We start from the raw sequence: 71,400 nt of genomic DNA, 5'->3' as shown, positions 1-71,400 counted from the left end.
GCTCCAGCACACAAAGACCCATACATTTAAATGAACTTGATTTCTTTTGATAAGAGAGAGCAACAGAACCGAACTGGCCCAGTCATGCATTTCCTGTACACCAAAAAGTCTTAACCTCTGTCCGTATCGGCAGGGCAGGGACCCCTAAGACAGGTCCTATGGTGTCTATTAGCTGCCATATCAACATGTGACAGAGCCAAGTCACATTATTTAATACTCCTTTCAAAGATGCTGAGCTGCTGCAGTGTGGATGACTCTATAGCAAGGGGACTAGAATAGCAGCTGAACTGGCTGAAAATAAAAAGGATTCAGCAAATGCTAATTCTGCAGCCAGCATTATACAAAGAAGAAGAAATGAGACCTCAGATCTTGGTGTGAGGCAGTTAGAGGCTGCAATCTGGCATGCCATCCAAGGACCTACAGAAAAATCTTACTATTCAAAGTTGTTAAGCCTACCTGTGATGTCTTCACAGAGCAAGTTTAGGATGTGATAGAACATGCAATCGTACAAGCAGGCTGCAGGGAGCAGTAACCTCTTCATCCAGCTGAAAAGCATCTAAAGCAACACTTCCGACCACAACCAAAGGGCACTCAGTATTGTTCTCATCACTTGAAAAGCCTAAAGAGAAAGGACAGTCCATAGTTAGGAAGTCAGAGAGACCTGTTCTAGGGGATTTTTTCTTTGTCATATGTTTGCCAGGAAGTTTTGAGCATAGCATCTGCAAGCCAGATGCAGGGAGAAGCTCAGGTGTTCAACTTCTACATAAATCTCCCATGAAAGTTAGGGATATTCACACCTTGGTGGATCTGGGCCTTATTTTCTCTGCTCTTCCTGAAATAGAACAAACAGCATTTCTTTACTTCTCATGGTTGCTGTCAGCTTAAGAACATTTAAAGACTATGAAATGCTCAGATACAACAATAAGGGGGAATGCAGAAGATAGACAGCATAATAGATGTGAACATAGAGAGCTTTGCTCCTCCTGTTTGCCAGTTTTATTTGTTTAGAAGGAGAAGAAACCAAAAACTAATCACGCCAATCATGAAGGTTCACTGAGTTTGTCTGTCAGCACAAAATCTTATGAACTTGTAATAGGAAAAAGGACATTTACATAGAAAAAGAATAAATGTTTGCCAAGGAATAGGAATGTACCTTAGGTGCCCTCTGTTGGCACCTGCAAAGCAGTTCTTTTGAGCAGCTGTCCCTATTCTCCTCTGGAAAAAAAAAAAGACAACATTTCACCATCCTGGCTTATCAGTCTTTTCATTTGCTTCAATAAATTATTTCAAGAAAGTGGAAATTATTGGTGTATTTTATTCTCAGCAAAATAAAGTGCCAAGGTGAAGGCTATCATACCACCAAAATCTACCTAATGCCTAGACTTCTTTTCACAGGGACTTGCAGGCAAACATACTGCTGCTTCAGAAAAAAAGAATCATTTTTCTTAAATGGCAACTGACCAGGAATAAAATTCTCTTGGGGCTGTTATATGATTAAGTAACCTTTCTGAAAAAATGCTGAATGATTCCTACATGTTTTATATACAAGTTGCAGCACGATATAGTGGAGGCAGAAAGTGAACAGATGAATTTCTCTCACTGCAAGGAGCAGAAATGATAAATGGAATTGCATCTAAGTCAGTTGTTTGGTTTCATACAGATTTGTAGCTGCACTATCACGTTGTGTAGCTTGTAGCTTCAGACTATGGCATTTCAAAGGGAAACAGAAATGAAATTAGTCTAGATATGCAAAATTAGCATCTTATATGGCTTTACCTGACACTAAAACTTATCCAGGAAATCAAGGCCAAGGGTTCATTGAAAACTCAGTGCTGTGCTTGCTTAGTTTTGATCTTAGGTCCACTTCAAATCAAAATATGATTCCTAGATTCCTTATAACTTTCTTTCATGTTATTCAAATAACTCACCTAGGAACTGTTGTGGAAACTAGTATATTAAGGGAGACATTGCCTTTACACATCTATATAGCAGAAGAGTTAATCTGAATATCAGCTAGAGTCACAAAATTACATGTAGTGTTGTTCTCAAGTTAGTTCAGTAACCACTGCAAATAGCTCTCTTGGTTTAACAAATCTTTACGAACTTCAGAAAACCTCAGAAGAGTTTTTCGTTGTTTTGGGGGGGTAGGAGTTTGTTTTAATTACTATTATTATTGAAATGAAATGTCAGGTTTTGCATAATTCATCCAGTCCTTATGAAAAGTCTGTCCTGCCTGCACACTATATTATGGGATTTTGGGGGGCTTTCTTAGTACTCCTACCTCTCAAGGTATTCACCAAGTCTGTAAAAAGGCACTGCTGTGACTCTGAGGAGATCAAGCCTGGTTTACAAGTTTCTGACTGGCACTTGTCTTTCCTAGGTATGGCTTCTGGAGATGAATGCAAATCCAGCGTTGCATACCAACTGCAAAGTCTTGAGAGACATCATTCCTCCTATAGTCTATGAGAGTCTTGGTAAGCGAACAAGTCGCAGGGTGGCCAGCACCAGATAACCATGTCACTCCATCACCTGTCAGAGGAAAGACTCTTGTCGATATCATGTTGTTGCTCCAAAATAGTCTTGAAATAAAGGTAAACTCAGCAGTGAGATGCAAATGATTTAGAAGGTACTGAAAATCCTATTCTCATACAGACCTGGAAAAGTTATGGTCTTTCTAGCCATGTTCCCATTAGAGAGAAAGAAGTGGTCACATCTTTTTTATTATAATTAAGATTTTTTTTCTCATATATTTAGGTGAAAAGGACTAAGTCTTCATATATGACCCTATAGAATGTACCTGCACATTTTTCTCATGCCTGTTGTTTTGAATTTGCAGAAATTTAAGTAGGTTTGTACAGTGTGTCTTTATACAGCTGTGGCAGTGCTTAGATACCAGCGTACCAGGGAATACTCACAAATAGAGCTAGCAGCTGGTACCTGAACTGCTGACTGAAAAAATTCTTATGTAGTCTGATGTTTGTTAACTAGACCTGGTCCTGCCTGGAAGTATGCATTAGATGGCCCATCAAAGTCTCTTCCACCCCTGATTTTCTATGATTTCACTCTATGTATAAGAAGAAGTAAAGGGAGTGCCTATGTCTGCATGAAAGGTATTAGCAATTGCCTACCCATGCTCATACAGATACAGTTACTTTGGTGTGCATCTATATGTTTATTGTGGGGGTGTTGTTCATGTCGTGTACTGCATTGCCAACAGTTTTACAATATTTTTCCTACTTGAGATTCCTTAAAATGTTCCCAGTGGAGTTGAAGTAGGTGAAGCGAATGCAGGCAAAGTGGTAATAAAGTTGCCCTTTAAAAAAAAAAGTCTCAATAGTAGTAGTCCACAGATCAGAAACCACTTCCCCTCACCCCTCCCTATCCTCACGCACACAGCTGCCTTGTGCGTACACGTGAGAGCTTGGGTATATTTTAGTGTCAGTGAGTTTAGACTGTCTCCTAACTGCATCTTCTTTTCCAGATTTGGTTCTTGAGATTTTCAACAAGTGCCTCAAGGGCCACAGTGTTTTACCTTTAGAGACACTCTGCCATTTTGTGCTTCTCTATAAGGAAGATGCGGCAGCCCCTGGCCAGAAACCCTCGAAGCTCAGAACTCGCCCATGCACGGGCAGATACCTGAGGCCATACACAGACAGCCCCAGCCACTTTGGTCAGAGCCCTGCCAAAGCATTGGAGAACTCTTCCAAGAAGCTCAGTTGCTCTGGAGAAAAGGTTGGCTTCTTGCCTAACAAGCTTTGTCAGCGAACTGTCCTAAGTATCCCACATGTACAACTCTTCAATCATGAGGGAAAACCCTCTGAACCGTTATAGAGGGGGAGGGCTTTCACAAGTGCAGAAGACATAAAAAGAAAATAAAAGCTAAGGTTGTATGTGCTGTGTGTGTCCTGATAATTTTCACCTGATGCAAACAAACAAGTATCAAACTCAGCTGGAAAATTAGTTACTATCTCTGTTAGTACTTAGTTCTTCTGAGGAAAACAATATTTTAACAAGCCAGACAGAAATTACAGGGAAGTTACAGAACATTAGATATCTGTTACTATGTTAAAACCTATGCCTTTTAAGAACAACCTTGATCTGACAGGTGCAACCCAGAAATTGGCCAAACTTTTTACAGGGAAAGTCCTTACACTCAAAGACAGGAAGAGAAGCTGCAAAGACCAAACCCAAGGCTTAACAGGGGAAATCACCTAGTTCACCCCATCATTCCTTGTTGTACATCCAAGTCCCTCACTCATTAGATGCTCTATGCCTTGCACGTTTCACCTTACTATATTAAGGCTCTCTTTCATTTTTCATTTGGTTGAGGTGACAGCCAAGCAGTAGCACATACTTATTGCATCAGGCCACCATCTTAGCAGGAAACAATGACGTTTGTGGGACCTGGGGGGGGGGGGTGTTTAAAACCAACAGGAAATGCTTTCACATCTCAAATGCTGCTGCTTCTAACCCATGAAGAATTTAAATGAGCAGAAAGTGGAAGGGTACATGCGTGTTTCCTTCCTCTCCAGTACTTTCTCTAACTGTTGTTCAAGCACATTCATGTGATCCTGTGACTGGAGCACCAGTTCTGTGGATTGAAGCAAGTACCTGCGGACAAGGGAGCCAGTGATCAAGCATGGGATGCTGCAGTCTGAGTGCCAGGCAGGCGGGGTCTGCAGGAACAGGCCAGGATGAGGTGGAGCTACTGCAGACAGGCAGGAGCAGGTAGGCAGCAGTTCTGGGGGCACATGAAAATGGCCAGCTACCTCTACTTAAACAGAATGGTGCTTTTGGTGCTTGTGACTGAAATTCAATGGCTATATTTGTTTTCCAAATATGACTCCTTTAAAGGAAAAGCTTATTTTTCTTCCCTTTTTCTAGCCAAAATTTACAATAATGCCAAGTGTCAGATACTGCCAATCCATCTGCAGCCTCGATTCATTCACAATGATTAGGGTCTGCATGCCTCGTATTTTCACTTGGTGTTGTAGTTGTTAACTAAGATAGCAACACTGCTGTTGGCAGGCAGCAGTAAATCTACCCATTCAGTGCTCAGTAGTACGAACCTTGTTGCCTTCAAACGATATGGCTGCTGGCTACCTAAAATCTCTCAGGCAAGACAGTAGAACAAGTCATTCCTCTTTCCCTTGCTTCAGAGCCTGCACTAAGGCCTGCTGTCTCCTCCTCAATGTGCCTCTCTAGGTGGCACAGTCTTTTAAGACAGAGGAACAGCTTTTAAGAAACTGAGGGTGGAAACTTCCACAGATATTACTATCTTTCTCTTTTTTTTGGATGGGCAATCACAACAAACTCCTGGGGCTCTGGCAAGCGCTGCTCATGTTTTATCAGAAACAGATGTTTTGTATCAGATTGTCACATGCCAGAGGCAGATCAGAGGCCTAGAAGGAAGCTCAGGAGGTCTTTTATCTTGCTTTCATGTCTAGAGCAGCCTCAGCTCTTCCTAAATCTTGCTTGACAGATGCTTGTCTAACCTGTCCTTGAAAGCCTCCAATGGTGAAGGTTCTGCAATGTCCCCAGACAAACCATTGTCCCTTTCTAATAGGTAACCTATAATGTAAATAAGACCATTCTCTTTATCTTATCCACCATAGACACAAAGAACACTGTTCCTCTCCTCTTACATACATGAAGACTGTTACCATATCACCTCAGCAGTCTTTTCTTTAGACCAAACGTTGAGCAACATTATATACTTCCTTCCATAATTTCACTATATTTTAAGAAATTATTTTATTCTCTCCTCGTCTATTAAGGCAGGCAGTGAGAATGGCCTACATCACTCCTACACACTTTCTTGTATGACATCAGTAGAAAATTAGGAGTCTAAATGCTTTGTTGAATTTAGGCCTTAGTCTCTGCTTAATATGAGGGGTACTTTGGTGATATGTTCCCCAAAAGTTCAGGTGTGTTATTCCTTGACAATACCTGTTTTCTGATTCTGCATCTGCTGCATTTTTTTTTCTAGAGTCCACTCAGCTGTTCCAGTATTCCAGTCTTAGAATACAATGTTCTAAAATACCCAAACTTTATTCCAGAATTCCAGAAACTAGTCTCTTGCCTGAGTATGAATTTGTTTTTGTAACAACACGTGTAAGTGCTTTTCTGTGCCTTCCCATATTCTCTTCTGTTTCAGAAAATGGTCCATCTCAGAAGGCCAGAGTGAGGGATCCCTCCTTCCTAAGGATCCTGTGGCCCTATCAGAGACAGAAGATGTGAGTATGAGCAGGGTCATGCAAGCTAAGATTCATAAGTAGAGTCAAGGCGAAAATCGCAGACCTATTTATCTCACCCACCATGGCATTATTCTGATGCACTATCCCATTACAGTAAAGTGCCAGATGCTATAACATGCACTTTCTTTTAAAGCAAATAACAAATGATTCTCTCCGTTTTAAGGCCTAGATATGTTTTTTCAGCTTTCTTCCTACAAGTATACATGCTGCTTTTCTCATAGAACCTGTCATTAAGTGAAAAGGAAGGTCTTCATGGAAGGGTCAGAGGGTTCAACCCACAAGCATATTGTCATTGCAAGTCAGTTTTGGAATTTATCCTGGGACCATATTTTATCCCCATTGTCAAAAGAAGATGTTCAGAGAAAAGAGATGTGATTTATGCAAATTTAGACAGATAGTTAATGGCCAAATCTCCCACTGTCTAGACTATAAAGTCACCCCCTCTCTCTTTTACCCACAGTGTTATAAACCATCATCATTTAGCTCTAGTTTCCATTTTCCCGCCTCTAACTCTGCTATTTTACAGGATATTCCTGATAAGTCTATAAGAATAAATACATGCTATGGTCTGGGTTATGTTTTTTCCCTTCCAGACAGAAGCACTGTGGGGAAGAACACGGGAGGAACTAGTGAACTTGTTGATCACGCAGCCTATCAGTGGCTGGGAAGGAATAAACATCCACTGTCTTGGGGAAATTGTTTGGTCTTCCCTAGTTTTTCTGAGAAGTTATCGGATGGAGGTAATCATTCTCATATTACAACCATTGGGTTATATGCAAGAGATTTTTCCACCTCTGGAAAAAAGTTTTAACTTTTATGACTAGTGGGATAAAAAAAGCTGGGGAAAATTTGGACTTCATATACTGTCAGAAGCATGGTCAGATCCCAGTGCTTGACTAAGGCCATAATTTGTCCTGATCTTCGTTTTCAAGAATTAATGCCAATACATTCAGCTTTTTTCACCACTGTCAGCACAAGCTGAATGGACTTTTTAATCACTTCTCTGAGCAACAAGCACTTTTTCATTCATTCCCTTTGGGGGGGGGGTAAATCATCCTTTTGTCAGAAGTATCTTTTATTCTTTTCTGCAAAGAGATAAGGACTGGTCATTATGGTTGTGAATCTTTTTTTGTAACATTCAAGCCTTCTCCATGAGTATTGGGGGTGACTGATAAAAGCAATGCATTGTAATTACCATTATCACTGGTCTTGAAAGAATATCTAGAGTTCAGAAGAAGGGACTGAGATCTATTCCAACTTTGCCATGGATTCATATCTGTTTACCTGCACATCTCTGTTTATCTGCCTGTATATGCATATGAGTAAAATCTCCTTATCTCACAAGAATGCTGTGGTTTGGTTTACCAATGTTCAAAAAGCACTTCGAGACCATTTTAGGAAAGATGGTATAGAATTCCAAGGTACTGACACAAAGCTTCAGTCAAACTGTGACCTACTGTGAGAGAGTCCAGCAGGTAAACACTGCATAGTTCCTATTTACCAACCAACCATTAAAACCAGCAGCCTATCAGCACTGTGTGTACATAAAGAGGTACTAAATACTGCATCAGAAAAGAGGTGGGGACGGTGAGGAGCTCTAGAGAAATTTAATTTCCTTCTATTTTTAATATTTTAAATGTTTTGGAAGAAAGATATAATTGACCTTATTTCAACAGGAGATGTGTGAATGCTACATTGTGCTGTTCTCCTTCCACTTGCTGATTCTTTCAGTGGATCACACAAAGAAGACATTTGTTTATGAGGTAAAGCACAAGAATCTTTCTGTATCTATTGTATTCACGCTCATAATCAAGACTTCCTAAACATCTCTTTGCTCATAGCTCTAGCATGTGGAGGGTAAAAAGAGTAGTTACCCTCAGCACCCTACCAAGAGAAGGGTTCAAGAGGGAGCAAACATCTGCAGACCTCATCAGCCAAAGGAGGAAGACTTCATTGATTTCAGTGGGGCTTTGGACAATTCTCCATTTTTCAGCCTATTTCAAAAAGAGAAGAAGCTCTGTCCCAGGGATTGCAGAGGAAGTGCCAGATCCCATTTATCTGCTTCTAGGATCTATAATTTTAGCTGGCCTCTTATTATCGAATTGATTCACCCAGGGAGAAGGACTGCAAGTCTGTCCCAGTGAGCTGAGTAAGTAAACACGGCATCAACTGGGAGGTGCCAAAAGGAGGTCGTAAGAACAAGTATTTGCAGAAGGAGAGGGTTAGGAAAGGTGTGTGAGGGGGGCAGACATGGTGTACCAAGGAGAGAGATATCTAGAAGAGCTGCCTTCAGCACAGTAATGTCAGGAAGAGTGTCCTTGAGCTGTACAACATTGGACCAGATAAAATCTAAGGACCTCCATCATCTAAGAGCGGTGGAGTGGGAAGAGGACACAGGAAAGCTATCAATTTATATGAGATATAGGATCCAAAATACAGACTAGGGCCTCATTGTCCTAAACATGAATGTGCTCCTCTGGCCTGTTTTGGGACATGGGGCAGGAATTCAAGAGGGAGAGGCTGCAAGGCAGATGCAACTCCATCTAGTTCATACAAAGCACTTTTCAACACCAGTCTCTGTTTATTGGTTGAGCTCACCCTTATACCTCAGAGCACCTTATGAAGGAGGATAGTCATTTTATAGGTGGAGAAACAGGAATAAAACCTGGATTTCCAATGTCTCCAGCCAGTGAGCTGAATGCCAGCCTACTAGCCTTCCTTAAAGGTTGGAAGGATGAGAAACTGCTAAGCCTGGCTTGAAGGAAAGCATTCTGCTGTGTGTCAGAGGGTCTGCAGTGGGGCACAGAGAAGTTATTCATACCAACTGCTTTCTAACACGATTCCCCACCGTACCAGGGTCTCCTTCCTCTTGCTGGGATGCGTATGAGAGAGGTTGTGAGTGCAATCAGCAACACATTTGAAATTGCTGGTAAGCCTGTTCTGCAGTATCTGGAGGGGGCTTTGATAGTCATAAAGCACTGATTCTCATACTCCAGTCCTCAAGGGCCAGTCTGTGTGGATGGAAGATAAGGAGGGTTATGCAGCCATGTGGATACCCAGGGAAGAAGGGACTTGCCTTCTCTCCCACATTTAGCCATGCTGGAGAACTTGTCATGCCTTTCTGGACTGGACTGTAGTGTGCAGCATGTGCTATAGCTGAGTAGAGGGATAAGACATAGCCAGACAGAAGGAATTTGGAATCCCAGACTTTAGAGGTAGATGCAACTGCTGCACAGCCTTAAAACCAAGAATGCTTTAGGGCTATCCAGAATTCCTCACACAAGGTAATATAAGTTATAGGGTCCCCTTTACTCTAATTTTCTACTTAAACTAAACAGGAGGCAAATGCTGATGTCTTTGCATTTAGAACAAGGGAGTGACCGAGTTGTCCCACTGTCAACCCAGAATCTTCTATTAACAACAACAACAACAAAAAAAAGACAGAGATGAGCTTGTCCAGTCACAAGATACCAAAGTGCAGGTGGAATCTGGCTGTAGAGATACTGAATGACTGGGGGGAATGCACCCACGAGGCTCAAAGGCGTTTGACATCACAGATGTCCTTCCTCAGACTCAGGGGTTTTATGTTTCCTTGCACAGGGTCCATGACAGAATCCAGGCTTGTCTGCTGCCAGAATTCAGCTGACTTTGACATGTGGGTTCAACACCTCCAGAACCAAATTGAGAAAGCAAATGCTAACTGCCCTGTCAGTCACAACAGCATCATCTCTTTTCTGGTGAGTCAATGTAGAACAGATGTAAAGAAAATGGGATGAGAGCAGGAAACACTGGCAGCTTTGAAACTGGATAGGGTTTTTCAAGGATTGCTACAATCAGGCTAGAACTGAACACTAACATTACTTGAGGATGCTGTAGCTTCATTCTAGGTTATGGCAGGTAAGCCTGCTACACACAATGTTTTATCATTGAAAGTTTGCAACTGCTGCTCTATGCACATGAGAGATTTTAGAAAACTTACTGATCATTTTTGCTCATGGGCTGTAACTTAAGGAGCCTAGGGAAATTACACTGTCAAAAATTTCAAGTTTCCTCTTAGTTACAAAAAAAGACTTGCTCCTCAATACATGCTGGACTGTCACACCAATTCTTGTAAAACATACTGCAACACCCCTAAGTGTCACAAGATGGCAGGATTACACTGAAAACACCCATATATTTGTGCTTTAGGGAATTCAGGAATACAGCCATGCAATGCATGCTCCCGAAGTTTTTGCCCACACTCTGCCCATGTTGTTGTATGCGCACATTCCTAAAGGGTAAGAGTAAGCTAGAAAGCCAGCTTGCCTTTCTTCCTCTCCCTAGTCCTATCCACTAACAGTTCTGTTAAGGTTCCCCATCTTTCAAACATCCACACAGCTGTCCTTGATGTCTTGCATGGCCTGGACTCTAGGGGAGCACTGCACCTTAGTTTTGTCTAACAGCATGCTTGAATTCATTACGGGAAAAAGCCCAAAACCCAGACCACCCATCCTAAAGAGCTGCTGATTCCCAACTTCCTATGCAGTTCACATATATGATTGTAGCTAGTGGATCAAAGTTAATTTTAAAGTAGTTACCTCAGGTGATCCTGCTTTAAGGGTTCAATATAGGGTGCAGAAATCCTTTGAGGATTCAGCACAGCCATGCATACCATTAGCCCACATTGAATCCCAATCTCCCGTTAGGTGTACAGGGCTACCCTGGAGGAAAAAGAAATCACATCTTCGTATCGTTCCACAAATATCCCCATTCAAGTACAAGAAGCGGACCTGAATGCCAAGCTCAAAGGGCTTTGAAATAAGATGAAAGTATAATTCAAATCAAACCCATGTCCCAAGCAACCTCATGAGAGAGGGAGAGGGAAAAATGAGACCTTACTTTTTTAATAGCTAAAGCTGTTTGATTGTCTCAGCTGCTGATCATGAAACAACAGCACATGTGACTTGGCCCAGGTAGGCAGAAAATGTGTAGCAAACTAGGAACTTCATCAGGGGTTTCCAAATTTCCAGGCATATAGCATAAGTACCTTTCTTTTACCACCCCATAACCCCTCAAAAACATCACACCTCCGATTTTATCTCCTTTTGGTCTGTCTCAAAAAAAAAAAGGTGCCATGTGATGAGCAGTGGAAGAAAAGGGAGCTGATGAGACATCTGTTCTGTAACACCATTCTGAAGTGGGAAGGAAAACCTATTCAGCACCTGGGAAGGATACAGTACTTGACTATGGTGCAAGTGGCCAGTGGCTGTTTGGGGGTAATGTACAATATATACCACTCTCAGACACATGGATGGCTTTGAGAAGAATGCAGTCAGTGGGAGCTTAGGCTCACACGGAACTGTTGTTTCAAAACAGCTGGCTGTAATGTGTAGCTCCAAACAATTTTGCAGCTACAATGACTGTTGCTTATGTGTATCATTATGCCTTTGGTTGGCTATAGAAAAGGCAGCATCAGGCTAATTCTGCCAAAGTCCCAAAGTATTAAAGAGACAAAAGGAATCACTTCTGACTGTGTTCAAACAACTGCACTCAAACTCAGAGGACGTAGGGCTGGAAGGGACCCACGTGGTCATCTAGCCCAACCCTTTCTTATCTCACAGCAAGATCAACATTTCTTAAACATTTCCTTGCAGATGTGTGTCTGACCTATTCTAAAAAATACTTGGTGACAGATATCCCATTAGCTTTCTAAGCAATGAATATCCAGCCTGAATAAGAAATTAAAAGGATAGTATCTGTGTCTGACACAGGAGCAACTGAGTGCTGCAGACAGTTCTGAGATTTGGTGTATTGCCACAGTCATTTGACTTCATATTCTGCCTTTGGCTGAGGCAGATCCACTGAGTGGAAGTTACTGAACATGTTTGGTGTCCCTAAGATGTACTATCTGCCTCTGTTCCACAGGATTCTGAGGAAAGACTGCTGATCCTGTTTCCAGAAGATCTGCTTTTCCTCTCTGTAGATAAGGAGAGAACTGCCATCACGTATGAGGTAAGTAACAGAGGGGATAGAGAAAACGGTCAAAGCAGCAAAGAGCTGAGAGGAGCTGGATCTAGTGAGCAACTGTGGGAGATGAAAAAGTCTGAATATTAAGGACAGAAAGGAAAAGTCTGAGAAAAATATAAAAGCATTGTTTTTCTTTTCTTTTTTGAAGGGAAAACTCCCCCTAACTGGAATCCAGGCAAAGGAGAAATCAGCTATGCTGGGGAGGTTGCAGTTTGAAATTACAGGTAAGACCAAAAAAAAAGATGAGAGCAATGAGGAACTGAGCATCTCCTGGTGCTCAGGCTTGCATTAGAATGGGTTATCTTATGAAGCTGTCTTCCTGCGAATGGAGTCAGTTGCACAGAGTAGCTCAGGTTTACAGGAGCTCTTTGCAGTAGTATTTTCTAGCAGAACTGACTGTGCTTTAATAAGAAACATAGAATCTTCCAAAGCCCAGCAGTTTTTTCACATACGTAACATTTAAATCTGGCTCTTTGCTATCACGAGAGATAGTATCTAGTTAAAAATCAGATACCATTTCTAGCTACATCTGGAACAACCAGGGAGATGCTCTTTAGGGTCTTCTTATGTTGCTGGCTGCTAGGTTTTAATACTCTTCTGTGCTTCCCTGCTTGGTTCAACAGCCAGCCCAGTCCCTGTTACCTATCTTTTCCACCATGGGAAATCTGAGCATCCTTCAGGTTAAAAGGGAAGGCAAGCTGAAATCCAGAGGCTGGCACTGGGGAGAGGGTATTAACCTTGCATGAGGACAGACCCTGTGGCTTTCCTTGCTATAGGCTGATAACCTATGTGTCATGGCAAACTTAGCATACTTTCCTACCACCAAGCTGTTCCCCGCTGATGTTTTGCAGGAAGCCTGACAGAACCTATCCTTATCACCTGTTCCACAGCAGAGGATTATGAAAAATGCCTCTTCCACTTACAGAAGGTATTGGTCAGAAAACTTTACTGCAGCAATATCTCTTCTCAAGCCTGGGACTTTCCCAGCCATACACAGATTCATCTAAAATGTATGTTCCTCCCAACTTGTCTTCTCCTTTTCCACAAAAGACTTACTTGGGTAGGGAGTTCTCTTCAAGCTCATCTTTCTCCTGACAGGACTCAGCACTGAGTCCCACAAAACATTTGGAGAGTAAAACATCAGCAGGCATAAAAAAAAGAAAGAAAGAAAGAAAGAAAGAAAGAAAAAATTCCCTCAGCAGACTAAATTTGGGCCCTATTAGGTAGAAAACATACCTTCTCTAGAAGTGAAAGACAGAGATACCTAAGCACCTAGTTTTCATTGATTTCAATGGAAATTACATATTGAAATAAGCAGGACTACTGAGGGGAGGAGGCAAGCTGTTAGGGCAGTTTGCCCTACTTCATGAGGCTGGAGAGACACATTATATCACACTACACCTTAAAATACCAATGATCACACTACCAGCTTATGACCTGATTCCCTGGATACTCTCATACCCATGCAAAGTGGAGTTAGCCTCCTTCAAAGTAGGACCTTATCTAGGTCCTAGCCTGCAGAGTCAATCATTTTCCCTTGGCCAGGATATACAACACACCCTGCACAGAGGCTTATGTATAACCCTATCTGGGCTCAGAGAAGAGGGAAGGTGAATCAGGAGTGGATGTTTTAAAAGCAGAAGAGATGTTGGGCTCTGAGTATTTATTGATCAATATGGCTATTCTTTAGTTGAGCATGGCTATATTTAATCTGGCATGTAAAAATCCTTGGCAGAATTAGTATGTTCATATGCTGAAAATATGTTCCAGCCAGAGGAAAACCTTGATTCTCTGACTCTTCAACCACCACCTATCATCCCTAAGAAATCCTGGCGATAGCAGAAGTAGGACATTAGCATGGAGTGACAACAAGAAGAGTATGTCAAATAGAACACCAACACAAAGTGAAGAAGCTACAAGAATAAGTCCCTTATTGGCAAAGTAAGGATGAACCTGAAATTGGAATCCAAGCTTCTTTCAGACTGAGAGGGTGAATAAGGGCCTGCACATGAACCATTCTCCACTGACAGCTGTGCTGAACGGGCCATTGCAATCGATGTAGAACCTTGTGGTTTTGACCTCAGCTGTACAAATGCCTTAAGGAGAAATTTTTCCCAATCTGACTACTATATTTATTGCCTGATTCTTCTCAGAAAGAGAAACACTGTAAAATACTGTGTACATACTATGAATAAAACTCTTTAGCCTGAGCCTAAGGTATGTGTAGAAAGCAGCATTCACGTATAACAACTTTCTAGCCCGATTCAGGTAACTGTGTTGGTTTGCAAATAAAGATTTTGGGAAGCCATTCTCTTTCTTTGAAGTTACAGAGACAGTGCAGTTTTTTTCTGTGAATAGCCCCTTTTCAATAGCTTTTCTTCCCAGCCCAAATCAAGGGAAAAAGTTAACCCTGGAAGTTTTCACAGAACAAAAATTTTTTTCCATATTCTCTTTGCTGTCCTCCACCCACTAAGAAAAACAACCCAAACACCTCCAGTTTTAATCAAATGTATTCATTTTCACAATCACAAAATATTTCATTTGGATTTTGAACAACTTAAGAATTTTTCCCCACTCTACATAAACATAGCCCTTAACATGAAGCATTGCTACAAACCAATGGAATCAAGCCTTTCATTTTGTATATACAGTTCTCAGTTACCTGCAAGGTAATCATCAATAGGCTGCATCCATAGTATGTCTGCAAAGTCACCTGAACAGGCTTTGTGTGACCCTTTGGTTCCTGTTTTATCCAAATTTTTCCTCTATGCAGTGTACACTGGCCACCTGTAAATCCAGAAAATGCAGAGATGGGTATATTGAAAAACAAAATGTTTTAACAACTTCAGAAAGAAATTAAAAAAAAAAGTATGTCCATGAGCAACAGAATTCATGAGTCTCATTTCGTGGTGCTTGTAAGAACTGAACACCTTTGTACCTCTGCCAGGCTGGGCTGAAACTGGGCAATGAGTTCGAAAGTTATTCAGAAAGACAGATATATAATCACACAATTGCATAATCCTCCTTTCCTTGGGAAAGGAAAGAAAAAAAATAAGGGGAAGTCTTGTGGAAATATTTTTACCTTTTCCAGTTTTAAAACCCTATTAATTTGCAGAAAACTGCTTTCCTTTAATCAGTTATTGGTAGGTGAACAGACGTGTTCAGAGCCTGCACAGGTCCCTAGTTACTTTCTCTTCAAGCAAAACCATTAGTACGAGAAAGGCTGTTTCTGTACTTCAGGCCTGTTAGTCTTTCACTATTTTTTGCAGCCAAAGTATTAAGAAATCACTAGTGTTCAACTGGGCCCCAAACACCCCTGATAATTATTTATAGTCAGATATTGTTGAGACTGTTTGCGATATATACACAGCAGATCGTGATTAAATGAATGACTATATAAAAGGGTATTTTTACCTTATTCTCCTAACCGTTACTTGCATTTCCTAAAACTGCGTGGGAAGGACTTTATCTGATTATCAACAGCAAGCCACGTCTAAGTATCAGACTTTGTGTTTAACAAAGTTTAAAACCTCTTTAACAGGTCAAAGAGCCTTAAAAATTTACACACAGAGAAAATTCTAAAGAATTGTAGACCCAGAACAACATTTTCCATTGAATTCTTGAAGAAGGTGCAAGAAAGCAGAGACAGGAAGATCACTCCTCTCCTCTGCTAGGTGCTCAAAGCCATTTCCCCACCATGAAATTTTTCAATCATACTTTTTTCAGTTTGGAAGTCGAACTTCAGGAATATGAATCCAGATTTAGGAGCATGAGGCAACAAGTGGTAACACTTTCCCTAGCATCATGAAATTAATACACATTATTCAGAGGAAAATTGCTGAATTTGGTCCTTAACTTTTGCACCAGAGCGTTAGAAGTTCCCAGAACTCAGAGAAATCCGGCTTCTCTGTACTGAAGGCCATGGTTTCAATTCTCAATTTTCAATTCTGGTAACCATTTCTCTTTTTACAGGAAAAAGTGAGGGAGCCACAGGCACAGCTAAATGATGTCAGGTTCTAAGAAATCACAAACTACATTATGTTAGCAGCCTTTTAAAAACTTCTAATGGTGTCACACATAGTGACACTGCCATTCCAAGCGGCATTAAAACTCAGGTGCTAAACGGTTGGCTCTTAAGACAACTGACCAGATTTGAGACTCCCTCCTACCCCCTGAGCCGCTTATGATGCTGTCTCAGATAGAAGGGAGAGAAGGGTGAAAAAAAATACATTTTCCAGCATAAAGGAGACTTTTTCCACATGTTATATGAACAGAATTGTTCCAGAAATTTTTCAGTTGAGTACTGTCTGCTTTTCAGACTCCTTGCTCATGCCTAATCCGGGCTGTGGCAATACACAGCATTTGTGTGAAATACAGATTTTATCTACCGCTTCCTCAACAAGCAAAGGCTTGGGCAGCAGCACTGGCCGTACGACACAGGTTAACAGCCAAGCAAAACCTGCGAAATGCATATTGCATTTGTACGCAGTGCCCTCTGAGTCCAAGAGCAGAAGGGCTGAGGAGATATCACCCACTCTCACAGACAGACTCTTGCAGAGATGCCACCATCAGATATAACCCCCAAAGATTACCTGAGAGTTGCTTCTCTTACAGTCAGAAGCACACACTGCCAGTAGGGCTTCACATCACCAGCTACCCCAACTGCTGCACAGCTGAGACTAGTCAGCACCCACCTGATAACCAGGCAGCTTTAGATGGGCTGCAGCACCCAGGCCAGCCAGCCCACATTTGCCATGTGGAACAGCCACAGCCCTTAGAGTAGCAGCTACCTCTGTCCTTGGCTGCCTGGCATTTGTGGCTGGCGCTGCAGCACCAAGTCCAGCTCTCATCTCCTGCTCCAATGCCTAGCTGTGACCATACTGGGGTGCTCTGCATCCTCACCTCTTGGGTAGATTCAAGTGTGTCAAGTCAGGGACAGCAATAAGATTGCTGGTGAGGGAAAACGCTCCCCAGACTGGCTTGATAAAATACATATTTAGGAAAGACTCCTACTAAATAGCAACAAGTCTTTAATCATCACTGGCTGCTCAAGAACTTTTTTTGCAATTAGATTCCTCAATTCATGGTGCAACTCAGAAACAAGGTTAAATACAAGTGCTGGATAACTTCTAATAAAACAAGGGCTAATTGTCATCAACTGTCAGATTTCTGTAATAGAATGCATTTCTTCTGCATCAGTGTGTTCCATAAAAAGTTGCATTTTTTGTTGGTAAACACAAAAAATACCATTTAAACCTCACCTACCCAGAGTGTAAGACTTATGTATCTTGTTAAGCCATAATTTGATGCTGTGGCTTTGGAGCCTGTATATTCACCTTTTTCGTTACCACTATCAAGGGACTTTTTTTTAGATTTCACCATATGTTATATTTTAACTATTTACTCATGACAATATTTTAACAAAATGATATGTCTCTAAATTTGCTTGATCACATAGCCTCTAAAAACTTCAGGATATTTTTCAAGGATGCTGTATTTTCTCTTTTGAAAAAGGATTCAAGCAAAAAAGAAAAATATTGCTATAGACATTTCATTGGATGTTAATGATTTAAGGAAAAAACCTTTTAACCTAGAATTCATATACAGAGATCAAGCTGAAGTTAAATCAGAACTTGAAAATCCCACAGACTCTCAGATTTGAGCTGAAAATTGAGCCATGATCTGATTCGGATGTTGCAGAAATGAAGGGATTCCACACTAAAATTGTTTCTGAATGGAGACTGAAGCATAAAGTTTGTTTGCTTAGAAGCTCACTGTTCTGAGCTGATAGCTTTCATTTTCTTTGATGAAAAATACAGCTCTTTTGTTGAAATTCTCCAAGGCTTGAATGATTCACACTTTGGGTTTTTCCCTCTGAATCTGAGCTTCAAGACAGGAAATTGGTTGTTTTTCCCATCAATTAGCAGACCTAAGTCAGGTGGTTAGGTAAGTAGGAAGTAGAACTGTTCTTCAAGGTAGGCATATAGAAACACAAGAGGCCACTGTGCAAATTTCCCATGAATAATATGGCTCTGTTCAACATGTTTCGATATTAACTGGCAGCATTGTCGGCTATTCAACACCCGCAGCCCACAAGGTCTTGCATACCTCACCCAGATCAACTGCATTCTCTGATACATAGACTTCCATTAGACACTTGAATCTTTCATCCCTCAAACAGTAACTTCTGTTAGAATGTTCTGCCCAAATGTTGCTGCTTCTCTGCCATTCTCAGGAACGGAAAATATTGTCAGCCACAGTTTCCTGCTGTTTTGGTAGTGGGTAGCTAAAAAGACAGTTGAGCAGCAGCAAGGAAATTCTAAGCCACTTGCTTAAAAAGGAGAAAAGGTGCAAGTGGACCAGTCCAAAATGCAATGGCAGAAGAGTTTGAGGGTACATTGCTGAAATAGCCAGAGTTCTGTAAGAGAAGGGAAGTGAATTGGGAAAGTAAAACTGAACTGCACTCAAGAACACTGGGACAACCCAAAGAATAAAATTCTTCCAGAACAAGACCTCCAAACCTTTGCTTAATTGTATCACAAAGGCACATAATTCAAATCTCAAGTTTATTTTGCCTTTACAAAAGGCCACAGTAAGAAATCTTGTTGAAAAACACAGTTCACAAAAGGACAAATGGTCCATACAGTGCAGAGAATAAACACATCCAACATAGAAGAAGGAGTAAGAACAGCGTTGACAAGAAGTCATTTAGACTAGTGAGCATATTAAATCCCACAGTGTAACTGCTTACAAGGCAGAGCCAGCCTTGTACTTTAAAACCAATTATCCTATTTAATCCAATCCAAAACCCTTCACTTTCTTTGGATGAATCTCCAGTTCACCTCAGTTAAGAATCCATATATTTCTCAAAGCAGTGGGAAAAACCTCTCTCTCTCTCTTTTCAAGTGAATTTCACGTAGGCATACCTATGGGAAAAATTATTGGCAACACAAGAATTTACAGTAATAGGATCAAAGAAGGCAAAAATACATTACAAGTACTAACTAGGTCTCTCAACATCCCTTGGGGGTTGAGAAGTAGCACTATTCCAATTTTACATGGAGGGGAAGCTAAGGTATAAGGATTTTGATTGCACTAAATCCAATACCAGAGCAGATGGAAGATTAAAACTAGGACTATGGAGGAATGCATTATAGTGGATAAGGCTAATTCTTTGCACTTCATTTTCTCTTACAATTATTTCACCTAGCTGTAAGATTCAATAATGCACAAAAAAGCAAAAAGCAGAAAAGACAGGATAAGTCCTGTTGACAATATAAGTAGAACCCCAGTGAATTACTCATTCCCATAAACACTGAAGAAATGTTCAGCAATAAAAGCATGTCCATGAATTATAAAATTAATCCTTCAGCTTTATTCAGCTTGCCAAGACCTCCTCTGGGGAAGGTTTCAAGAAAGACCAACTGGAGAGAATGTAGAGAGAGACACTAAGAGGTCTAGAAAACACAGCCTATGAGGAAAGATAAGAGCCTGCAGAGACCAAGGAGAGATGGTAGTTTTAGAATATTTATAAAGATGCTATAGAGTAAAAAGAAGTTAATTCTTCCTCATGATCATGATAGACAATATAAGCATTAAGTAACATAATTTCTCTCCTTCTCTGATGTCTAACTTGAAATCAGTCACTTGATTGGATTGCCTAAAGAAGTCATGGAGTCATCCCAACGAAAGTCTAATAGGTAGACGGATATCTGGTCTAGCTGAGCCTCCCTTAGGGCAGAGGTGTTGTGTGACTGGCTTGCCAAGATAATATCCTGTCCCACTTTTTAGGATTCTCTGTTCAAATGCTTTTACAACACACATTTGTGCATGCAATACCTTCTGCTTCACACCTCTTTTAATTGAACACAGCCCTAATTATAAGAGCATGTCATTCAGACTAGGAATAATCCCCTTTGAGTATTTAATAAGGTAATTAAGATAACTTTCATTAATCTGTTAGGATTTAATTTAGAAGCCCTGTCCTGTTCATGCTATCTGCAAGGAATCAGGAGGAAGCTGACATAATGGCTATAGTGTGTGGCATTTATAACTTTTCATGAGACGGTTGACTCAAAACTCACTTTTGCTCAGAGTTGATTTAGTCATAAGAGAGTCTACTCCAAGCAGCTTTCACCAGAAGGCACAACCAGAAGGCAACCAGGGCTTTGAATCTATTATTGCAATCACATAACACAGAGATTTTATAAAAAAGACTTGAGTTTTAACTAGTTGAAGCCACAAACTGGATTCTTATCCGAAATCACTGTCAACCCATAGAAAGCAACCAAGTCCATCAGAAAATCTGGCCCTTTCAAGTCAGGCAAAGGGATTAACTCTGGCCATGTTAGAGTTCTATTAACCTGGGGAAGGAAGCACTAATCTAACATTAGAAAAAATCTACATGATTGGATTTTCAGAAAAAGGAACATCTTTCAGCTGATGATCAAATTGTTGAAGCTTTGCTGGTATATACCAGCAGAAGCCTTGGTTCTTTTTCTTCTAGGGCAGGGAGAAAAAAATATCAAAACCAAATGTTGGGCTTTTCTCTGTTTTCCACTGCTGTTTCCTACTGTACAGGCTGGAAGGGCTGATTAAACCAAATATGTATCTCTAGACAGCATGGTCCTCGGTTGAGTCTTTCAGAAGTCCTTTTAGTTCAGTATTCCAGGTTCCAAAGATTGCTGAGTAATGGAAGAAAGGGAGGATAAATGTTATTCCCTTCTCTCCCCAGTTTCCTTAGAGGGGATCATGGAATCTGCAGCAGCAGCAAAGTCTCTGCAAGCACAAATGATGTGGCCACGGCAATCTCTCACTGGCACCTCTGTGCACTGAGACTGGCCCAACCAACACCTTCTATCACGTGAAGGTATTTCATGGATTAAATGTAATGGCCCTTTGCTGCATAACAAAGAGGGCAACTTCATATTAGGGAAATGCACTGCCTGTTTACAGCACAGCAGTAGACATGATTGCTAGGCACAATGTCTTATTCCCTTAATATATGATTGTTAGGCACACATCTTGGCACTATGGATAGACCGTGAAAGCTGTAAATGAGTGCTCTATCAGTATTATCATATTTTCTGTAGCACTGAAGTGATTGATGGTAAGACCCTGGGCTTCTACCCACATGTCAGTCTGTAGGAGTGCCACAGAGACATGTGCAAAAGATGCAAAGGGGAATAATCAGAACAACGGTCCCTGGTCCCAAATGAAGTTGAAAAGCATCAGTGGAAAAAACAGGAAACTTGCAATAAAACAATGTCACTGAACTGAATGTCAGCCTGAGTTACCAGTTCCTCTGTTTCTAAATGGTAGGTTTGTTTAGAAGAAACAAAGCAAAACTCCCCAAAGACTCTTTCCTTATTGTTCTGTATATAAGGATGCTTTATGCACTCAGCCCCTCTCTCCTCCTTTTTTTTTTTTTTTTTTTTTTTTTTTGAAAACCTGAGTTCAGCTCTCCCTCCTCACAGCATATTGCAATTCATCCATTTTCACTGTAGACTCTGAGGGTGAAAATAGCAAGGTTTTTCTTCAGGTGTTTTGTCTCCATGTTCTTCCTCTGGAAATTGGCAGCTGTAAGTCTCTTCTCTATGGTGTGATGGTTGTGGAGCCAGCGACAGCCTAGGGAAGTTATGTTCTAGATCTGTAGTGAGAACAAACAAAAGCACTGCACATACAAGAAGTCTTCACAGATGTCAATTAGCTGCCCATTACCTTTAGCAATACAGCTTCTATTTGAGGAAGAGGCAAAAATACAGGTGGAGCACTGCATTAGCGAAACTAAGCAACCAACCCAAAATCATATAGTAAATTTATTCCATTCTGAGTCTGGAGTAAGGGGGACAGCCCCTCTCCACTGTACAACCACAGAGAAGTCCACAAAGATACACTTACTGTCAGCTATGTGGTATTTTTCTCTCTTCAGTGACCATATGCAGAAGTGCAAGAAGAAGGTCAGCAGGACGAGAACAAATACAGCTGCTGCAGTAAGAATGGCCAGGATGGTGGCATACACAGATTCATTTGTATTAGGAACTGCAATTAAATATATTTAACAAAGGTTAAGAAATTATTTGCCCAGACTTTTGTTAGAGGAAAGGTAGTGCTTCCAAGGAAGTTTGGAGATTAATTTTTTCTTTCTGAGGAAAATTAACAACCAGGGGAAAAACACTGCAGGTATTAACAGCAAAACTGAGATGCTCCAAGTCAAGGATGCTATAGATCACTGTCTGCAATAAGCATTCATGGAAAAAACATATGCCTGATCTCTTCATGGCTCAAGGACTGGCTCTGGCTCTCTCTCTTTTGCAGCAATCACATATGCACTATCTTCTCTGTTTTGTTTTTTGCTTTTTTCAGTGTATTTGCCTTCAATGTTTCCCTGAAAAGCAGTACAGCAAGCCAAACTTTCACATTTGTGTTAGCCTCATGGAAGTTAAGAGTAGTATATTTGTGTGATTTGTCTCAGCAGAACTAATGATCTCTCTGAATAAAGGACCCAGAGCTGAAAGGTGTCAGTTCATTGTAGGGACAAGGGGGAAGGAAAGACAGAACAGTGCAGCTTGCCACCTTCAAGATACTCAGCAGCTGCAAAGCCTCCACCCAGTCATCCCTATATAATTTGATCCATGATGAGACATTAGTTTTCATTTCTGGGTGTTGTGGACTCAACCAACACTTGTAAAGGAACTGGATGACTAACTAAGCTACCTTTTCCTGAGAAAATCTAGCAAAGCAGCAACAGGTTCAATGGAAAACTCTGATAGTTTGCCACCAAAGCGTGCTCTATTCAAGGACAATTGCTGGGCATTTCTCCCACTTTATTACTGGCAATGTTTTAATGGTGTAATCTTGCCTTGGCCAATGATTCTACCTCTGTTAATACTGCAAGAAACACAACAGTCATTTTCAAAGCAAATATTCATGATAGCGCACTCTGGATGATAACTATACAGCAAGTTACCAGCTGAAGAAGCGTAGAGAAAAGGGAGAGATTTAGACAAACAAATCATTGTGAAGAGGTACCTTGTGCCAAATCTTTAACAGGGAAACCACATACAACATTATGTGTACTGTTGCCTTGCTTGATTGTTAGAAATCCAGAACTTTCACAGCTAAAGGAAGAATAAGAGTCACATTTAGATCATCCCTGTTTGCTCCTTCCTTCCTCTCCAACTTTTCCCTTGGCTCCCTTTCTTCCTTTATTTCACAACTGGTTTCCTTTTTTTCTTTTTATAGCAGCGTAGGCCAAATTATGGATGCTCTCCATTAAGATAACACTAGATCACAATTGTTTAGGTGCACTTTTTTTCAGCCTGTTTCAAGTGACATCCATGTTTGGAATAATTTTACATCAGCTTGTGATGGACCTGAAAGCAGGTTGAACACATACCAGGTTTTTTTGATTTTTTTTTTTTTGAGACCCATTATGCATAAAGCCAAAGTTGAAATAAACATTGTATACTGCTGAATTTAAAAAAGTAATCAGTTTAATCAATTAGTGATCACTTCTTTGATTCAATTTTATTTTCCAATTTAAGTATTAATCATTTGAGAATTTTAGCATGCATGTTTCAAAAAAAATTGATGAATACATACTCAGTCCAGCTATGGCACCAGCCATTCTTAACATTAGAATAGGTTCCCTTTGCACATGGTTGACACGTGAATGTGAAGTCTACAATGCCTATAAGAAAAGAGAACATGAATTATTAGAGGTCAGTGCCTTTACTGAATGGAAAAATAGGAATACTACAGATAAGAGTATGATGAGTTCCCTCTACACTCTTTCTGAATTAGGAATCAGCCCCCTGAATAAATATATAAGCAGTTCTTGCCACCTTTGCATTTTGGGAGATGCATGAATTGACCCTTATGGCAAAGGTACAGAGTACTCTAATTTGACAGCAGAGGGTGTAAACTTAAGAGCCACCAAAAGCAGTAAAACAGACTTTTACTGACAGTTCTAACAGTGTGGAAGAAAAGCAATTCCAAAAGTCTGAGCACAAAACTGAACAGTCCCAAATTTATGAAGGGAAAAGTTGTAAAAATTAGGAAGCAAGGTCTTCAGATGCTGAAGCCAGGGTATAAATGTCATTTCTGTCCTTTGCATCAGAAGCCCTCCCAAAAGCAGTGAATGAAACTGTCTGCTGCTCAGCAAACCACCTATATTGAACTCCACCTTTAAAAATCATTTGTGTTTAAGTTACCAAACTTAACCAGCTCCTCTCCCTCTGCACATTCAGGCAGTTCTGTACAGTAGAGACATGCACTATCAGTACAGCTGTACCCCGGACGACATTTGCAGTCATGATCCTCTGTGCCTGCACATCGGTCTTTGTCTCCTGTCAAGAAAAAAAAGAGAAGTTAGAATTGTCTTTGTAACTGAGGCCAGAAACTGAATCTCATTTAACTGCTGGGCTTACTGGTTGACACTGGTGAAATAGTTTCTTATTGTTCTGTGGTGAAAAAACGAATACCAGAACAGACATACTCCCAGGCATACCGAGTAAAGCCTAGAGGACTCAAATTCAGCACCACTCAAATTTTTACACCATGATGACCTGAGCACTGCATGACTAACCACTGTGACTCCTCTGTCTCATCTGGAATACCTGTAAGCAGCCCATCAGTGTAGGCAGGGGTAGACAGAGGTAAGGCTGCAGGTTTGCCTTACTGAAGTTCAGATTCAGATGCTGTAAGGTGAGGGCATCACTGCCAATGACCCAAGAAACCATTGCACATTAAGTCAGCTCTCAGGACACTGAAAGAGCTCTCCTCAATCAGGGTCAGCCCTGGTAGAAGAGGGATGCCCAAAGGATCCCTGGCCACTGAAGCCAGAGCATCTTTTCTGTGCCTTTCCTGACAACAGCAGTTGCTTCCTAAACTCTGTTGCCAGAAGTGTGTCAAAATCCAAGCCATAAAACCAACATCTTTCCTTCCCTCTGTTTCTAGAGGAGTTCAATTATGAGCCTTGCTTGAACTCCAAAAACACTAACACTGATTCTGAAAGGCTCCTGAATTCATGACAGCAAAGGATTGATCATATCTACTTATGTCATCAAAAAATATCAAGTAGTTAATCTGTCACTTGGAGACAAGTTAGAGGAAAAGTGCTGTTCAACCAAAAAGTTTTGTGACCTTAAAGAAAAGAAATTCAGAGGGAAGTACTGGCTAGCTCAGTGGTGCATTTAGAAAACCCACAGTGAGCGGCAAAGATCAAGCAAAGTTTATCTGGTGAAGGAATGTACAGGGCTGCTAGGAAACTGCCCACATCTTCCTCTGATCATCATTGGCCTCTTATTGGAGACTTAATGAAGCCTGGCAGCAAAAGAGGAAAGTTTTGAGGATGTTTCTCTCCTTGTATTAAGTGAGTGATTCTGGAGCTGATCCCAGTGAGCAAAGACTTTCTCACTTCATGCTGAATGACTTTATCTCAGTGGGAAGTGAAATACCCTGGGGTTTCCACACTATCACTGGCAGGTGATAAGTGGAAGGGAGGAACCTTTCAGTCTATTTTAGCATTGGTGACAGAGACTGGATCCCAAGATACAGATCAAACAACTCCCCAGCCACTGAACAGAGATAGCCTGGAGAGCAGCAGGGATCCCTCCTCTCACTCTATATACACTGCTTTCTAATTGATGCATCTCTGTCCTGCTCTGAAGAGGTCCCAATCAGGGATTGGAGAGACATTCATCCTACAAAGCTGATTCAGCCTCTAGCTTTCTCCATGATCACCACCAGCTCGTATGTCTTATTTGTCAATGTGAACATGAAAACACTAGCTTCTGAGCTTAAACCCTCCAATGCACCTTGTGGAGGCCACTGATTAAGCATGACCCAAACAGGATTTAATGGGTGGATTATGAGAGAAGAACTCTATAGCTCTTCACCTATTCATTGTTCATTCCCACAAAGCCCATGCGTCCACCTACTCCCTTCCACGAGGCACTCAGTTTCCTTGCTGTAGACTGGGGCAGATGTATTCAAGCAACTAAGGGTGGCAGGCTGACTCTTACCTAGGCACCAATGAAAGACGAAACTTCTTGGCTAATCCTGTTGCTAACCCTGCAGGACAACAGCACCACCACAGCAGCTAGACAAGGATTCCAGTAACCCTGTTTCTGTTTCAGGACAAACTGATAAGGAAGGTGTATTCCTTGCTGTAGGTCATACAAACAGCTGCATGTTCTGGATTGTTCAGCTCTGGCTACTGTTATAGATGGCACTAAATTAGAAGGATTAGTATGCCTGTTCCTGGGACCATGAAAGGGGACATTAGAATCACCTGTTCTGTCCTTCAGCCTAACAGGCATAGAAATGTCACCCAGTAACTCCTGTAACTAGCCTATTCCACTTCTAGTGTCTTACTTTGATTTAAAAGTCGCAACCAAGGGAGAATCCATTAACAATTCATCACCATCATAGGCCCAGGCGAGGACACAGGTTAGAACAGGCTGTTGAAACTAATGCTCACCTGAGTCCCTGTCTCACCATTCACATCTGAGACAAGCATAGGTCAGCTGCTTTGTAAGTGAAGCTGAAGGTGTTGAAGTGGGACGTCTCCCACTCTTCAGGACCACACACTTCAAAGGACAGCCTTGCAGAAAGCATCACTCTCTGCATCCCCACTGAAGTCTGAATGGCACAGACAATATTCAGAAATCATCTCTGAATTGAGCAAGTGGTCAGAACCAGTGTTGGGTGAACACTTTTTTTCCATGTGAGCAAGGCCAGCCCTCAGAAACCTTGCTTCCCCCTCCTCACAACAGAATAACAAGTATAGTCACATTAAAAATCCAAAACATGAGTCCACTCTGAAGCTTATAGCTAAGGCACATTCTGAATTAAGGGGGCAGGAGACAAGCCCCTGCAGTTTTGTTCTGCATTTACAGTTACTCAGGATACACTGACATTTACACACACACACACCATTCCCCATATTTGTTTACTGTGGTTGACATAAATTAATACTGACAAATGAGAAAAAAAGACAGACATCTCATTCCCTTACCAGTGTCTGGGCTGCATTTGGGGCAGCATTTCTTTTCCTCCTTACTGATCAGCCTCAGTTCACCATTCGGGCATGGTGTTGCCAGATCTTGCTCTGTCAATGGCCACAGACACACCACAAGTAGCAAGCAAGCTTGAGTCTTGAGGAGACCAACTTCATTTGTTTCTTCAGTCATGGCTCAAGCTATACAACTCAAAAGCACGCTAGGGTGGGCTTGTATTCGGACTTCCCCTTCAAAAGTACTCTTTCCTCTGACACTGTGGGAAGACACTGCGCTTTTTGTAGTAGTGACTGCACTCTTCCTGTTACTGTTTCTTTAGGGGCGGGGAAAAGATTTATTTTACCCCATCAAATTCTTACAAAAAGCAGGGCTAAGGAGCCACACACAAGTGACTACATTAAGAGAGCAGTAGGTAAGGAGCAAAATGTAGGATCGCAAAACTTTATTTTCAAAGGATCCTGCAAACTTACGCACACTTGAAAATGAATGCAAATTACATTTGGGTGTGAACTTCAGCTCTCTCAGACTAGTTCATTTCTGACTTACAGTTCTTAATGAATTTAGAAACCCTCAAGGATTTAACTATCAGATGTGCAATGTAAAGTAAGCCCATCCACACAGCTTTTCTGATTCTGGTCATTGCTTTCAACTTCCTCGCACTCTGGATCATGCAACTCTTATTTTCCAGAGCTGATATAACTCCATATAGATCCCATGAAGCCAAGAGAAATAATATTGTCTTCCCCCAAGCTGCAAGATCAACCCTGGTACCAAAACTGAAAATGGCAGTGGGCTGTCTAAAGACACATACTACTCCTCCACCCTCTGCCCCACAAGGATATAGGTAACAAGAGACAGATGCTCAGCAAAACTTCACATAGGCACAGACATGTTGTCTGTAATCATCACCTGCTACTGGGTCTCAACTCCAAAACATTTTGTCTTATATAAACACACATGCACACTCCCATCTCTCTGCTTTAAGTATAAGCAGCTTGCTTTTTCTCTTGTCCTTTCTCTTTCCACTGCACTCAGGGTTTGCTTACTTCCCTGTAGCTTGTGGTTGCTTTTATGTGTGCACAGTGAAGATAGCATTTAAAATCCAACCTCATTCTCAACTGAACAGATGAATCCTGATGCAGAGGCAGTTTTTAACGGATTCTTTTCCACACTGCGTGCAATGACACATAGGTCAAGGCAAGGGAGAGTCAGACCTGTGATGAGAGATGAATGTTTGTGGAAAATGCCATGTCTACAGCACTTGACATTTGCAGTGTTAGTTCTTTAGTTAAATACACAGCCAAGGTAGCCTGGACAATCTTCCCAGCCATACACTGTCCCTCCCCCTTCAGTGTGTTCTACACTTCTTCCTGAAGACTCATCTCCAGATGTCAAAGAGCAGATCAGCCAATGCACTCTTCACTTAGTCCTTGGTCTATTCAGGTATCTACCCATGTTTCTGCCCTGGGCAGGAGACAGTCGCATATGTTTGGTATGCAATAGTCCCTTCTAGTTTTCCAAATGTATGCTGCAAAGCTGCTTGTACTCATAAAAATGCTTGATAAAAGCTTTCTATCAAAAGCTGGTATCCAAACTAGCTGCAAGCAGGCCTCTGCAGTCATTGTCATGCAATGCCCTTAGCACGCCAATATTTATGTTTTTGAAGCAAAAGTCCTCCTCCTTTGTACTTCTGCCACACAGAAGATCCCTTCTTCTTACCACACAGCATTGGTTGTAATTGCCACAGCCTGTCCCCTCTACCACTCATACTACACTGCAAACCCAGAGACACACTTCCTTCTGCAGCTGCTGCCCAACCAGCCACAAAGACTGCTGGACGCCACAGTTCTTGGATCCAGTCCCTCATGTCAGGGTTCCTTTCCTCACCTCATCCAAAGAGCATTACTGCAATGCTTGTTCAACACAGGGACAGGAAGAGCTACTCACACTGGTCAGGGTGCTTCCCTCATACAGAAAGCAGAATGCACTCAGCAGCCTGCAAAATTTTGCCTTGCGCTCTAACAGACTCTGCAGTGTCTTATGATGAAGACAAGTTCTTAGACAAAAACACTGGACACTGCAGCAATATACACTGCAGACAAATCAGTGTTACGACTGCTTCTGAATTGTACACATACCCAGACCAACTCTGAGGATATTTTTATCATCCCTGGCTCTTAAAACAACTAAATAGGTTGTTTCAATATGGAAAACTTGTTCCAAAATCCTTACCATGATCACATTAAGATTCATGCTGTGGCATTCTGGCTGCAGTACCATTTGAAAATGTTCCTCCTTACACAATAGGGCAAGGAAGACCTGGAGCACACTGAAGGCCCTCCACTCTATTGTGGCAGAAGATATAACTCCTGGGGGCAGAGCAACTCACATCTGCATTGATAACAAGTGCAGCTACTGCTCTTGTATGCAAGATACTTGCCAAATTCACCCTTCCACTTTTTCCATCCCCCAGCCATGATTTCTTCTTCCCAGCAGCATCTGCCTTTGAAGTCAGGTGCTCCCAGTTTCATTAAGCAATAGTGTGTAGGCTTCCTGCAGACATAAAAGGGCTGCAAACTCACTTGCAGTAGATAGCAACACAGAATTTGTAGGATACATATCACAAATGGTCTAAGGAGTAATCTTGACAAATCATTTGTTAGGGAGATGTACAGAGAGAAACATAACTCAGGAATAGGAAGAGATGGGATCAGCTCTGTGTTGCTGAGGGGCTTGGCCCGCTCCCAGAAACTTTCTCAGGCTTTGTTACCTGTACTTGCACCCTGGGTAGAGTCCCATTGCTAATATCAATGCCGAGAAGACAAACCCTGTTAGAACGCTGACAGTTGTCCTGATGCCAAGGCTGGAGTCCTGAGGAGCCGAGAGTCATTTAGCATCACTTTCTAGAAGCTACTCCTCAAGGCCATACCCCTGGAATACCTGGCACACCAGCCACTGATAATTAATGCTGCTGAAAAAAACAACAGGAAGAAATATTACTACCAGCAACAGTTAGGACAGGTAATTTTATAACTAACAAAGATTTGAGTAGTAAAAGACCTGAACTCTAAGTTAGGCAGCACACTTAGACTCCTGATGCCTTACTTTTTTTCATCTTTAGAAGGAGAAGTATAGCAGTATCAACAGACTAGACCATGTATACTAGAAGGGACAATGATTCCAGGTGAAGGAAATGGCCATTTCCCCGAAGTTCAAAGATGAACGTTAATAATTAGCACTACTTAAATCTCAAACAGGAACTTTAACCAGACTTTTTGCTCAGCATCATAAACCCCAAAATAGGGAAGGGACCTCCAAAGGTGCTACAGAGACAGCTGGCAGATGGTAGACAAGGGTACCCCAGCCCTGGCAAATCCTGCAGGCACTTAGTTGGCATAACTGATAACATAATCAGGATGCTGGTGAGCAGGTGCTTATCAGACCTAGAAATTAACCATTTCTTTCCCTCTGTCTTTTTTGAATGTTGGTGCTTTCTGAATTGGTCTGTACATGTTTTCATTCTTGTTCAAGCATTACAGTCATGCTCAGATACTGCCAGATGATGGAACATTTACAGTCAGATCACAAACAATAGTTGTACATGCCAAGTCTAAACCACTAAAGTCAGCAGTGACCTTTCAGAGACAACTTGACTATCTGGCTGCAAAATCTTTGGGGGTTTTCTAAAGCTAATCTTACCTGTCTCTGAGGTAGTGACATTTCATCTGCTGACCCCTTTCTTGTTCAGTCCTATAGGTGATGTATGTCGATGCTGCTAGGTTCCATGCTACTGCCTGGTACAGATCCGATAGAGTTTCCAGAATGCTCTGCATCTACGAATAGAACAAAGATCCATTACACTCATCAATAAGCAGTAGCTTCCACTTCCTCATCACCTCTTTGGTGGGTTTAATCAGCAGCAACTAGGGGATTAACTAGAGTATTTTTTAATTAAACTAGACTTTTTAACAAGTAATCTTCACAGGCTTTATCTTCCTCCAGAAACAGAAGTTTTGTGGCCTGGAGAGCTTTTTTCAACCCATATGACCAACGTTCAAAATTGTAACCCCAAGGGTTGGAAAGGCCATAGGAAGCAATGTGGTCTTCAAGGTTGCCTGAGCACATACAACATGCAGTGGTTTCTCCTTTGCCTGAAACAGGAAACATGGTACAGTCTAGACCAGGCAAAGAAACGAATCTAGAGGCTGAGGCAGAAATGCCTCAGGGTCCAGAGTTCCTAGCTTCCATTAAAAAGGAGCAGCCTAATGCTGCTGCCACTGTCCCTTTCAAGAGAGGCTCCCCAAGGGCTTGTACAGGAGTTTGAACTGAAGGGTGACTAACATGTCAGGCTCTTGTTCCTCAGACTTGGATGAGGAGGTCTTAATTTTTCATGACTATCTCAAGGAAATGAAACTCAGTTCTGAGTGTGGGGCCTCATTGCTGTGTATCAGGAGACATGAGAAAGATGGGCTTCTCCTTCCAGCAAAGAAGGGAGGCACAGAAGCATGTATGGCAAAAGACCACAATTGCAGCAACTCACCTCCTATCTCAGCCTCTAGAGGAGCAAAGAGTGTCTTCCAGCCACACCTGCCCCTGTCCATGTATAGCTGTAAGTTCAGGGCAGACTAAGGCTGAAACAGTGTACACAGTGGTGGAACAGAAGAGATGTTACAGATCCCCCAATCCTTTCTCTCTGCTCTGTGCTACCATGGTCTGTACACATGACACTAGAAAGAGTGCTCAAGGATGAGATTTGAAGAGAGAACCAGTGGGTTCTTCCACCCACGGCCATGCACAGATAGCGCAACTTTCATCTCTGTCTTCAAGGCACACATTTCCAAGAGTACTTACAAAGCTGGCTAGGAGTTCCACTTTTGCCCACCATAATGGTATCCAGCTGTGTGCTGAACATTACACACATTGCCAGGCACCTAATTTTAGTTTCCTTTTAGCTTGGGGCCAGTGGAGCCATGATTTTGCTGAACTGTCCAAATCACTAACCTTTTGGGAAAAACAAAAGAAAAAAAAAAAAGCAAAGGGTACAATCACTTCTCTAACATGTAATTAGTTCCTGCAAGTTTAGTGGCTTTACTGACACTGGTTGGACTTAATGTCGTCAGTCATAGGCCAGGGAGAGTACTTGGTTTCCTGACATTGAGATTTTGCTGATTACCCATAATGAGTGATCAAAGAAGCAAGCCATGCAGTTCTCCTACAAGTAAGAGTTTGTTCACATGAAGTCGATGCAATTTCTGAATGACTAATGAAACATGCTGGACTGAGGTATAAACTGCCGTGTAAGTTCCATCTCATAAGCTGTTTTTGTCTCACTGTGGGAAACTCCATTGCTATCTAAAGGATTCACATGCAGTTGTCATAATTTGCCTATGTTCTTGGAATCCAACTTTTGGTCAGTCTAGTTATAGATACCTTCACTATGCCATCACACCTACAAAAGGTGTTACTCCCATCCTAGACCTTTCCTGGACAAAGGATTCTACAGCTGCAAAGGAGCTCTGAGCTCTGCAGCAATGGTAAGACTGTCCCATTTAGCAGTGGGAGAATCTTGCCTCTGTGACCAGTCTTCCAGGTCCCGTCACGGTCAGAAGTCGGTAGATGTTGTGGGCTACAAATCATTGCCTGATACAGAGGTAGTATATCACACCTCTAAGAAACAGCGGTTGCTGGAATGGAGGCCTCTTTGTGGCTAATCCCTTAGTTCTCAGTTTAGAGAATAAAGAATGATTCTCCACTATGCCTGGCACAGCCCAAATAGCAAGTTACCTCCTATTTACAGAAACAAATTAAAAAACAAAGTTTCATGTACCTGGACTTCTGCTCAGATCCAAGCCATTTTCCACACCAGAACTTGCCGGAATGCTAGCCCAGCTTTACAGCTGGAGGCTGGTCTTATTGCAAAACCTCTGTCAGGTGTTGCTTGCATAGAAGAGCAAGAAGATCAGGGAAAGTCACACTGTTAACAACATTTGCTCTCACCAGGTTTTTAGTTAGACTGATTGCACAAGATTCCCTGTGATTCATGACCGATAAAAAAAAACAACTAAAGGACAGCTGCTAACTCACTCTTTGCTCATGACAGGCAGATCCCATCTTATCTAGGCTGACAGGCAAAATTTCAGTGTCCAGAAAGAAAATGGAACACATTACCTGTGTCCTTGCTCATTGCCATGAAAAGCATGAACTCCTCTGGAGAGAAACACTCCCAGTCACCCAGCAGAGCAGGGCTCAGTTCTCAGCACGTGAACATTCTGTGCCCAGAAAGCTGGACATATTTCAGACAAATTCATTTTACAGCCAGCTCTTAGGTACGGCCTACACCACCATGATGCTTGGGCACCTTAACATCTTTAATGCCCTGAGTTTTCCAGCATCCCTGAGGAAAGGGGTCTGTTCTCCTACTCTCCCACTGGGGTCCTAGGACATGCCAGGTGATATGACTTGTCATACAGGGAACCCTGTGGCACAGCAGCAGTTCTGATGTGCTGCAGAAAGCATAGAGGAACGCCCCGTACATGGGGCGCAGGTCAGCGCCGCAGTAAGCACACACTGAGCATGACCCTGTATGGGACACAAGGACATCAGCCCCCTTAGAAGGACACCATGTGGGTAGCAACAGCTCGCATAGCCCTGTCCAAGAAGTGGGGTAAAAAGGCTTAAGGTCCACTGACTTATCTGTAGCCTGAAACTAGAGGGCAAAATTGTTAAATGTTGCTTTCAGCTGCTGACCTTTAGACCAGCCTCAAGATTTTGGAGTGACTAGGGCTAGCTAGTCTGGGAGTTTACAGAGTCCGGGGTGTTTGCAGAGCCTGGCTAATGCCTGCCCTCTTTTGGCACACATGGAGAATTACTGCCCTGCAAACACCAGGTAAGCTTCACATCCCAGGAGTTGAACAGCGTGGCAGCAGCACAGGTGGTTCCTGTGAGGCCATGTGCAGGTCCCATTGGCAAATTAAATCCTTCTCACCCTGAAACAATTAGGGCTTTGCAAAGACCCCTGGATCTTTCCTTTGAGCAGTGGTAAGGGCCTGCAGCATGCACTCATCGGAGCTCTGACTCAGCCAATGAAATTAGTCTTGTGGTCACTTCTCTGGATTGCTTGCACAGCCTGGCCACTGAATGTGGTGACTTCCTGCAAAGGCAATCCCCATGGAAGGAACAGAGGCTGCGTAGTAACATATCAGTGACATTTCAGAGGGAAACCAAACCAGACAGATGTAAAAACCCCAACTCCTTGACGTTACCAAGCTGTGTATTTCCTCTCCAGCTTGCCACCTGGCACAGTATATATCAGATATGACCTTTTTGAAGTCTCTCATGGCAAACCTGAGTCACTTTGATGCACTTCTAAGTCACAAGAGGATGTGATGAGGAAGAGAAAATGCATGAGATAAAGGATCTAGGGTAGCCACAGCAGCAGAAACTTGTCGTACATTTGTAGAAAAAAGACAAAATAATAAGTGAAGATAAAAAGAATAAACTTATGGCCCATATCATTTTTTTAAAAAATGAGAATAACCACCAAAGCATGATATGTATATGTTACTGTCAAATCTGCAGTCTGAAAGGAGCTTCCAAGGGCTGGGAGACCCAGTTCATTTATATCCTTTTTTTTCAAGGTTATTCTCAAACAAATACTGTCTGTGCCTGTCCTAATTCTTCTCCAGAGCTGAATGCAACAAAGCAATAGGCAGAACCATTTTAAACAAATAGGTCTGTTAAAACTCCAGGAAGCCACATGCAACAGCCTCATACGTAAGAGAGAGAGAAAAAAAATTCAGACAGAAATCACAAAGAGAGGAGGGGTTGGCAGGGAAGGAAATCCTCCCCTTTTGTTGTAGTAAGCTCATGCCCCAACCTCTGTCTTCAGAGGGAAGTAATTACAAACAACCAAGGACAAGGGCTGGACACAAGGCCTGAAATGAAAGCAACTCATGGCTAGCACAGCTGAAAAGTTAAATAATGAAAAAATGACTTTATTCTTACCTAAAAAAACAAAATTATAGACATTTTTGTTAGCTTTAGAGATTGTTTTTAAGAACAATCAAGCAGCCAGTTTTGCATGTGCTTATATGACTTACTGAATCAGGGCCCTGCGGTGATTGAGATGCATTTAACTTACTAATCACATAGCTCTATGAACCACCTTGAGTGCCAATACAGTTCATTCCAAAAGCACAGGTCATACTGGTTTTCAGAATAAAAGAAGCTAAAGGGTGTCCTTTCAATTAGAAAAAGACTCTTGTGGCTTTAAAAAAAAAAAAAGGAAAAGAAAAAGAAAAAAAAAGAAAGGACTCACACCCTAGCTCTACTGCATTACACTGGAAAAAAATTCTAGTATAGCCCTATCTTTATCAGCTTAGATGAAGCAGCAGCAGCACAAGTTATAAAGCCTGTGTCTCTCTTAGCAAGTGCCTCAAAATGGGGAAATGTCAAAGACTGAGAAACACAAACTTACATTGTGACACAGGTCCCTACTTTGAGAAGGGAAAGTTTCATTTCTGGCATGCAGGATGAAATGAGTGTGGGTAGCACCAGTTTGTTCAAGATTCTCTGCCTACTGTTAACACAATTACTTTTTGCCTTTTTAGTGAGAATTGTGGGGTTTACAACATGTTGGTTCTATAGTTTTCATTGTGGAATGAGAAACCAGAACAGGCCTTCGGGGGAGAAAGCTACATGGTTGAAAATGACCAATTGTTAAAATTATTATTCCTTTATTTACAGTAAAATAGCTATGTTAATTCATTTAAACCTACCAACACCCAAATCCTCCAAAAATAAAAATCAAACTGTAAATGCCTATCCTATCAAGCATTATCATGGTTTAATTCTTTTGATAAGATTATAGTTCTGCACAGTGATTCAATACAGAGGTTCTACAGCAGTAGAGCACAGCATAGATTGGCTCACTGGCATGCAGTAGCAGAACAGCCGGCAATCACAGTGCACAAGTGCTATTACAGGCCTCAAGCCACACAACATTCTGGATTGTCTATCTTCAGTTTCCCAAATGGGGATGTGCAAGTGCAACTTGTCCTCAGCTACGCTAGCTCCGCTGTGTACATCCAGGGCAGTTCCTTCTTCAGCTAGAGGGAACTCAAGCCCTAGTGCCCAGGAAACTCCTAGTCAGGAGGCTGTAGGAAGGCACAGGAACACAATGCACCCAGTCATCTTCCGGTACAGCCAAGTCAGAGAGCAGAAATCAAGAGTGAGATTCGTGGAACCAACCAATAAGCCCACACCACAGAGGAGCTCTGATGTCATAGCAGCACCTCTATCAAGCCAACAGCTCACGTGCTCCCATGAGCTGCATTTTCTTCATATAATCCACAGCTTCAGATAGCTCATGAGTTATCTGCACTTTGCTCAGAAAGTTCTGCGAAAACATGGTGCTAGTTTTACTGCCTCCAAAGTGCAGCCTGCAAGTTTGATAACCATTGTTTCCAGGTACTTTCTGGGTGTTCCCCGGATTCCATTTCTCAGATCCATCCACTGTATTCTGCCACCTCATTCACTGCAAGATGACAGCACTTAAGCCATCGCACACTTTCAGAGACCTTTACATTCAACACTGATCTCGGCATTTTTGAAGGGGTTGAGCCTTACCATCTCAAATCTCCCAGCAGCTCTCAGGTCAGAACTGCTACCAGGCCTGATTTACAAAGCACTACACAACTTTCTGAAGTTACCCAGGAAGGCAGAGGCTAGGCAGCACATTAAATTTAAGCCTACTAAGCCACAGGTTTGACTGTTTGGCCATTCTGTTTTTTGTGAGAATGGCACTTTTATGCAACAAGAGCAGGGATCTCCCAGAGACATTTTCACAGCTAGTTCCTGGGGCCATATCTAAACAAATGCAATGGTTTTGGCAGACCTCAGTCAAGACTGCATAGAAAAAAAGCTCTCACATGTACACTCTTTGTTCCAGTTAGCACTAGTGAATTCTCCTGGTTGATAGACTCAGGGAAACAGTCAAGGTCCAAGGTCTCAGGCTTACACCCACAGCAGTCAGCAGCTGTGATGGTGTATGGTGAGTATAAGTGAGCTTAACTAGTGAGCAGTAGGGCACCCTTCGCTGTGCTGGCAAGACAGTATGACAAGATGCCACTCCAGGTCAGGACGAAGAGAGTAGTCTAAAAGGCCTCCAAGTGACTTTTACCAAAAAAAAAAAAAAAAAAACACCAATCACACACCATACACAAAGCTAAGGTCTTAGGATCTTCACTGTGAGGATACGTGACTACAGGAATCATTTCTTAAGAAGAGGTTCAAAGGCCCTGATACAGGAACCTAATGAAAAAGTCAATGTTCATCTTGTGTTCCCACCCAACCCTAGCGAATCATGCTGGAATACCTCTTCTTGCTTGTTTCCTCTCTCCAGTCATACACATCATACATGGGAATCTAGACCACTGTCACAATTTATTTGAAAAAGTCACTATTATACTTTGTATATAATACAAATGCTTATATACATTGTATATGCACTTCAATATAGAAAACCACTGTTAAGTACACCATATGTATAACATATAACAAAATATATGTTTAAAAACATGTTTCTGGACACCAGCTGTATTCTTGAATACATTTCCTGTTGCATATCTTCACATATGCTTTGGTACTGTGTATACAAAATACATAATCTGCTGAGTTATCTACCAAGGAGTTATATTTAAAGTGAAAAACATTTCTGAATTACAGAATAATTTTAAAGTTTGCTTCTTGAACTTTCTACACTGAGGTATTTTAAATTACATCAAAAGCTATTTGCAATAATGTTTCAGGTGCCTTTCATGCACTTTAGGTTTTTGAAATTGCTATCTAAAATTTGAATGCTCTCTAAAACTACAAACTGATTGACTTGTGAAAACATTAGAGAAGTAAAAAATCTAGCTTTCATATAGTATGTAGGCTTACATCCAGGTGTATTTTAAATGCACACAGACCAGACCAAGAATACTTCTTCAGTTTTAAGTGCAGGTTTCCCTGACAGCATGCAGAAGGTGAGCATCCAGATGAATTGTGACAGCAGTTTGGGTGTCTACCTCCTGTTAGACAATCTCCGCATGTCTTTACTAAAATGCAACCCTCAAAGTTCTAGAGGGTCAGCGCTGTGTTGTTTTAAGAGTCCAGCTATTGTGTCTTATCTAAAGAGAACAGCTGGGGAAATACTCTTTCTTGAATCATTTCTGGAGGACCTTTTCACACCATCACAAAGTTATTCATCAGCAGAAAAACTCTAAATGACCAAGTATATGCTCCTAAATCTAAACAAGATGTATAAATGTTTTGCCCAAATCCAGAGCACTGTTTCGATCCAAACTTGCCTGTGGGTTCCCCCTACATCCACAATATTACTTCTGAGCAAGCAATCAAGTCCCACAGAAGTGGTTTAAGCTAAACTATTTTACTGTGGAGAAGTCCAAGTTTGACTGATGCAGGTTCACCCCTGCTGAGGGTGGACACACCAGGGCATTCAGCACAACAGGATGTTCACCAAGAGGAAGCACAGAGCACATTGTTTGTGCAGAGCTTGTGGAAAAAAAAAAATCAGTTACATACAGCAACTACTACTGTTTGCAGTGCAGACAAATTGTACTTTGCCTTTCCTCTTGTTTTAGACCACAGTCTCCACTAATAAGAATCTAATCAGAAATTATTATTCCCTTGGCTTTTTAGTAGTGAATACACAGATTCTACTTTCCACATACTTCACATACAAACACTTGGAGATCCGGAGCTGCCCTGTGAGCACAAGTAATTCCATTTGTTGACCAGGCTATAGAGGCACTGTTCAGTATGTTAACATGACATTTTCTCAATGGGTCAGTTTAGAGAAAGTCAGAAAAGACAGAAGAGGCACCCAATTGCCACCTCTCAAACTGGCACCTAAGAGTCAGCAGTGTCAGCACCAGAATTGCTAGCTATAGCAACTCTGTCTCTGCAGGCACAGTCAGTGTATACAACTCATCTTGACTAAGAAGAAAAAAGCTGAAAATATGAAAGCACAAAGGAAGCTGGAGAGGAGTGGGGATTCTCTACCTAAAGGGAGGAAAGTTCATATGGAAACCAGACTGAAATACTGGAAACGGCTGCATCAAGAGAAGAGAAACATGCCCTCCTTGGCAGCCCAGGATTGTAGGACAAGAAGCAAACTCTGTTATAAAGCAGCTCTTCCCTCTTCCCTCATTCCATTCTTCCATCTCCCCAGTGATTAGCTCTTATAGCTTTGTAAACAATTTCTTTAGTCCAAAAGACAATTGCTTATCACTATAAACAGAGTTGGTTAGAGATGCCCAGAGGGCTGTACCTACTTGGGGCCAGGCAACAGGGATGTTGTGCACAGGACCCACTTAAGAGAGAAAGAATCTCATGATTACACCACAAACAGCTACTCCCGTGGGTCCTGATGCCTACGGGTTGATCAAGGAGACTCAAAGGAACAGAAGTGCAATTAAGCAGTTACACACACTGACATGTATAGCCACAGAATACTCTGTCACATTACTTGTTACAATTGATGGGCTCAGAAATGCAGGAAACACTAAGGTAATGTGGAGTCAGTTTTTGATGAGACTGGAATTGGAGTCGATTTGTTCTTCCTGGATAGGAACTCGAAAGCTCTGTTCTTCTGAAAGACAGGAAAATAAAATAAAATAAAAATGTACAGAGTAGGCAAGGAAGGGCAAAAGGGAAGCCAGGGACTTTTCTAGTTGCATGGATGTCTAGGTACATATGAGTGACTTGAGTCAGTGCTTGTTCTTCCAGTCAATCCTAGGAAACACCAAATGTAAGGAACAATGAAAAAATACTTTACCACTGCTCCCTGAATGGAACATGAGCCAGCTGTGGGCTGACTCAAGAGCCAGGCTGCCATCTGGTTCTGAATAAAGAGCTCAACTCTTCTCAGTCAAACCTCTCCTGTGTTTGCAGGAGACATTTGAAGACAGTTCACTTCTACATGAGCAAAAAACGTTCACAATATACTCTTTAAGACACTGGTGGTTTTAGATCCTCTCTACACTGAATTGAAGTTTCTGCTCAAATTTATTACATTAGTTTTGGAGGGGACCAGGGAGAAAGAAGGTAGGAGACAAAAATCAGAGAGAACACAGAATAAACAACAGTCAACAAGTCAATGATGTACCAGAATTAATGCCCTCTAAGGATTCACTCAAAAGCAGTACAAACAACTTCATGTCTATTTCCATCAGCACTCTCTATAAACTCAATCTTCCTGCATGGTAATAGGGGAGTCTGTGCTCTACAGTACAAACCCAAGACACTGACACCTCCAGTGCATCGGGACCAGAGAATTGAGTATCAGCATTAACTGCAGGTGACACCATGCTACCCAGCCAGGTAATTTCATTTTAATGGAAACAATTACCCAAGCTCAACTAGCAGGCCCCGATTATTCTCTTCTCTGTATGGTCTCTCCCTAAAAAGCAACTCACCCCGATGGTTGTTCCTACAAGGCCTCGTCTTAGTCTCTTTTTTGGCTGCTTGGATAATCAACAGGAAGATGGACATTCCAGACACCACAAGTAATATCAGACAAATAAGGATAAGTGATAAAGGACCTGGAAAAACAGAGAAAGGATACACCAATAGAGAATCATTGTTCTGGCTGGAGTTTCCAGGACTTTCTGGCTTCAAAATACAGAGCCTAGAACTCCAGATCTCATGCAAGCAGTCAGCTCGACAGGGAGCACCCCTGAACCACAGAGTCTAAAAGTCTCAGCCCCCAAACAAGCCACCAGGAAGTCGGGAACCCTGTGCATGGCTCACTGAAAGACTGTATTAAAAAAACAAAACAAAACAAAAAACAGATATTGCTTCTGAGAAGGAGTGTGATTTCCTTTCTGATGAAATCAGTTTCAAGTGAAAATTTCTGACCAGCCTTAGTAACTACCAATAGACTAGACTTGGCCATTCCCTCTCCTTACCCCAGTTAGTCTCTGTGGGGCTGTTCTTATCCGGGCAAACGATAAAAGGGACCATGCTGGATTTGGACGGGGAGAGCATTGCAGTTGACATCTTATTCCTGCGGTGGATGGTGGAAAGATGCAAAGCAGATGTTACACTCCAAGAGGTAGCTGGCTGGGTCACCTGGCTGCTGCAAACAGCATCCTCTGTTTTCGTCCCTGTACGAAGAGTCTTTTTTCCAAGAACACTACAGCTAGAGATGTAAAATAAATTAGTGTAGTTTTTCAAATAGTTTCAATATGGACTTTATAAATGACTTGCATGGAACAAGTAAGCGAACATTGTGACCCTTGCTTCATCACTACAAATTCAAGCTTCACCTTTTTGGGATTCTACAAGTATGTGAAGAACAAGTAATTTTCTGGTATCAAAGTTATCAGTGAAAAAAAGCTGAAGTGATCCAGTTATCTATTTTTCTTAGTGTCTGTGCACACAGCAGCCTTGGAGCACAGCTGCATTCGGTAAGGGAGCCTTTTGCTACAGAAACACATCCAGACTTTTAGAAAAGACTGAAAATAGTGTTGTTACCACGTGAAAAGGGAAAGGGCAGAAGACAGACAGATGCCTCAAACCAGTGTACAGGCTGTTCAGGACTCCTGAGAGTCCATCAGGAACATGGTTTCACTGCATCTACTGCCAGCTTATTCTATACACCAGCTTTCAGCATGGCTTGGGCATTTATTGCTACAGAAGTAAACGCAAAACAGTGCACTGACTGTGTTTGGATCAGTGATACATACTTGGTCCAAGGTCGACAGCTTTCATTCCCCCCTGTAGAATAAAACCCTTCACGACATGGTGAGCATACTGAAAAAAAGACAGAATTGGACCTGACTTAGCAACATTACATAACAGTTAAACAGTAACTGCGCTAATAGCTTATATTAATAGACTAACTTCTAGAATAGACCCAACAAAACCCACACAGCCTCTAGAAAACATAGTCTACAATGGTTCAGGAGCAAGACAACACGGTCAATGGTCCTTTTTAGTATGCAACTGGCTAGGTTTTCTGCTTTCTCTGCAGGCTAATTATGGATATTAACAAAGAGAGCATTAACATCTCCGACAGCTCAGAAATCAAAGAGCAGCAGTTGTACAACTGCCCTGCTGCTAACACTTGCTTGGAGATGTAAATGAAAGAAAAAAAAATAGTTTCTGCACTAGGAAAAAATAACCACCTCATCTGAGGTGCAGGTCAGAGGTTGGAGAGTCAGCCATCACTAACTTACCACTACCCAGTGTATATTTGGCATCTGGCATGTAACCTGCAATACACATGCAAATTCTGTCAGAGGTCTTCTCACACTTCTTCACCTCCATGCTCCCCTTCCCTAGGGACAACAGAACACAGCACACATCAAATTACTCAGTGCCTATCCACCGTGTGCGGAAACACTCTGCAGAGGACAAAGTTTAGTAATAATTCTTAGGATACCAGTTTTCAAGCAGTTTAACAATCCCTCTGAAGGTTCTATCATTAGTAGGGACCAGAAGATACAAGCTACTGAAATGATAACCCTGAAAGTCTTTGGATTTGATCCTTTCAGGTAAGACACAGGCGCTTTATAATACCAGCCTTCAAGGAGAAAGCAAAGATGAGAAAGCATATGAAGAGTGATTTGCTCTCAAATTCATATAAGGAAATGACCACTATACAGCTGACTTACTAGTGTTGCAGACTGTACAACTCTTGCAGAAGCTGTGGTTGTGCTCAGTACTAAAGTATTCATCTTGACAGGGGGCACAGACTGTTTCTGTTGTTGCTGTGCAGCGGTTTCTCATTCTTTCACCTAAAACAAAGATCAAGTAGAAGGAGAAACTTAAAAAAAAGTCCTCTTCATTCCCATACATTAGAATGAAAGAGTGCCCTAAGTCACACTTCCATTCAAAACTCTGACTAAGAATGTTCAGCAGATTAGAGCCAGAAGCCCCCAAAACTTTGTCCTATAAAAATCACTGTAAATTAAGCAGTTAACAGGCTAGCAGGGGCCTGATAACTTGCTGAGAATTGAGGCAATGCCCCAAACGATTTTCCCAGTGCATTCCAAGTATTACTTCTCTAAATCACCTTTTAAAATGGCTTAGATATCAGGGTTTGCAGCAAAAGTGAGAGGGGAAAAAAAAAAAAAAAAAAAAAAAAGCAAGCCGCTTTTACTATGGTAATAGGTCTGATATCTGTGTAATACAGTAGCTTCGTGACAGATCTTGCCTTCTGCCATGAGAACAATCATGCAATTCAACTCAAAATAATCCCCCCAAAACAGGTACATAAGAGCAACAGGTACCACACAGATTCACAGGCAATTCATCAGTGGAGCAGTCAGGAACAAATGTTTGTTGTATCTTTCTTCTGGAGATCCTAAAACCCATTAAGCATGAATAAATGGGGCTGTATTTTGATATGCAACTATGCTGGCACCCATGAGCATCAAAGATGTTACTATCTCCATTTCATAAACAGTGAGACAGAGCAAGATGTGAGGCAGGCATCTGTTACTACTCCAAACATTGAATGGTATCACACATTGCATTTAGAACCAAGCTCTGAACACTTTCACCCACAAATTCTATTTTCCCAACCTATGTGGTATACAGCACTGTTTCACAGAGCATCAGGTTTGCAGACTGGGATGACAAGCCTTGTGAGTGAAGTGGTTTGCCCAAATTGAAACAGCAGTCAATGGTAGACCTTGGAAAAAGGAGTCAGACATGTTCCTTCCGTCTCACTAGCTTCTGTCCATGTGGCACAAGCAAAGCAGGAACCATAGACAGTTTTAATGACCAAAGTTTTACAGTTGCGTTCAAATATGCCCTTATTCTCAGAGTTTGTTTCTTTCATTTTCTCGTTCTGTAGGCAAACAATGAGCACCAAGTTTCTATCTCACTCATTTTCTCTGTATTTCGGGTGTTATCACTGTCAAGAGACAAGCGATTTTTAGTGACCACAATGCAAGTTAATTCACTTTCCCAACAGCTACAGATTTGATTCCAATGCAAAAAACTGATAAAAGTTCTTTCAGAGTAAGGAGGAACAAAACACTTCTAGAGATAAAGAATTATCTGTATCCACATACAGTGACTAATTCCTCAGAGTTCAGAAGCACACAGACTTCAATAGTTTGGGGAACATGCAATAAAATGCCTCAAGTCTTAGATCTCTGATTGAATGGGGATCTATTCCAATCAGCACCTTCGAAGATGCTACTAGTTTCAACTTCTATTGTATCAGTTCATACATCCATTTTGTGTAGCAGGCTTAATTATAAAAATAGAAAGTAAATCTATGTTGAAAGATACATATAAAAACTCAGACAAGATTAGTTGAAACTGCATTTACAGACATGATCTAATCTCTCACTAGAAGTAAAGATGTACTCATCTGTCAGTGCTGACTGTACTAAAGGTACTTTGTCAACTGCTTGCTCCTTGAACAGTAGTATCACCTGTTAATTGTGGTTACTCTGCACCATCAAGTCATTTCTGTAATGAAATCCCAACTATTAAAAGTACTTGATGTTAGATATTTCGCTTTTGCCCCTCTCAGCATTGCCTGCAGAGATACTCACTGATTGTTACAGCAGCTGTGAGGGGGAGAAAAAAAAAAAAAAAAACCAACCCCCATACACCCAACAAGTACATTACCTAAAACATCCAGATTCATTCAGTTTCTGCAACAAAAACAAACACCACACACATTTCTGGGCAAGTTAGGCTTTGCCAATCTAGTTTCAGGGATCAAGCAAAGAGCTAATGTCCTTCACGGGGCAGGGGAGCGGCATTTGTTCATAGACCATTGGAAAAAATATTGTACGCGTAACTTTTATAATTTTTCAATTTTCATTTACTATATGGTGTTACATTTTTGCTGTAAAAAAAAAAAAAATCCAAGTCTTAGCTAGCACAAACCTTGCTATAAAAGAAAGCTTTTAAATAATCTTTAGCGACAGACTTAATTACCTGAAGTTTTCCATTATTATGCAATATTTCTTAGTTGTATTTTCTTAAATAAGTAAAAGGATAACAACATAAATATTTTTTCTCAACTCATACTCCCACAATGAAAATGCACCAGTCTAACACATTAAGGAAATTAAGCCACACAAATGAAATTAAAGAACATTGACTCTCTCAGCAAAGAGTTCCTAAATTCCATACATTACAGAAATAACTTCTGTCAAACTAGAAGGATGTGAAATGCTCAAATGCTTTTTTCTGTTATGCTTCATACATCTGTATGGCATTTTCAACTATCAATCTATTTTCCACCACCGCTGGGTTCTTAACTGATAGATACTACATCTAGTAAATACAACCAATATTCAGTGAATATTACTTACCAGGAGCACAGTCTTTGCAGCATTTTTCACCAAAGGGATATTCATGTTCTTTACATTTCAATCCCAAGCAATGGGTAATAGCGACCGCCAGCAGCAAGAACAAAACAGTATAAAAACGTGAGTAAAAACTTACAACTAACATCTGTCCAACCATAACGGAGCCCTACTGTCCCAGCAAAAATCTGATAGTAGCAAAATCTTGGAGGAACCAACTCTAGACTGCTGGTGACCAGAACGAGTTCATATGTCAGTTGCCGGGAAATTCCTGGCATGTGCTCCACCCCCACTTTTTTTCCTCCCTCCTCAGAAAGGGTGTTTTTTGCAGTTCACAACTAAAATATTCAGAGGCAGAAAGATAACATACTGAATTGCATTATCAAAAGATTTCCATTCTTAGTTGTAAAACGGAGTGCACGTCAGCCTCCGGCTAGGTACATACCTCTCCACTTAGTGTTAAAGCACACAGCTTGAACATAGGGAGAACTAGAAAAATGAGGACCATCTCTTCTAACACATGAAAAATCTTTACAAACTGAAGCCTTAGGTAAAGTGAAAGGTAGCCCACACATAGGCTTACTCCTTAAAGGCAAAGTACAGACAGATTCTTACCCCTTGGTCTCATGGCAACAGTAGACCCATGACTTTTATTGCTGCATTTAAAAAAAAAAAAAAAAAAAAAAAAAAAAAAAAAAAAACACACCACCACACAAGACACAAACACATTGTTAATACGACATTTCTCACCTCAGCAAGAGCACGGAATAGCAGTTCATCAGTCTTCTTGATCTTTTCCTCATAGCTAGCAAAAGCTACAGATGGGAAACATTTGCAGCGTCCATTCTGACGTTTAATATAAGACTCCCTGCATTGTCAGTGAAAAAAGGAAAGCTCCTGACTCCTAAACAGAGACCGTGTTACCCGGTCCCATTTGTCCCCATGGAAAGAGCAGCTTCCAGTCGAGGTATGTTCTATGAAAGTAAAAGATGTAATACTCGCATACCAGCTACTTTTGATCCCTATTTTATTCTACAGAAGCATGTTAGCTTTGCAATCCAAACCCCCAAATGGCTTCTCCATCCAGCTGTAAAAGCCAGCAACAACAACATGGGTAGGGGAGGTTGAATAGCACACTGGCGTTGCAGTCCAGCCCTCACCCAATGCAAGCGTGTAGAGTAGAGAAAAAGGTGATCAGAGTAGGAATTAATAGGTTTAACTTTCCAGGTTCACTCTCAGAATTTTCCTAATTTTATATTATTGACCCAGGACCTGGGTTTTAGGTCTTCTCCTGCCAAGACATTTTAGAATTATTTATGCAAAGGCCCAAATAAACAAAATGCCCCAGGTAATCAAAGATTTTTTAAAATTTACATTAGTTAAAAACAGAATCATACTTCCCAGACAGAGCAGATCTACTGTCCAAATGTGAAGGAGATATGATTGGAACAGAAGCACATTTGGACTCCCAGTTAGCCTGCTGTACCTGGGAGGACTGAACAGCAATACTATTGGTGTGTTTTATCCAGACTGCTGCTTTTCATCTCTTTTTTAAATTTCTCCAAGACTGTTTCACAGTGGCAGAGGAGACAAACCAAGTAGCTATTCTTCTACTTCTCCAACTTTTTTTTTTGGGGGGGGGGGAGGGGGGGAACGACACTATGGAAAAGAAGTCGCATGTTAAAGCCATTTCACCCAAAAGGGACCACAGCAGGCAGAGCAAGCAGCCCATACCAGCAAACTTTAACAGCCTTCACATTCAGTATCTGCATGCAGGAAACATCCAAATCTCTTCCAACCATACTGTCGCACTCAGTGCCATTCAAGTGGCTTTACATCTCATGACTAAGTCCTTCCCTGAGCAGTACTTAATCAAATTTCATTGTTTTTTATTTCATTCTCTTTCACAATAGTAGTAGACTCTGCTTATTCACTAAGAAAGGAACTGAAAATGCAAACATCTTTTTTGTGAACTTCACTGGGAAAGGCTAAAAGTCTGCTATATACATTTAAACTGAAAACTCCCAAAATACCAGAGCAGTGATGATGAAACATTGATATTCCTGTTAAGGACACTTTAATGCAAATGAAATACTCATTTAATAAAAGCAGTCAGCACACAGACTTCATATGCCAGCTTTAAAATTCAACTTTATCTTCTCAAGTTTTACTGGGCTTGATATCGCCCGATTCCTCTATGTGGCCACATTATGCCAGTAAACAGAACAGGGAGAGTGCACAGTAATCATCCCATACTGTTTAGCATTTAGCATACTCCTTGGCTGGATTTTGGCCAATGCCAATTAACCTGTCCCAGCTTCTGCTTGGCACTGCGATGGAGATGTTATGTGCCATAGACTGCTCCCAAAAGCCAGCCTGAATGCAGCTACTCTGGTTGGAGTAGGAGATGAGGAAGTTTTCAGTATGCCGAGATGAGCCATGCTATGAGGCAGAAGTCAGACCCTGGCCTGCTTTTATTCAACAATATACACATAACCTTTCTGACTATAGACACTTATCCTATATGTTTTATATAAGCTTTTGAAATCTGGGAAGATTAAACATATCCATGTGACAGCAGCACTCCTATTAACAGTAATCAGGTTACTTGTGACCAGGAAATAAAAAAAATCAACGCTGAACTCATTAGTGCTAAACAGAAAGGAAAAAAAAAAAACAAAAAAAACAACACACACAACACACCACACCACACCAACCCACTAGATTCCTTACAGATTACAGACAAGTAAGGGTTCCCTTGCAAGCAAGGGCCTACAAGAATCTGAGAAAGACTGAATGGATATAAAAATACTAAAATAAATAAATAAAAACTTTTGACAAAATAGTCTGTTCCGATCTCTGGATTTCAGGGGAAGTTCAATCTCAGGTACCTCCAAATCCCACCATACAGTCCACTTTATCCTACAGCTATTCACATGTGATCCTGATTCCTGGCAGGGAAAAAAACAAAACACATTAAGGTACGGGACTGCATGCAGATATTAAAGATGAACTTTTCTCAGCTGTTCAAGTTTCAGATTTATCAAGCACATGGCAAATACTGCAAAAACAGTATATGCTTTAATGTTTTTGCAGTTGCTAGCTATCTGCTATATTACCTTGTATTTTTCAAGGGATTCCATGTTCACATTAGTAGGTTTAGAAGATTAAACTCAGGAAGACTGAATATGCATAATCTTTGCTTCTACTGACAGACAGTTTTAAATTTCATCACCTTTCAGCTGCTCAAAAACCTTCTGCAAACTCTAGCACTTGCTTTATGAGCAACAGATGTGACCAAATTCTATTTGTTCACTCAAGTTATCGAAATCTAAATAATTAAATGCTGCAAACAACTAGAGTATATAATACAAGAAAGCAATCCAAGAACATTTATACAATTATTGACTAACGTTGCTAAAGCTTGTCTTGAACTAGATCGGGGGCCACTCCATTGCAAAACTATATTTACATGTACATTTTTGTATTAGTTGAAAGTGGAGGTCATTATGTATTTATGAAGTCTCAGCTAAAAGAATAGCAGAGAAAACTGCAGACCTTTTGCTGATTAATCTAAAACAGCCATACCTATGATTTCTGCTAAGCACCATATTTTTAGATGTGGGATTTTTGTGTAGAATGTCTCTTGACTCTGGCTATATTAAATCAAGTATGTGCAGGGGGAGTTTGACTAATGTGGAAGACTTTCTAGACCAGTCTTCATAAGCTCTTTTTTAACAGAAATATGCAGATTCTCTTGGTTCTGAGTGAAATGAGAGATTATCAACTGAATTTACCCCTCTCTAACAGTTCAAGTCATATTTTGTCTGTCCTCTGGATAGTTTGGATTTTTCCGCCTCACTGAAAAGCCTAAGAGCAACATTTCCAAAGCATAAAGATATTTAATGCAAAAAAAAACGGATGTATAAGACGACTTTGATACAAGCCATTTAACAAATAAACAAAAAGAAAAAAAGGGGGGGGTGCAAAGGGGACATCTGAAACAGAAACAAACAGCAATATTTATATTAACATTAAGAGAATAAATTTAATCAAATATAGAATCTCAGATTTTCAGGCAACCCTTCAGAAAAAGATGGGTGTTTTTTTGTTTTTCTCCCCCCCCTCACAGTAAAGATGGAACTAGAATCAAAAAAAAAGTTTTCTTATTTTAGACAATAGTGGATATGACCTTTGTGTTGCAAGATGCTTTTCAGAGATTACCCAAAAAACGGACTGATTAGAAAGCTTCCTAAGTGTTGCCTGTACATTGCTATGGAAGAGGCACTACAAAAGCAAAGCCAGTATTTCCTCCAGTCTTAGCATTCATGAGTTCATCAGCATCATTAGCTTGCAGAGAAAGAACTCTACTAGTTTTAATGATGAATTTTAGTTAAGTAGAAATTATAATCCTAGATTAATCCCATTTGCTCAATGCAGCATCTGTAAGTCCACAAAGAAACCTTCCCTTTAGTGTTTCATTTCAGAATTAATTTTAATTTTAAGACCTAAGCAGTCTTAGTCTTCCACAATCACAGTACAGATGCAAACGAAAAACCAGTCACATCGTAAGCTAGTTTTCTTTTTAACTCAAATGTAAAAGAGGGTCTCCGTAACATTTAAAGCAAGTTCCTTCCCCCAGTTTCCAAAGATAGTTCAGTGATAGAGGGAGACTTGTATTAAATCTTCAACAATATAGGGCTAGATTGAAATATATTGAGATATATTGAGAAAAACACTGGAGGATGAGCCAAATTATTGTAAACAAATGAGCCATCTCAGGAATATGGCTATCATCTCTTTTCTTTCAAGTCCTAAATATTTCTAATAACAGTTACTGGAAACTGACTATGAGAGAGTGACACTGGAGCTAATGCTTTTAACAAGCTAAGGCAACAGGTTTCACATTCCTAAAGTAAAGTCCATGAAGAACTGAACTCTAGAGACAAAAGCAATGATATCAGCTGAGAAATTCATTGATACTCAGTACATACAACATTAAGAATGTGTGCTGACTACACAGACTGGTAGAATAGTGAGAAAAGAACCAACCATGGCTGTAAAAACCACACATAGCAAAAACAGCCCAGAGAGCAGCATCCTGATACAATTTACTGTGTTTTTTTTTTTAAACTAAGAAATATTGAAGTGGATATAAACTGTACACAAAATACAAAGGGATGTTTTGCTGAGCAAAACAGAAGTTTTTCAATCAGTCTACTGATGGATTTTTTCATGACATCAGAACATATGGATTTGAACCACAATCTCTTTAAGAAAGCCAACATCTTTCAATGTTATTTGTGATTTCCATGGATCAGCAGCTATGAAGGTTAAAAAAAAATTTTTTTAAATATTTAAGATGCCTCCACCAAATATGATTAGCCAAAAGCAGCTGAAAATTCAGCTGGATTAACTGTATAAAATGGGGTGAGCTGATGTAGTCCAGAATCTGCATTATTATTTTTGGACTTCCCCCCCACCTCCGCTTCTCTTCATACTGAAGGCAATAGAGCTGTAGTTTTTCTATATGGACGGAGCTTTCTTAGTTTAGGACAACACACTATATGCATACAACACAGATAGCAGCAAGGAAACTTTCTTTTTTGTTTCATTTTTGTTTTTTTGGTGGGTTCTTTTGGGAAAGTAAGAAGGTGCTTCTGAGCTCTGAAAAAGTGAGCATGGTCAGAACTCTTCATGGACATTACGTGCATAGTCCATAAGTTTGCTGCCAGTGAAGTATTCACTATATTTCAGGATCTCTTCCAGCTCTAAGTGATGGTTTTGATTTTCATCTGCTACTGCTATCATTTGCTTCGCTTCATTTAGAGCATTGTACTCATTCATGGGATCCATATATTCCTAAAACAAATAAAACAATCTGTCACTTTCACTCATTAAATACCTATTTCTCAAAACCAGAATTATGAACCCACCTCTGCGTAAGCTTCAGGAATTGAGACCAACATAAGCCACCCCAAAATGAACATAAGCCATAGAAAAGGGCAATAACACATCTTTAACAGGCTTACATCTTTCTCCTGGCTATTTTTCTGTTCACTGCTTCCTCATCTGTTCTAACACAAACCCAGATTTTCTCAGCTCACGTCAGTGTCTAAAATAAATGCATTTAACATTTTTGTTGCAAACTAAACCCACTAGCAAATCTGGTGGTTCTTGTGAAGAAATATCAGCTCTAAATATTTAGAGTTGCGCAGCTATTCCTCTGTACGAGTTGATTTTTCTTGTTTATGGGGATAATCTTTTTGGAACATGTTCAATTTGGAACATTCTGGTTTCCTTTTAAACCACCTGACAAACAGATTTATGGAGGCAAAAAGTCTGAAATGAAACATTTCCTTCATGTAACTTGAAATAACTTTAAAGTTTTCAAACAGTGCATTTAGTTCATGATACAGAATACTCCTTAGAGATTATTTTTACTTTCACTTTCTTCACATGAAGCACAGTAAATGCTATTCTGTAAAAGATCAGAATTAGAACAACACCTGAATAAATTTTTTTATATTTATATATTTATTATATATTTTTATATTTATATATTTGTTGTATTATATATTTTTATATTTATTTATATATTTTTATATATATAAATAAAATTTATTGAAAGACTTCACAGGTAAAACAGCTATTTAGCTATTTTTAGGATAAAATTCTCAGTGAAAATGCTATTAACATTTTCTTTGTCTATGTCTGAGCATAACTGTTTATAAATCCATATTAATGACCATCTCTCATACCCACATAGATGCATACTAATAAGGTCAGGAACTTGAAAGTGACATTCACCTTTTCTCAGGTAGAGGACCAATTTTTTACAGCTTATCCTTTCACACTGCCTACACTGCAATCTGAATTTTGCTAGTCAAAGTATATTCTTACATTCTGAAAGAATATTTTATTTTTTAATGAATATATAGATTGCCAGTTACTTCTTTTGTAACTGAAAGTATGACTCATTGCCCCATTAATTAGAAGTCCCAATGAAATCTGTGACTTTCTTTTATGCCCTATGTATCTTTAACAGTGTCTCTATGTAAAAAAAAAAAAAAAAAAAAGAAAAGAAAAAAAAAGAAAACAAGCACTAAAAGCATAGCTATGAATAATAGTTATACTAGGAAAACTCCCCCTCCTCTTTTAAGAAAAAGCATTACACCATCCTACCTACAACCACTACAGAAGAATACTATAATCCAAAGGTCTTTAAAGTAAAGAAGTACTGTTAATTCAAATATTTCTGGACTTGAAATTTTCTAAAGTATTCTCAAACCCGTATTTGTAAACCATCTATTGGTTTTTAAAAAATACTTGAAATAATTAGTTAAGGGAGACTTACCTCCAGCTCTTCCATTGTTACAATACCATCATGGTTAGCATCAATGACCTCTTCAAATTCCTTCTTTCTGTCTTTTACCCAATCATCATCAATATCTTGAGCTTGCTGGTTCTCTACAGTACCAACAGGTAATGAAATGAACTCTGAAAGAGTTAGTCTCTTATCTCCATCTTGATCTACAACAGAAGTACATTGTAACTGAACTGAAAAACATTTGCTTAAAGTTCGTTAAAAATGAGAAATTCCTTCATGTCATAGATGTCATTAGTACAGTCTGCCTGGTTTCAGCAGTCCACAATCCTGAATCTAGCACAGAGGAATAACTACCATTTATATCTACGCGGGTAGCAGAAAACTCTCTGCGTTATGGTTCACATAGTGTTTTAGAAGGCTAAAAAACATGCTCTCATCAATATACTAAATAAAAAGAATTCTAATGGGTCTGAAAGATGCACCAGCTGGCGAGCTGGGGAAGTCTTTTTGTTTTGAACAATCCACTGCACTAGAAAGTCTGTTACAGCTGTATCCAGTCTCCCCTTAAATTAGCATTCTAGTAATATTAACCCTCAAAAGCCTGTGTACTGGAGTTGTTTTGTTTGCACATCATGCACTTAAGGTATCACTGGACACTCTTCATATTTACTAACCTAATTACTACCAAAGTAGAATTTTTTTTTTTTTAATCTAGGTGTTTTAGCAATTTAAAATATGCTTAACTATTGAGTCAACAGAAGGAAAAAAACCCACTCACTTGCACCAATACTTATGAATTAAACAAACAAACAAAAAAATTATTTTCTTAGAAGTCTCAACCATTTCTTTCCAAGTCTGTATGTCAAAACTCTTATATGATTGCTGCGCTGGAAGAGTACAACGCAATTAATGACCTCCTCACTGAATATTCATATCAATATATTCTAGAATATTTTAATATACATCAAACCCTTTCTGCTATTGCTACAGTGACCATGCAGTGCAGCAGCACTTGACTGTGATACAGTGTCAGCTGATCTTCCTTGAATAAAGTACTCAGAATATCTTTGTAACAGATGATGCTGTGCTGATCTTCAGCAAAGAGAGGCTAAATTTAGCCTTCAGAGATGCACAGAAAACCCCAAGTAATGTCAGCATCTGTGCTAACACTGTATTTTCCTTACACATTTTGTTGAAGTTTTGTTGCTACCCAACAAAACTCTTTGTAAGTAAATAACTCCCAAGAAAATTTGTTTTAAAATGGCATACCCAGATCTCGGATGATCTCTTTCACCATAAATTTAAGCATTCCCCTACTATGCTCTGGATGAAGAAAGGACAAGAATTCTTCTTCATTCAACAACAGATCAGGAGGTGGGTTGTCAGCTTGGTACCACCGATCCTTCAGGTTATCTAAAACTTCCTGTGCTAAAAAAATAAGCAAGACTTAAACCGTTATTTTTAATCTATTTATAGTTCTTAAAATAAACCTTGCCTGTTATTCAACTGTTTGATTCACAGGTTATCCTTGATTAAAGTTATTTTACAGTTCAATGGGGAGGGGGGGAGGGAAGGGGGGGAAGGTGGTGATGAAGGGAAACAAAGCGCTATTAGTTTGGACTAGCTAAGAGATGAAACACTAGAAAAGATCCTTTAACCAAACCTCTGAACTGAAGTTAAGAGATGAAAATAAAGATTTAGCTGTACCTGCATCAAAACTTGAGTGCAGGAAGTGGAAAGTATTGTAGAGGGAAGAAAAAAAATTTTTTTAGTTGCTTCAGGTAGTAGGTATGGCTAATTCAACTTTGTGCGGTAGTGGCACAAAGTGCAAGTCCTCCTTTCTTATTTTGATATTTTAGAGGCCACTACCAATAGAAATTCTTCACCTTTCTGACTTCAAGTAGTACCTTTCTTCTGAATTAATATCAGTGTTTTCTACTTAAAACCATTTCTGTGCCTTTAACTCATCAAAACATTCTTTAAATCCAATATCCCCATCTCTTGCAATTTTAAGATCAGAAAAGTAGTTAGGGTTTTCAAGGAAGGAAGATTATGTTAAACAATTCCTTTTCTACACAAATAATAACAAAAATAATAATAGAGTAACAAGCCCCATAATACTTTGCATGCTTTCTTCTAAGACCAAATAACATAACTACTGATAGATCTAGGAAGATGCTTCTGATCTGTGAAACACCATTGTTTTACTGCTTTGTGCATTACAAAGGTTTATTCTACTCTAAGGCACTTTAAGTCTACCACAGATCAGAAAATATTGTTCTTCAACATTGCAGTTCCAAGCACAAAGGGGCATGTTTTATTACTCCAGCATTACACTGCCCAACTTTATTACTTCAACCTGGCATTTCTTAATACATGATCTAAACCAAAACCAGTTGTATCATTGCTCTGAACTGCTTTAAGGTATGTTCAAACTCAAAGGATTTGAAAATAGTTGACAAAACGATAGTGATCTACCACAAAGCGATGATAGAATTATGCATTCTACACACTTGTAAAGTACAAAGGTTGTTTTTTTCCACCATACTGCAATTTCACTTAGCGCCCTTACCCTCCACCACAAAACTACATATGTGAATTAAGCGTAAGAATTATATTAAACTTAACTAAAAATTAAACCTAGCTTTAAAATAATCACGAATACATCTCATGGATAACTGTTCCTTACAGGGCTTCTAACCGAACAGGCAGAACAGCTAGAGCCATAAAGTTTGGAATTAGGAAAGCTATAAAAAGACTTTTATCCTGCCCCTGCTCCTCCCTCTTTCCCTTACCATGACAAAGACCGAGAATTCAAAAGAATCTCCTACCCAGAGACAGCTTATGTTCTTGGACCCAGAAACAGCAGCGAGCATCTCTGACAGAAATTTTCATTTTTTGGAATTATGAGAGATTTAAGAGAGTAGCTTTAGAAAAGAAAGTTTGGAAACATTAAATGGAAATGTGAAGTTAAGCGCCAAGAAATGCATTTAGTTTTCCATTTACTTAAGGATACAAGTACTTATTCCTCTTTTTTAGCTATTCTGTCTATTCTGTATCAGAAAGTAAGCTGACTTCAGACCTAAATCCTGCAAGTATTTTAGTTATCACTATAATTTAATGAAGGGAAATATTTTTGCCGCAAGGAGCAATTGCAAGTTGAACCACACACTTACAAACAGACATACCAGAACCAGAAATCACTTTACATTTCCGCTTCTTTCATTTCATCTTACATCATGTTGACAAGCACTTTAAGTGAATTTTTCCTAAACTCAACCAAAAAAAACCCCATTATCTGAACAAGAGTTTCCGCTAAAAAGGGGGAGGGAGGGAGGGAGAGAGAGAGAGAGAGAGAGAGAGGGAGAACCCACACCACACACACACACAAAAACTGCAACACATAGCATGAATATTACATACACCTAGTGGTCTTGAGCATAACCAAACAGGAAAGAGATACCTGTATAAAGTATTCTTTTTCTAGTGTGGGCATTTTCTAAATGACACACTGGAAAAATACAGTCTATGGCACACCCTGCTATCCCCAAAACACACTAACAAATACAAGCCTGAAGCATTTCACAAGTGCTAAAAGTGCTCTGAAGCACTAGTCAGGTGTTGTCAGATTAAGATCAAGAACTCATTTGGATTTAAAAAAAAGTTTTCTAAGTAATCTCTCTTGAGTAGCTCCTGCATGAGTTGAGGAGCTACAAGAGAAAAAAGCAACAAGTGGTAGTACCTATAGTTTTGAACTGACAGTTACAATTAGAAGTTAAGTCTTCAGGGAATGTTTTTTTGTGAAGAGTAAGGAAATCCTTCAGTCTTAACAAGCATTCTAACGCAAATTTGTTTAAAGTATTTATTACTTCAAAGGCACTAGTAAATACAGAACAATCAAGTGACTTGCTCATGTTTTTTCTGTGTTGTCAACTCCAAATGTTCCTAAGTCACAAATCAGCCTCCCTTCTCCTGCCTTTCTTCTTCAGGCTAAAATGGAACTCAGCTGTCAGTCATCAGTTGAAACGGTAGCTATCTGAGAACTTAGTTAACTACAACTGTGCCCCCAGTTTTGGCCTGGCATCCAAACTGTAGTATGTTAGAGGTCAGCAGCAACTTTTGCATAAGACTCAGACCGTACATCTGAAGATCTACATGTTGAATTATTTTATACAAACAAAACAAAAAAAGTACTTTTACACGCAGTGAAGTCTGAGAATAAGTTTTGCCTATCATCCTCAGGAAGCGGTAGATAACTAATTTGATTTTCCCAAACAATGCTTGTTACCTAGGTAGAAAAATGATTGTGTACACACTTCCCTTATTCAGCAAATCTTTTATCTGATGAGCATTCCTGTAAACTGTAGCTAACCACTGTGCCATAGAACATGCTGCACAGGTATTTTCCCTGCCATGAAATTCAAAGGCCGATTTGCATTTTAGTTGCTTTTTGATAAATGGAAAATATAACATAACTCACTTTTAAATGACTAATTCCTGCAAGGAAAGGCTAAGGCTTGATGTTTTACTTAACAGTAAATTTAAATACTTTCAGATAGGGGAAAAAAGTTACTCCTTGAAGAGTTACCATGTTTAGAACAAGTCAGATTCAATGAAAGTTTCAGAAGTGATAAGGAAGAAATGATCAATCTTGCTAACCTAAAAAGTCTCACTCTCTCAATAGAGAACTTTTGTGATATGTGAAACAATCGTTGGGCAAACTTCTGCTATTAATTTCTAGCATGCTTTGCAATGCTTAAGCACACACCTACTTAAACACAACACAGTTTGGTAGCTTATATATGCCTCCTCAATTTTAGAAGAGGAATAGCGCATAGCCACCTCCCTTTCATTTGGGGCAAGAGGGGCCTGGTACCCCAGTTGACAACAGGCCACAGATAACACAAGTCTGATACATTCAGCAAACTTAAACATAAATAACCGAAAACTATTGAAATGGGCAGTAAGAAACAAGCAGCTACCATTTCTGGTGGTAAACACTTGTATGAAGAGTGTTTAGGAGCACAGATCCGAGTTCCAGAGAAATCTAGTATTTTACTCTTAGGACTTTTTAGAGGCTGAAGGGCAGCTAAGACATTCATCTCACAATAAGAACAGTTTTGACATTTAGATTTTAGGAAAGTAAAGCGTACTTACTTTCTTCATCAATTTTTAGCTCTTCATTGTTTCTGATCTTCTCTACAATTTCTTTTTCATTAAAGCCCTTACTTGCCAAAAATTTAACTTTATATTCATCCCAGGACACATGGCCTGTAAGAGAGAGTCATATCTCAGACATTACATAGTATTTTAAAATACTTAACTTTTGGCCTCATTTCTTAATGAGTTCAGCACTGTAGCCATCCCACTAACTTTTCTGAACAGCAAGATGATAACTATCATCTGATTCACTTCATGTTTCCTTAAGAGTAGACAGGTCTTCTGAAAATAATCTACTGATGTCATGGTCCTCACCCTCCCATCCCTGGAGATCTTAAGATTTCCTGTGTCTATGAGTGAAACAATGCAGCAGTCAACACAGAGGTCTACAGTGCCGACTGGAGCACATTACTCCTTTGCTCTGTTGCCTTCTGTACTGATCACAACTGTTGAGATGCAAAGGGTTACAAGCAGTCCAAAGGCACTACGATTTATCACAGCACATCTAAAGAGCAGCCAATCAGTTTGGCCACTAGCAACTGACTTGAGATGTCATCAGGAGACTGAGGAATTCTTCATCTTACCATCACCATCAGGGTCCACAGCTCTGAAGTGCATTTTATTCTCTTCCACAGCTTCCTGGAAGTGTTCATCCGTCTTTTCCATGATCCAGCGCTGCATCTCTTTAGCACTTATCTTTTTATCATTATTTACATCCACCCTGTGGAAGAACAGCAGAAAAGATTTTGATTTAGGGAATATTTATAGAATCTAAATGAATTACTTTACTGAACAATAACAAACATAGGTTGTTACAGAAAAAAGGACAGTATAACTGTCTCTGAGAAGTCCTACATTCTTTCAACTAAAGAGTAAACAAGTAGCAAGCTAGTACATTATTTCATAATTAAATTTAAGTAAATATAGAAGATTGAATAGACTCTGGGCTTACAACAGGAAAGTGTGCTTGAACTACCAGGTAGGAAGTTCCTTTCTGTTTCAAGTCCACTTTTCTCAAATCAGAAACAACACCTAGGTAACTGCCCCTTGAAAAACATTTAACCATACTTCACTTTATTATAAGTTAACTCATTTCAAAATTATGCTTTTGAGTATGTTTTTAAAGTAGAGGAAACCACAAATACATGGCTCATGGCATATTAGCCTCATGCTCATTTCTTAATGGTTCAAAAATGTCAACAGATACAGACTTTACTACTTTGAAAAATTTATTTTCTAATATTTTCCCAAACCACTATCAAAAAAAGGAACTGCTGGGATGGCAGTCTATTTTAAAGCTCGTTACATTAAAAAGAAGTTAATATAAAAACTACATTGAACAAACACAAAAACCAACACGGCATTTTAAAGTTTTTCTGAGTACATCATTAGGTATGCATCCAAGAAGATGGAACAATACTTAAAACTTAGAAGACATCAATGGAATTTAAAAGACAAGATTCCATTCAAAGTATACCAAAAACCACTCTCGTTCAGTTTTTAAGAAAAGAAAAAAAAATTATATAAATATATATATATATAAGTATCTCAGCTTGACTCTGGCTTTTTTATCCGTTTGCATCACTATCTTAACACTACTAAAATGTTATCACTGAAACTCAAGTTATTAAGTACACAATTTACCTTTAAATGTCAACTAAATGTTAAAAGACTAAGTCAAAAAATGACCCAAGCATCTCATCTTCTGAAATGCTCAGCTGCATTAGGAAGAGCAGTATTAGAATTTTAAATTATGGTATCATATCTTTGCACATATGAATGCACAGACTCAGTATCAGCAGCCTTTCTGTAATCAACAGCAAGACAACAGTACAGTTGTTGTGGCAGTGTTCCACTTGTAGACCTTGCATTTAGCCTACGAACAAATGTGGGTTTTGATATGGAATAGGGACTGTTAAAAATGAGAAGGGATAGCAAAGTATTTTCCCCTCAACATTTAAGTTTCTTTAGATCAAAGCCAAACTTATTACCATGTGTAAAATATGTAAAATACAGGTTGGAGGTAAATAGGTAGAAAGGTAACAAGCATCACGTTTATCTGAAATTTGAATCATGGCATTGCTCCTCTAGTTCATGAAAGTAGACCTTTCTTCTGCTACAACAGTTCATAAAAAGTCTCCAGTGACTCAGACTTTCATGAATTAGCAGGCACCTACTATATTATGGGTACTGGAATGATTTCAGCTCACATCAACAGCACTTCTGCTTTTGAGAAGGAAATATTTACAATTGTATGAAAAACAACACATGGCCCTGCATCAAGGCTACCATGTAAAGGGGGGGGGGGGGGGAAAAACACACCCACAATTGTCCATGTTTTCCTTAGATAATTATCTTATTCAGGATGGACTACTGAACACATTTCCACTAATAATGAAGAGTTTAAATAGTTATGCATTGCTGAAGAAGCTAATACTTGTAATTCACAGAAAACTGATTTTATAACACGGTGGTAGGGGAAGAGTTTTCTGAGCCCTGAACACTCAGAGATCTTACTAAAGAATAGTACATTTTAATGCACTCCTTAAAAAAAAAAAAAACTACAAAAGAACACGAACTGGCAAGAAAGAATTTAAGTTCAATAAAATAAACTTAATCCAAGCAAGAACAACATACCAGGCTACAATTTTGTTCAAACTTTCTTCAGTTATTTGTCTACAGAAGTCTTGGCACAATTTCTCAAGACTTCATGGTATACCAACTCCAAAAAAAAAAAAAAAAAAAAAAAAAAAATTTTACTTCTTCCACAAGAAGCATTATCAACAGTTTTCTGCTACAGTGACATCTCAAATTCTGTAAAAACTTATGTCTTTAAAGTACTATTTCCTGACCTGACAGAAAAGTGGGGATCATTATTATCATAAATTTTTGAGTTCAACAATACAGACTACAGAGAGAAACGTACCTTACTGCTCACATAACTCTCTCATTCCAAAGAAAATTATAGATAAACCACAGGCCATAGAGTAATTGATGCAATGTGATAAATATACACCATCAGTATTTATACATTTCAGTGATATCCAGAATCATTCATAACTCCTACAAAATGTCTGCATTCAAGATTAGTACTTCATTGACTACTCAAACTATATTTCATTATCTATTCACAAACTAAATATCTGTTTCTTACTCGAAGACAGTTTTACCAAGTACACTACTTGGCAGGATAATTGTAAAATTTTTCTTAACAGAAGCCTGTAATAAGGGCTGCATTGAAAAAAAGTCAAGCCTGGAGTAACATTTATTAACATTTCAGCCCAGTTTCTCAATCACAAGCCATTAAAAAAGAACCCCCCCCCCCCCCCCACAACACAGATTTCTGAGGCCATCTTTCAATAGGTTCACACCTGAAAGTATTATCAATTACACTCTCATCACTCAGATTTTCAGATTCATGTTTTCAGGTCCCTAAATGACAATACCGCAATGCTGCTGTATGTACTGGGGGCAGGAGGGAGTGGGGCAGGAAGGCAGTGTTCTTACCTAAAGGACCAAAGATAACAATTTCCTCGAGCACCAAGTACAAATAGTTTTAGAGTAGGCTTTTGTTTCCTCCAAATAATGAAAAGCAGATCCAGAAAATCATGTTTAAAAAACAGAAACCAAAACAAAGCTCTAGTTTACCCTGGAGGGGGGAGAGGGGGGAGGTATGTATGTTTTTAAAAATAAATCTAACTTTTACAGGTTAAGAAAATAAGAATCAGGATATATGCATTACTTAAAACTTTGAAATGGCATACAAGCATCAACATAAATAGGTTTTTAACTGAGCAATCCAAATCTATAATCTAAACTGAAGATACCAAAAGAGAAAAGCTTAACACGCTGCCTCTTCACACTCTTTATTCTAAATGCTGTCGTCCAACACTGGCTGTCATAACCAACATCTTCCCACCATGGACAGCAGGATTACCAGAAGAAAGGAAAACTGTGTTAGACTACGCAAGGCAAACTTGAAATTAAGAAAGGGGGACACGGGGAAGAGGGATATAGATCCTGTCAAAACTACTCCCTATGTGCAGTCTGAACACCAAGAGTCACAGCTGGTGCATTCTGAGAGTGCTATCCTTACAAGCATTGCTGAAGCTCAACCTCTACCCAGTCAGACTTTGTGAGAATGAGTTCTGCCTTAGGAAAGAATGCACTCATTAATTTTACAGGAGGGGAAGAATATATTTATCAATCTCCATACATAGTAATAGCTAACAGAAGTTGTATTTAAGCCTGTGACCTGATGAATGATCATCAAGAAGAGGCACTCAGCATAACACACAAGATTTTTATTTTTAAACCACAAGTAGGGGGCTACCTCTAAGTTGCTGAAAAGATCAGAAAAATGCAAATGCTAAAAGCAGGGTATTCAGCTTTCAAACTCAAAGGTAACACTATCACCACAAAAACATCCTGACAGAAAACCACACACATTACAATACTGAACAAAACTGCTAAATTCAAGCGCAGAAGAAATGTAATTTAATTTACAAGGTAACTGTCCCTCTAAACACGAGGCTCACCAAAATCTGAATTCTAGTACTCAGTGTCATTTGTTTAGTAAAATCAGTCACCATAAATATGCTCCATTATTTTCAACATCCTTCCTCCTCCTTCCTTCCCATCAACATCCACCTACATAGGCCAAACTCCACCATAATACAGGAGAATTTTCTATAGACCCCAGGCTAATTTAAACCATTTAGGTGGAGAACATAGTAAATGGGGTTTTTTGGCAATTACCAGAAGTATGAAGAGGTGTATCAAAACCCTCCACAGGTTTTCTTGACCTGAAGGCACCTGAACACTAACCCTTGACAAGGAACAAAGACTAAAAACATGCATCCAGGATTTTCTGCACCATGCTCTTATTTCAAAGGACAAAGTGGAAGTACTGGTTAACTTATAACAAACCACTTTTATAGACAAGTAAGGATTGTCCTCCCAGTAAAGAGCGACTTCAGGAATCAAAATACAGAACTATGAGGTGTCACTGTTTTTTTTCCCCAATTATATATAGCTTGCCCAGAAAAAACATGGTTTGGGGAACTTTTCTTCCATGTTTCACCTTTATTTTTAGTAATCCCATTAGATGATAATTTATGCTTTGAATTAAATCCTTTATATCATATAGGCCTGCCCTAGAATCTCAGTTTTCACTAATTAAAAACATAGTGTGGGATTTTCTTTATGTCTTGAAAGAAAATATTTCCACAGCATTTGGGAGCCTGTGATATACCACCTTTTCATAGAAGTTCATCATATTTCTCTCTTCACTCAGCCTTCAAGGGTGAGTCTGGAATGCAACCAAATTCCCCAGAATGTATTTCTACATGTCTAATCTGATCATCTGAGGGAATAGAACTTTAAGGAAGTATCTGAGTGAAGCCGATGTTGAACTTTTAAGCTTCCTAAAGAAACCTCTTTCATAACAAGAAGTGAGTGGAGCCTGCAATTTGCGAATGACAAATTACTAAACACCAGCTGTATGTTTCCAGTAAACATATGGCAATAAAGAAATTGAAAGCTTACTTAATATTTGTATTTGCATACATACTACCACTAAAGAGAATGGCCTGAATATTCTTAAAGGATTTACTCTGAATGGAAAGGGCGCTCTGGATTTGCCTATTTGCTTTACTCAGGAGCACACCAGAAAAAAAGTCTGTGTTGCTATTAGTATTTTTACTCTGTTAGTGAAACGCTTGCAGGACAAAAAGCTTTTGTTAAGCTTTCTCATTTCATCTCAGGTGTATGCACACCCCCACATTACAATCAGCATTAAGAGCACCAGTATAATCTAGGTTGTTCTAACAAAATTAATCCTCAATTGCAAAAATACAAATAAAGCCAACTCTGCCATCTAGTGTCTGAAAGATTACACTAATATGGGCTTCCACTTCCATTCTATTTACTGACCTCCAAACATCTGCTTAAAGAGATATTATTAGTTGATACAAACCCTTTCTAGCACAAGAAGTGTTCTATAAATGGAAAAAGTGTTTTAATATCTAAAAATAAAGATAGTATTTTTATATCAAGTAAACAGCTCCATGGAGTTTTCAAAAAAAAAGGCTGTCAAAGAAAAATTGAACCTTTTATTCTCAAGATGCTTCTTTTTCTAAGTTCTTGGGAATTAAATGCCTGGTTAGCAACAGTTCTTAACTCACGAAGACAGAAAGCCGTCATTTCGATTTCTGAATTCTTGGTATAACCTGTTAGGCATAAGTGTTTTTAACCTCATGTATTTCCAGACACTCAAATTTAGACACTTAATATCTACTAGGAAGTTTTATTAACAGAAAAATGCAACTAAAGATCGTGGTAAACAAACTCAGCCTACTGTGCATCTGTCTCTTTTTCCCCTTCTGGCTTCACTACGGGATCTTTTGGGTGTTTTCCCTTTGCTGTATTTGCAGAAGTCACGACAGCAACAAAACCCAAACTTCCAAAATCCAAACAGCCTATAAGCCCAAACAACAAATAAGAAACTTAGGTCATCAGTTGAAACCAAACTTACAGCAAAGCAACAGGACATACTAAAACTGGAAGAAAAACCCACTTCCACAGTTTATTACATAGGCATGCTACCACTAAGGAAGTCCTTTCTTACTAATTCATGGATCTAAGATGTAAATAAGATTATTCTTTGAACTAGGAAACTAGAAAAAAGAAATACATCTTTTAATTTTCATACCCTAAGAAGCTAATTATTTTCATACAGAAACAAGCTTCTGTTATAAATTTTACCAGAAGATCACAGCACCAAACCCGAAAACTGATTGTGATCCTCAACAAATGCACATATTTTCACTCCTGAGAATGGTGTGTGCGTGCACACACACACACACATATATAGGCATGTTTGTACCTTAGTAGTGTGAACACAGTGCTTGCAGTATGATATGCTCCCCACCCCCCATCATTACAATTTTCGGATATTACAAAACAATTCACAAATTTTACTCTGAAGAGTAGAGAAAAAGACCGCACTTTCCTTGGCAATGTACATAACTTACTTTGAAAAGATGACCATGAGCTTCTTCCTGTTTTTTCTGGGTTCGGAATCTTCCTCAAACTCTTCCATCTCTTTTCCTAAAAAAACTTCTTGATGAAATTCTTTGTTAAGATGTCCATCCATCTCCATTTTGACCCCATTTAAGTGATCTGGGGGCAAAATCTCATTCTCATCTTTAGTGTCAACTAGCTTTTCCTTGAGGGCAGAATTGTTTGCAGGCCTTGCATAAACATCCATTAGAAGAAATACAAACAGAAGAGACAAATACAGAGATCCCAAACTGCAGAGAAAGGCCTGTCTTGACATCATTTTCTTTCCTCTTATTCAAAATATTGGTCAATTAAATTATTGTGAATGTATTAAACGATCTAAAAAGAAAAACAAAAAACATACAAATAAACTCTAGAACATTATGTCACTACTAAAATGTCTCCTAAAATTCACAAGAACCTCCCCACACACAATACAAGAAATTAATTTGTGTCAGTTACCAGTCTACACAATTGTAACCTCCATTACATCTTTGGAAGATAACATCCTTTAAAGGGCCTAGTTCTGCTCTGAAAACCATTTTCAGTTGTTATAGCATGAGCTGATCTGACAGCTTATAAAACTCAAGGATTCGTAGAGAAGCAAACACAGAGCACTCAGCTGGGTGTGTGTGCAGCCAGAGCTCAGGTGGGACAGTGCCCCTAGCAGGGCCACTGCATTTCACAGCACACCAGAGACTGCCACAGCAGTGCAACAGAATTTAGCGGACATCTCACAAAATCACTTCTGAGGAAAAGCTGATAGATGTAAAGGTCCTTTTGGAAGCAGATGACTGAGGGAAATATGATTACAAACACCATCACATAAAGCTGGAAACACACAAGAAACAGCCCACGGGAAAAACAACCGTAGGGACGGCCCTTGCATGACCTGCTTACCACGTACAAGTTCACAGACCGCAGGAAGAGGGAAAAGAACCACAACAGGGAAAACATCGCGTTTAGGAGCACAAACTTCAGTGAGCCGGGGAGGCACTACAACTCCAGGGAGGACTCGTCGAGCCCGGGACAGGAGTGACAGACCAAGCGGCGGCAGCGAAAACTCAGCACTGGGGTGGGTGAGGGGGATCCGGGCCGAGGCTACGCTGTCCGGCGGGAAGGGCAGGAGCCGCCCCATCCCGCACTCGCGACTGCTCCGGACGTTCCTGCTGCCGCCCCCCCCGGGGGGGGCACGGCCGCCGAGAGCCCTGCCAGGCGCCGGGGGGCCATTCCCGGCCCCGCCGCGCCCCGTCCTGCCCTGCTGACCCGGTACCTGTGCGGGTCGCGGCGGCTCCTCATGCCCGGCCCGCTGCGGCCCGGCCTCGCTCCCTGCGGCCACGGCACGGCGGAAAGACGTCAGCGGGGCGCCGAGGACCGCAGGCAGCTCCCGCCCCGGAGGTACCGGCCGAGGGAGGAGACCAGGCCGGCGAGCGCTGCGTAGGAACCCATTCACACCGCCGTGCGTGCGTGAGGGGCGGGCAGCGGCCATCTCAGAGTAGGGCAGAGAAGCACCTCGCTTCGCCTTCAGCGGCCATTTCCGCCATTTGCCGGGCGAAGATTCCGCCTCCCGTCCCGTCCCCCCGCCAGGGCTGTGTGGTTGCTGTGGCCCAATGAAGGGGGGGGGGGGGGGGAAGCCCAGCTGCTAATAAACACAGCGTATTCGCTCACGTACTCTTTTTCCCGACAAGGCAGCCCTCCCCTCCAAACAAGAGCAAACCGGTCTCCTCTGGTTCCCGGCCATACCTCTTTCCCTGGCTATACCTACTCCCCTAGTTTTGTGTCTGTCGTTCATCTGTTTTCTTTGAGACCCTTTAAACGTTACCTTTGTATATACTTTTTGAGAAAGCGCCATAACACACTACTACTAATTTCTGTGAAATCAGAACAATGCCAACCGAGGTAACACGCGAATAGAGACTTTTGCAAGACTACGCACTTTACTGTGACAATCGGAGAACGCTCCCACACACCAAACCTTCATCACGCCTCACGGCTAAAAACACCACCAGTTACACGCGCTTACGCTACCCTAGGCTGAAACGGCACTTACTCCGACTTCGCTTGCCCTGACATGAAAAATGGCAACCTGTACGGGAAGGCGCGCCCGGAACCAAAATGGCAACCGTCTCAACCTCATGTGCCCTGCTACAAGATGGCTGCTATAAGGCGCTGTCGTATGCGGTCAGGTGGTGCAGGGCGCAGCCACTCCTCCCCGGCTCCTTCCCCACAGAGGCAGGCGGAGAGCGGAGCGGCAGGCGCTGCACACGGCGAGTCCGCGTCGGAGGCCCAGCGGGTAGGTAGGGATGGAGCCGCTCCTCCTCCCGGCCTAAGCCGGCGCTTCCCCGAGCAGGAGGCCAAAAAAAGCAGGAAGGAGACATGAAACCACCTCTGAGGGAACGCGAAGCGCGGTGAGGGTTCTCAGAGGAGCGCTGTCCCTTCTTGGTAGCCGTACCGTTTCACTGCCGGGGGCGGGGCTCTCGCTCTTCCCGCCTAAACTTTCGGGGGCGGGGCCTCGAGGCCTGGCAGGGACGGGGGGCTGTGGGGGGCTCCGGCCTTGGCCTAGTCGCCCTGGTGAGGCCCCGCTGCCATGAAGCTGCTGCGCCTGCTGTGCCGCCATAAAACGGCCCTGGGCCTGGGTGGCCTGTCACTCTTTGCAGCTGTCCTGCTTTACCTGGCCAAATGCACCTCTGAGGGCCTCCGGCCTCTGCCAGCCCCACGGGGGCTCCCTCACAACCAGCTTCCACTCCCATCGCTGCGGGGTACCAGGGGGCTGCATCCTCCGGCAGCCCCACCGCCACCCCCTGAGGAGACAGCCTTCCTGGCTGTGCTCATCATGAGCGGCCCCAAATACACTGAGCGCCGCAGCATCATCCGCAGCACGTGGCTCTCAGCAGCTGGGCGCCCTCCTCACCACGACATCTGGAGTCGCTTTGTGATTGGCACGGGTGGGCTTGGGGCAGAGGAGCTTCGTAGCCTGGAGCTAGAGCAGAGCCATCACCGAGACCTTCTTCTTCTGCCAGAACTGCGGGATTCCTATGAGAACCTGACTGCTAAAGTCCTGGCCACATACGTATGGCTGGATCTGCACCTGGATTTCCAATTTGCCCTGAAGGCTGATGACGATACCTTCGTACGATTGGATGTGCTTGTGGAAGAGTTGAGGGCCAAGGAGCCACATCGCCTCTATTGGGGCTTCTTTTCTGGCCGTGGTCGAGTGAAATCTGGTGGTAAATGGAAAGAGAGTGACTGGGTCCTCTGTGACTACTATCTACCATATGCCCTGGGTGGTGGTTATGTTCTTTCTGCAGATCTGGTGCGCTACGTTCGTCTCAGCCAAGACTACTTGAACCTGTGGCAGAGTGAAGACGTCTCCCTGGGGGTCTGGCTAGCTCCCATTGATGTGAAGAGAGTGCATGACCCTCGTTTTGACACTGAGTATAAGTCACGAGGTTGCAACAATAAGTACATAGTAACTCATAAGCAAAGCATCGAGGACATGCTGGAAAAGCACCAGACCCTTGCTAAAGAAGGGAAGCTCTGTAAGGAGGAGGTTAAGCTCAGGCTTTCCTACATGTATGACTGGGGAGTGCCTCCTTCACAGTGTTGCCAAAGGAAGGATGGCATCCCATGAAAAGCTGAGAAAGGAAAAGGCAAATGGTTAAAGGACTCTCTGAGCTTGGTTACTGTTATGTGGGGATAACCCCAGTAATTTGGGCTTAAAAATTACTCAAAGATTTGCACGATTCATGATGTCATGATAAATGTAACCCTGAAACTCCTAAGAGCTACTGATGTGGCATGATGTACGGATGTAAAAAGCAGAAATGGAAGGTGAAAAAACATGGAAAGGCTTACACTACAGTACTGAAGGCAAAGAATAGGTTGCAAAATACAGATAGAATAAAAAATTGGGGGGAGATAACTTGGATGCAAAGCTGCTGGAAGTTCTTTAACAGATTCTAAGATTTATTTGCTAAAGATCATAGCAGGTCTTTGCACCATCTACAAGATTGGGAAGCTAACATCTACTGTTTGTTTCTTTTCAAGGAACAAGTGTCAAGTTTGGTAAGGTTTGAAGATTGTAATGGAACAGCAAATCAGTTGCTATTGCCAGTGGAAACAGGTGGCTGGTTACAGGTATAAGCATCCAAGTAAAGGGAACAGTTTTGCACAGGGTATTCAAGTTAGGGGAGGGGGAGAGTCTATTCTTTGGAGAGTATTCTGACCTACAAGAGTGGAATTGTTAGACTATCTGGGTAACTTGTCTCTATTTTTTTTGTTATTGTTTTAAAGACATCATGTATATAAATTATCTGGCAGCTACGGAGTAAGTTTGTATTTAGAAAGGTGGGTGGGTTATGGTATTTTGCAGAAATAGAGTATATTATCTTCATTTGGGATCAAATAGTTATGCTACAAAGCTAGCCTTCAGTTATTAGGCATAGGTTTTGCTCTTAGCTTATCCTCCAAACACACTGGATATGAAGAAACATTTTACTTTTTTAAATACTAAATAATCCTACTGACTACTATATGGTCAGATGTTGTAGATTTGTAGATTTATATTGTTTTGAATTACTTCTGTAAATACAAGTTAGCAAGATTAGACCAGTGGAGGGTATTCACAGTTTCAAACGTGACCATCCCAACTTGTGTACCTCAGCTAAGAAAATAAACTCCTTGTGTAGTCAAGAGTGAGAAGTAGATTGCCCTGGTTATCATATGGGGGAGGATACCTACTTTTTTTCCTAAATCGCTATTTGAAGATGACCTTGTCTCTTTTTTCAGTAGCTACATGGGGATCTAAGGACACTAGTCTCCCTATTGTCACCTTCAGATGTCCAAAATTAGATTCTGTGAATTCTCTCATTCTCCCCAATAGCATCCAGTAGCAGAACTAGAGATAATTTTATTAATAACTTGATATTTAATTTTACAAAATGTCTAAATTAATTGCTGGAGTGATATCTCAGTGAAATGGAATCATTTCCCCTAGTCCTGTTTACATTGCAAGTAATTCTAGTGCTGACAGAGCTTGTCAGTAGCAGTTGCAGTATTGACCAGTGAATGAAGACAGGAGATTCTTGGCTGTAGAACAGCTTACACAATGTCAATGTTATTTCTCTCCAAACTCTTAGGTAAGCCTGTAATCCAAACACTTCCGAACAGCACTGCAGATGCTGTAATACACAGAAGTACTTTTTTCCAGCACTAGGACAGAGCTGCTTACTTCTGATACTGTTTGTTAGCTACAGATCTTTCAGTATAAGCGGAGTTCTTTCTTTTATGCCTGAAGGGCATGTTCTTAGTGATCAGTTTTACCATTTGTTGCACAGCGCACTTTCATACAACTTCTTTATTTTCCTTTTCTCCCTGGGCCAGTGTCTCTATCTCACTTGCAGGAAGAGACAAATTGCAAAGAAAAAAATTAATTGGTGCTGATATCTTTCTGGTTTTGCTTCTTAGATCTGCAAGTTAACAATTTATACCAAAGGAATCAAGTATAGTTTTTTGTTCTTGTATCTCTTGTTTTGATTAACTTATTGAGGGTTAAGAATGTCTTCTGGAGCAGATGATAATTCTCTACTTTGAAAATTTGAATAAAATCTTCAACTTCCTTCTAAAAAACAAAGCAAATTAAGATATTGGAAAATAAGTTATTTTAGCATGTGTCCATTCTAATGCATGTTCGTGTATTGACAGATAGGCAGATGTGCTGTTCAGCAAGGTATATTATTCTAAAACATGAAGTTAATATTTAACAAGATTACAATAAATTTAAATTGGTTTTAGCATTGTAAAAATATCTACTTGCTATACTGGGTAAACTAGTATTTTGTGTATATATGTGATTAAGTACTTATAATTGTGAATATTTATTTATAAGTATTGAAAATGTATTATGTATAGTAAAAATAAGATTGCTAAATGTCATGTTTTAAATTTGTTTAAGGAAGTGCTTTAAGGTCCATGAGAACTACATATCAAGCAATGCTTGAATTTAGTGGTGTACAGTTCATTATTTAGAGTTTTGGGATCTGAGCTGCAGATCCAAAATCTGCTGCATGTCTCAAGCTAGTAAGAATGTACTCCTCATCCACTTATATCAATAACTTTGCTTATGGAAGTAGTTTACATTGACCTTGGTTAATTTTCCCCTCCCCACGAGTGTTTCTTTCATCATTAGTAATATTAAGAGGAAAAAAGCTGAATGT

The 71,400-nt window shown here is 40.5% G+C and overlaps 5 protein-coding genes and 1 long non-coding RNA gene across 8 annotated transcripts in view; 3 read left to right on the top strand and 3 right to left on the bottom strand.

Moving 5' to 3' along the window:
* Positions 1-3,831, top strand: part of TTLL10 (tubulin tyrosine ligase like 10) — a 20,630-nt gene extending 16,799 nt beyond the window's left edge. Inside the window, exons 12-13 of the mRNA XM_013956048.2 lie at positions 2,381-2,474; positions 3,482-3,831. Of these exons, the coding sequence (XP_013811502.2) occupies positions 2,381-2,474; positions 3,482-3,831 (444 nt within the window). The remainder of the gene's footprint in view (positions 1-2,380; positions 2,475-3,481) is intronic.
* An 8,586-nt stretch (positions 3,832-12,417) lies between these two features.
* LOC106495578 (uncharacterized) lies at positions 12,418-14,489 on the top strand. Its single transcript, XR_001294473.2, has 3 exons — positions 12,418-12,487; positions 13,115-13,191; positions 14,034-14,489. It is a non-coding gene; the product is annotated as an uncharacterized lncRNA (long non-coding RNA).
* A 4,326-nt stretch (positions 14,490-18,815) lies between these two features.
* TNFRSF18 (TNF receptor superfamily member 18) lies at positions 18,816-27,612 on the bottom strand. The gene is given in 7 exon segments (XM_067311080.1): positions 18,816-21,792; positions 21,794-21,912; positions 22,164-22,304; positions 23,295-23,383; positions 23,868-23,955; positions 24,479-24,613; positions 27,286-27,612. Coding segments are annotated over 7 exon segments (789 nt in total). The 5' UTR covers positions 27,461-27,612; the 3' UTR covers positions 18,816-21,750.
* A 10,098-nt stretch (positions 27,613-37,710) lies between these two features.
* Positions 37,711-45,784, bottom strand: TNFRSF4 (TNF receptor superfamily member 4). Its single transcript, XM_013956053.2, has 7 exons — positions 45,640-45,784; positions 42,970-43,092; positions 42,532-42,633; positions 42,040-42,106; positions 41,260-41,492; positions 40,768-40,893; positions 37,711-39,941 (listed from the first exon to the last, which is right to left on the bottom strand). Exons 1-7 carry the CDS (start codon positions 45,779-45,781, stop codon positions 39,871-39,873), a joined length of 864 nt encoding a protein of 287 aa, XP_013811507.2. The 5' UTR covers positions 45,782-45,784; the 3' UTR covers positions 37,711-39,870.
* Positions 45,785-49,515: 3,731 nt separating this feature from the next.
* On the bottom strand, positions 49,516-67,627 carry SDF4 (stromal cell derived factor 4). Of its 3 annotated transcripts, none has more exons than XM_067310866.1 (7): positions 67,572-67,627; positions 65,158-65,524; positions 58,708-58,844; positions 58,121-58,234; positions 54,233-54,391; positions 52,991-53,166; positions 49,516-51,495 (listed from the first exon to the last, which is right to left on the bottom strand). In XM_067310866.1, exons 2-7 carry the CDS (start codon positions 65,463-65,465, stop codon positions 51,319-51,321), a joined length of 1,071 nt encoding a protein of 356 aa, XP_067166967.1. In that variant the 5' UTR covers positions 65,466-65,524; positions 67,572-67,627; the 3' UTR covers positions 49,516-51,318. The 3 variants fall into 3 exon arrangements, with proteins under 3 accessions (XP_067166967.1, XP_067166966.1, XP_067166965.1); XM_067310865.1 differs by lacking the exon at positions 67,572-67,627 and adding an exon at positions 67,236-67,552; XM_067310864.1 differs by lacking the exon at positions 67,572-67,627 and adding an exon at positions 66,459-66,760.
* A 121-nt stretch (positions 67,628-67,748) lies between these two features.
* Positions 67,749-70,341, top strand: B3GALT6 (beta-1,3-galactosyltransferase 6). The gene has a single exon (XM_013956050.1). The coding sequence runs from the start codon at positions 67,773-67,775 to the stop codon at positions 68,814-68,816; it is 1,044 nt and encodes a 347-aa protein (XP_013811504.1). The 5' UTR covers positions 67,749-67,772; the 3' UTR covers positions 68,817-70,341.
* The last annotated feature ends 1,059 nt before the right edge of the window (positions 70,342-71,400 follow it).

Source organism: Apteryx mantelli, chromosome 26 (assembly GCF_036417845.1).
Source record: "Apteryx mantelli isolate bAptMan1 chromosome 26, bAptMan1.hap1, whole genome shotgun sequence".
In the NCBI taxonomy this organism is placed as follows: Eukaryota; Metazoa; Chordata; class Aves; order Apterygiformes; family Apterygidae; genus Apteryx; species Apteryx mantelli.
The sequence above is the reverse complement of the archived record's forward strand: the minus strand, read 5'-3'. Positions and strand labels throughout refer to the sequence as shown.

Coding starts and splice junctions, on each gene's coding strand:
- B3GALT6 (XM_013956050.1), top strand. CDS start 67,773: ATGAAGCTGCTGCGCCTGCTGTGCCGCCATAAAACGGCCCTGGGCCTG.
- TNFRSF4 (XM_013956053.2), bottom strand. CDS start 45,781: ATGTTAGTTGTAAGTTTTTACTCACGTTTTTATACTGTTTTGTTCTTG. Junction 41,493..42,039: donor AGCTGTCGACCTTGGACCAA/GTATGTATCACT, acceptor TTACATCTCTAG/CTGTAGTGTTCTTGGAAAAA. Junction 40,894..41,259: donor CCCCACAGAGACTAACTGGG/GTAAGGAGAGGG, acceptor CTGTTTTTCCAG/GTCCTTTATCACTTATCCTT.
- SDF4 (XM_067310866.1), bottom strand. CDS start 65,465: ATGATGTCAAGACAGGCCTTTCTCTGCAGTTTGGGATCTCTGTATTTG. Junction 54,392..58,120: donor GCTAAAAATTGATGAAGAAA/GTAAGTACGCTT, acceptor TTATTTTTTTAG/CACAGGAAGTTTTAGATAAC. Junction 53,167..54,232: donor AGAGATCATCCGAGATCTGG/GTATGCCATTTT, acceptor CTTCTGTTGTAG/ATCAAGATGGAGATAAGAGA.